The 72,089-nt window shown below is 37.0% G+C and overlaps 1 long non-coding RNA gene across 1 annotated transcript; it reads right to left on the reverse strand.

The window, feature by feature from the left end:
* Window positions 1-26,320: 26,320 nt before the first annotated feature.
* LOC116964107 lies at window positions 26,321-53,855 on the reverse strand. The gene is made up of 3 exons (XR_004408555.2): window positions 53,621-53,855; window positions 30,037-30,140; window positions 26,321-26,889 (listed from the first exon to the last, which is right to left on the reverse strand). It is a non-coding gene; the product is annotated as an uncharacterized LOC116964107 (long non-coding RNA).
* Between the last annotated feature and the right edge of the window lie 18,234 nt (window positions 53,856-72,089).

The raw sequence follows: 72,089 nt of genomic DNA on the forward strand, positions 1-72,089 counted from the left end.
TGCCTTCCCAGGAGTGGCTTTCTCCTCAGGCTTCAGGTCAGCCTCTACTTCACCACAGGCCTCCATGGGTGGCAGTGTGGGTGGCTCTGCAGTCTCACCAAGGGATACAGGGATCTCTGCTCCAGCGCACCTCCCTCACATCCTTCTCCTTCCGTCCCCTGACCTGGGTGTTTATCCTTCTCCCAAATCCTCCTCACAAGTCCCGACCCTGTCTCAGGTTCCCCTTCTTAAATATGTTATCACACAAGCAGAATCACCATCACTGATAGGCTCAGCTCTGGCCAGAAGCGGGTCCGACGTGGAGGCAGGGCAGCTTTTGAGAAGCTTCTCACAGCCGTAACCACTGCTATAGCCCCCTCCCACGTTACCAAAAAAACATGCCACAGAAACCCAACACAGAGGCAAGCAGGGGTAACCTCATCACTTCCTCCCTAACTCTTTAATAAGCCACACAACAATTCTCATTCTTAACTGAGTCACCTAGTGGAGCTGCTTATCAAAAAGAGACATTTTTACAAGGAGGTGATTTTGTACCCCCTCAGGCTAAAGAGGGGGCTGAACCAGGACTTCTTACTTCTCAGAAAAGTAAATACTTACTATTAGATAAGCAAAGGTTAACACCATCCCTACCCCTCCTACTTTTAAAAAACCCATTGCAGGATTTTCAGATATTCTTGGACTACTTTCTTAAGTTATTGTGAGGGACTGAGCAAAGGAGTGACTGGAAGTAGAAGCGCTGTTTAGATTTTACTCTGAGGTATGTGTGAAAATGCTCAGCCCAGTATAGATAGCCCTAATTATTATCTTATACAATCTCTAAGTACTTGAGAAATTTTACAATTAAAATGTAACAACCAATGGCGCAACTTCTGGGTTAAGCAGTAGCATGCATTTTGTACCACAACTTCAAGCTTGAATTCAAGCATACAAGCCCTTTCTTGTGTTTAGTCCCCTTCTTTTCCCCTTTGTATCCCCAAGGGTGAGAACACAGACAGCTGTGACAATGTATCCCCTGCCTTGAAGAAAGAAAATCAAGGAATAAGAGTTCCTCGCTGCAGCAAAATTGTACTCCTGGAAGTACTGCACTGATCCTGCCCCATATCTTGGCTGCATGCAGTCATATGTTGATGGAATTACATTCAGCACTTCATATTCTCAGTAGCTGAGAAGCTACACAGGACACAGATATTTACAATTAAACTTTTATAAGGTCTCTTTATCTTTTGTCTTAAAAGCACCCTTCTTCCTAGCATAATAACAACAGAATATGAGCACAAACACATAATTACAGTAATGGCTGCTGACGGTAAAAAAATATTGTTATCAGTTAGTTGCTCAGAAACTAAGGCTCTTAGCAATTCCTTGTTAGAGCCTATTCTGTCAAAAAAAGAGATCACAGTTACAGTGAATGAAAGCAGATGGTTAAGATTACATACCTGTGGGGAGGAAGGGGAAGTAATCCAACTGTACATTAGTGAAGGATAGAGGGTGAAGGGGAAAAGATTTAGTTTTGTGCACAAAGAATTCAGTGACAGGAGTGTAACTCAAGTTTATCCCTGTAGGGAATTTCTGACAAAAACCAAGAGAGGAATCACATTGATGGTGTCACTTTACAGTATTTACCATTAGGTTAATTTATATAGCTGCATGCTGTGTTTTGTTAGTAGCAGTGCAATATCATGCAATACACATGATGTAAGCATTTGTTTCAGTTATTGGTGTAGAAAATACCAAGTGAAATAAGTGCACCTGCTTACTTATTCTGGTATAGATGAGAGTTAAATTCAGTCTAAGAAAAATGTACCACTATCCAAATCAGAAGACAAAGTCATCGGCTATGTTTCAAGCACTGCAGCATTACAGAACACAGTAAGTCAGCAGCAGCAATCAAGTCATATTTTCCAATCAATTACTCCAGTAAACAGGGTGTAACAATTAGCGACTGAAGACGTGAGGCTTCAGTGAACCCCTTGCTATAAAAAATTTAAAGTCATTAATATGAAATAGAATGGTCTTAGCTGAGAATTATCTTTGAGGCTGCATTAGGGCTAAGGTAAGCAGTTCTTAAAGACTTCTTAAGGAGGTGGTTTAAATTTAGCTGTAGTGCAATCAGGAACATAAGAGTCACTTAAATCAACCACCACTTGATAACTTATGTACGACAAGAAAACACTGATTCAAACAGGACTGTGAGACTCTGACTGTACCAATACTTCAACCACAGCTGAGTCCAAGTCCTGGGCACTGCAATGTGATCCCTTCTACCATTCAAATTGATAGAACAATCCCTGGCCATTTTGGGTTCAAACCAAATTATTTTCTATTGCAAAAAAATCCTGTGCATACCTGAAAGGTTAGCACAGGCTGGGGACTATCCTTAATATGCAGTTTGGGCATGTCTGTCTTTTCTGAGAGGCTACTAATAGTTGCTACCTTAGACACCAGCTGTTCTGTACCAGCTGGACTCAGTGCTGAAGGACAGGTCTTGCCACAGCTCAGTTTGTGAATACAGAGGCAGCCATTATGCATTAATAATCACATATTTCAATGCCTTACATGAAAATAGTCATGATGATCCACTGGTTCAGCAGTCTTGAAGTTGGTTTTTAGAAGCTATGTAGTTCAATGGCTATAAGTATTAAAAACAAATAAAAAACCCCAATCAAACAGAAACCTACTCCGAAAAATTATTAGATTCTTGAAAAACTAATGGGCCACACACAGTGCTGTAAGAATTGCTGTATCATTGGCATTCTTCAGTTTTCACCTGCCTTGACACATAAATTTACTTCTTTCAATGTTCTTGCAGAAGACCTTTCAATATGCCCTACTAGCTACAGTGAGCACTGAGAAAAAAAGAATTTAAACAGGGAGAAACCATAACATTTAACGTATAGTCAATTTTCCAATTCTCTATTCCTTGCTGATTTCTTTTTGATACATTGTGACTTTATTTTCCTTTCAGTCATGTGAGAACACAATCAAATCTTACATTCAAAATAAGCGTGCATCAAGTATACAAATAAAATATTACACCAGCTTCTGACATTTGCTTCTTGCAACACCATTAAGCGAGTTCATGTATTAAAGACACAGTAAGATTTTACTGTGTGCTTAAATTGTACTAACTAGAATATTAAAAGAACTAGTTTTATTTAGCACTAAGTAGAATTTAAGGAATATATATATATGGAAGATACTTTAAGTCTCATCCTTTATTATAGCATGCATCATATATACAGTATATATTGTATAATCATATATATAAAATATACATCATATAATAATCTCTAGAATCTCATCCAGCACTACTGTGAAACTAGTTATTTTCTTTCTACCTTTTTAAATTTTGGAAAATAGTTCCCAAGCCACATTGTTCATGTAATTTGAAATATTGATATAAACTTTAGTCTAAAATTATGAATAACTAGTTTATATCTGCTGTTTTGGTGATAGTACTGCCTTTCAGTTTAAATAATTCTTTTATTTTCTTGGTGTTTATGATACACAGTATTAACAAAGAACAATCATATCCACTTTTGGACATTTTTTTGTGAAGTGAAACAAAAGAATCTCTTCTAATCTCCTCATGTTAGATAGGATCTTGGTTCCTTGCTATCTTAGAAGCCATTTTCTTTATCCAGAGTTTGTCTTGCTTATAGCATTTCATATGAGATCTTACAAGGCTGAGTAAAAGGAGACCAGGAGTTGAATTTTCTTGGATATACTACATAACTCACTACTGAATGGGTTTTACAAGACAGCCCTTTCATTGCTATCACCACAAAGCTCAATCTGTAATACCCATCCATGAAATGATGGCTTCCAACGGTTTTGAGTTCAGTGTTCTACATTAAGGCTATGTGACAAAGAGTACTCCCCAGCACTGATCTCACTTGTACAGTGACACAGTTAGAATGAACCCTGGCACGATCAAATTCACTGAGGTAGATGTAGTTTGTCTCTCTCCATGTTTGGCTGCTCTTATACTTCCTAAACCATAGGAATGGAAGCCAGGACTGTGGCTGTGAAGACCAAGGCAGAATAAGCTTTGAATACTTTGACCTTTTCCATATCATCCATCATTATATTGTCTCCCCATTCAGAAGACTTACATTTTCTCTAAAATTCCTTTTGCATTAAGAAACTTGTAAAATCCCTTCCTGTTACCCCTTATGCTTAGCTATGAGTAGTTTTACCTCCAGGTGGGCTTTGGTCTTCCTACTTTGTCCCATAATATTTGAACAATGTTTGTAGACACTTCCTTTGTTGTCTAACCTTGTTTTTACTTTTTATGTCTTATTTTTTGTATTTTAGTCCTCCTCTGATATGATCTTTTTTATGTTGATGCATGATAATACTTTTCTTTGTTTGTATACTAAATACATCAATGCAACTAACCAGAAGAATGCCACACTAAATAGGCAATGAAAAAATGTCATAAATGACCAGCACTCATTTTAATCAGACTAGCATTCATTTTATTATTTCTAGCAACTCTTTAAACATCAGATGAAATCAAAATGCCCAAGTGATAAATGTATACCTCAGTCACTGTCTGTTAGATGTAAGACAAATGGTTGGAATAAGAACGAGCTAGTAGACCTGAGGAAGTTTGATTGATGGATTTTGAAAGTATAACAAAGAGTACACAAGATCAGTTGAATCTACCTACAAGACTGTTCTTCAATAAAGGTTGAAACAGTAACAAACATGAATATTAACATACAAGCATGCCTGAACAACCATTTCCCAACATGCAGATGGTTATAGTGTCAGATTCTATATCTGACTACGTTGATAAGCTGAATCACAGGGTTCAAGATTGTCATAGCCTTTGGATTCAGCAATACTGACTGTGAATCAAAATCTTCTAGATGTTTATTTAGTGTTGTTTTCAAATAAAAATGTAAGAGAGTGTATCAATACTTTCCAAGTCATATGTGGTCATTCAGGTAATATCTCACTAGGTCACTCCCCTTCTAAGCAGGAAAAAAACATATTTCCTGGGTTGTATATGTTCACATTCAGGTGAAAAAGAATGAAACATCCCAGAAGTGAAGACTTGGTCCTCTGTCCTAGACTGGTCTGAAGACAACATTCATAACAAATGATGTCCACAAGAATCACCATTGCAGTAGACTGATTTTGAATGTGAAAGTTCCACACTGAAAGTATTAGCTCTGTTGTAGTAAATGATCATTGACAAACAGCAATAAAACTCTGATGGAAAAGTTTTTAAAATTACCAATGTATCTGTCTTTTAATTCAAAGATATTGAATAATGATAGAGCATGTTTCAAGAGAGTGCTGGAGACATCATCTCCTCACAAAAAATAATACTGAAATTAACTTGTCTAGATGTCACTGCACCTATGTTAAAGATGGGGTGAGTTTTGCACACTTCAAATGTATTTAATTTTAGTTTGCTTCAACTATATTTTTGACTGAATCGAGTTACACTTCCCTCCCACAAATACAAAACCAGTCCTCTTTTAGTCAGTATATTTACTAAGGTATACTGCTTCCTCTGTTTTCTTTGGATGTAGTGGCACTTCAGTGCTTCTTGCATGCCAGACCTCTAGATCCAGAAACAGATTTATGTACCATGACACTCACATTACATATGATTCATGTAATCCTGTGAGATAACTATTCTGTGTGGTATATGGCACATTGGAAGTGACCCTGAACTGTCCATTGGGCAGAGCAGAAAGCCAGCTCCAGCAGTAAGGATACAAAAACATGTCTGATACAGAACATGCGTAACATACAGGGTGACATGGTAGCCTCGATCCTCTGGTTCTGAGACTTAAAGTCAGTTATATCAAGAATTTGTGTTCACTCAACCAGGCAAGGATTTGACCATGAGGGTTAAGAAACAAAGGCTGAATTTCTAGCAATCTTCCAGTTGTCTTTTTGTGCATGCCAGCTGTTGTTCACTTCCATGTCTTTTAGACCCATTCTCGTATTCCCTGTCTGCCCATCCATACCTGAACCCCTGGTGTAGTGTTCATACAAGCCAGCTACACAGGACAGCTGTTCTCTAAGTCTGACTATCAGATGAGGCCTTTGGATGAGACAGGTAGAAGAAAAACCTAGTGTTTTTACAAGTGCATTAACTTTGCTACTTGGTAGGACAGGCTGTATGCAAGCACAGAAGCACTATTCAGATGCAAAACAGTTCTAATTTATTAGTCTAATTTTTTCCCTAGGCTGGCCAGAGTGTTGTCGGATCCTTTTGTATGAAGAAAAGTATGTTTCTCTTCTTAATACAGCATCAACCATTTAGGATGTCAGCTTCATGCACCGGTAGTTTCCCAAATGAAGCAGGTAATTTTTCATTTAAAGAGCCTTACTTGCTGCAAGGTGAGAAGTTTGGCACTTGTCTTTAAACATTTTTTTTTATTTTTAAACATAAAATTCAGTTTGATTTTAGTTCTAAAGGAATGTAAGCTTCTATGGGAAGCAGTTATAAAAGCTAAGATATTAGTTAGAAAACCTCACATAGAACTGCAACACGCCCACAGTCTTTGCCAGCATCAACTAGTGTCATGCTGAGCAATTGTAATATGTGTAATTACTTATGACTTTGAATATAGATCAAAATTGGCATAAACCTTATGTGTAAAAGTCACAAAATGATGACTGAACAATGTGTCCTGAAATGTTTTTAGCCTGGATCTTTTATGTGACTCAGCAGGTCTTGCTAAAGGAAAGAAAAGAGGTAGCAGGTGGATGTTAGCGAAGTGGATAGCTCATCAAAACTGGAGACTGAGAAGGTTGTCAGCCAGATTTCACTCCAGGATACACTGGCAGTGTCTACTTAATTGCACTTGTGGCTTCCTTTTAGAAAGCACAAATTTCATTGGTGACAGTGCTGGATTTGTTCACAGTAGTAAGAAAAGGTCAAAAATATCAACCTGACGTGATTTCAGCTCATGCTGGTACAAACATATTACATAGTTAGGAAAATCACTCTGGACATCAGACAAGTAACACCACATCAACATAGCTAGAAACTGATGTTCCCAGAATCTGCAGTATGGCATTTGGTTCCTGTCTATTGTTTTTAGTGCTGATTGTCATCACTTCTTTGTCATTGCCTCAAGACTTAGCAAAGTTTCCTCATTTGTGCAGTCAGAAAATAAAACTATTTGAATAGTACCATATATGTTAAGTTTAAGGTAATGTGAGAAAAACTCCTGGTGTCATTGAAGGGACATTGACAATTCATCTTACTACCCTGTTAATTACCTGCAGAAATCCAGTCATCACCCACACCTTTACTCTTCCATATGAAATAAAGGTGAACTTTTTTTACCTTTGTTGCCTTACATGAAATGACGGTCTATCACAATACAATCAGAAGTCTTCACCACCCCAGGAAACAACTGCTCAATGCTTAATGAAATGGTGTCATCTTTGGCTATACATTTATTAGACAGTCATTTTGATCTTAGAAACTACAAGATACAAGCCCTTCAAAGCTGTAAGTGAGGCAGTAATGGAAAAGGAAATCGCAAAGGGGATAAATATAACAATCTAGGTTTTTGCCTACCTTCTGTCACAGCTTCTGCTGCTGGGGAGGAAGTCAGGAATGCTTTATGTTTCAAATCACTTGTTAACATACTGTTCTCTACGGGCCATATCAGCTTTGTCCCTAAAAACTTTCAAGTGATAAAAACTCTCTTAGCTTCTGTCAGTCCTCTTTCCTTGATGACATGCACTCCGTTCTCAGCAACGTTAAACTAGAAAGAATCTAACTTTGGCCTTAGAGGGTTCCTGCATCCTGGATTGCTCTTCATTCCAGAACCAGTGTCATTGGATGAGGTCAAATCACGTATTTTACTTTAAGATTTGTGGTATATTTTTACCTCTGGTTCCACCACCCTTAGCTGATGGCTTCACCCACCACTGTTTCACACAGAGGAGTTTCTGGCAGCTCTCTGGTGGGGTGGAAATATGCAGCTTGCTGTTGGCTTTCCCTTTAGTGCAAGCCCCTGACTGAGTTTCCACCATTACGCTGCTGTTCTGCACAAGTTCTAAAGCCCATGTCCCTGCTTTCTCTAGTTGAAGGGTAGTCTTCATAGCAGAATTTGCTTTAATATGAATACCCTTGTGTTTTCCTTCTGGTACACGTAGGATTTTTTACATTTCACTCCTACAATATCTTTACATCACTCCTAGAGAAGCTTTACCATACCATTTGGTAACAGGATCCAGGTCTTTTCTGATATAATCCAGCTCTCTCAAAGTATCTGAGAGATTGGCAAGCAAGTTCACTTGAGTGTCTGCTTTAAGTAGCCTCCTTTTGTAGAGAAGGAGCTGCTTTCTTTCCAGTCAATCACCAGCAAAGCTGGATTCCCTCTTTTCTTGAAGACCTGGTATGATGTTCCTATGTAGGACTGCATGAATCTTAACTGTTTCCTGCCTTTATGAGATAAGTACTTTCATATGGAATCAAAGGGTTTTCTCCTAATGCTTCTATTCACATAAGTCAATAAAATCCCATACAACTGATTCTCTTGGTTCCCCCCCTCCAACTCATAGTGCTATTACATTTTTTGGCAATTTGTGAGCCATAGGAATGGTTCACAATAAGTGCCCTTTAGTTTTAAAGAATACGTGACCTGAAGGAGGTATAGCAAGAGAAAAGCCTCATATTTCTTTGAAATTCTGTTATTATCAAACCTGCAACACAACAGAGTGTGATATTAAAAAAAAAAAAAAAAAAAAAGAATTCACTAGGCTTCAGTGGAATCATTTCAGTTGCACTCAAGCAGTGAATATACAGGCAAGGTCAATTAGTCTCATTTTAAAAAGTTATGAGAACTAATCAGAAAATTCTTCTAAAATACATTATAAGAAACATGCACATAGGATAAGGATGGAGATTGGGAACTGTATTCATCAAAAAAGCCAGAAGAGCAAAGAGCATACTCAATTTTAAGTGAATTCAACCAAAATAAAAATCAGTGAAGAAGAAAAATCAAATACCCACAAAGTTCGTAACAAGGATCTTGCTAAGACACAAGGGAAAAGTTATGTTAATGCAATGTTTTAGGCAATTTACCTGCATCCCTTTACAAGCAAAGAGAGGCTGACATCATGCTACAGAGAAATCATATTTATCAGTGTAGGAAACTTCACAGTCACTCGTCATCAAGGTGTGTTCAGCATACATGTCTATTTTAGTTTGCTATGTTACTCATCTACCATTTCCCCACTACTTTCCCCCTTTTTCCTGTTCTTTGTTTTACTAGATCTAATTTATATTTTAAAATTATTGAAAAAAAAAAAGTATTTATTATTTGTATTAGTTTGTTAAGACTATGAGATGATCAGCATATGAGATGATGAAATTCTTTTCATTGTCTTCAATAATTTTTATGTCATTCAATTCAATAAGAAAGTTAAGACAAGATTAACAGAAATTACTATCACCCCCCACCTGAAGAAAAGCAGGAATTTACTCATAAACTTCTCAGGTTTCTGGGAAATAGAAAATATTTGTTAGGGATCTATATATGATTTGGATCACGTAAGTACAGTCCTTTCAGACAACATGAGAGAAGCAGAAGGTGTCATATAAGGATATTCGCCGTATTGAGGAAAAAAGCAGTGCTGCAAAGGACTGCACATTCTCTCTTTTCCTGCTCTGGCAGTCTTACTCAGTCTGCAGTTCCTAATAAGGAAGAGCACAAGAGTCATCTTTTTCCATCTCTATCACTCAGAGGTCTTTCTTAATAAAAATTTTGGAAGTGTTTGTACCTTGAATCTCTTTGTTCATGTATTCTCAGTTTTTTCTGTACACTGTGTTTGTTATATTTCAGATACGTATAACATTTCTAACTATGTATATGCACACAGAAAAGTATTTATTTATTCAATATCTTTATTTTCTTGATGAGTATCTTCTGTACTAATTTTTTAAATTAACTATTCTCTCTTCTTCAGGGTTGGGTAATACTCCCTTTATCTATTCTACTGATATTATTTCCTTCAAAACAAAAGACAAATTTACTGATAATATAAAACTCCTAGTGTTTTCAAGCTTAGAAACACAGGCCAAAATGAAATCAACAGAACTTGACTCTTGATGGCTTCCTTAGTACCAGGATCTCAACTGTAATTTCAAAAAAAAGCATGGAAAGTTATCTACCATATTCTTAGAACAGTGTCAGAAGCATTTGAAATCAGACTAAAAAAATTTGACTAACCTGTTTTTTTCCTCTTATATAGTATAAATGCATGAGTAATTCTTATTCATGAATTTTATTAAGATACTTCTAATATAGATGTATTTTCAGATCCAATATTATACTTGTACGATTTAGATATGCAGTCATATGAAAGGTCTATATGCAAATTTATTTTTTAACTGTGCCTTTATAAACCCATCGAAACAACTCTTTTGTTACAGTACTTACTTACCTACATCATGTTTTATTGATATATAAAGCTCTTCATCAGGCAGGATTTTTCCTCTCCTTTTCTTTCCTTTCCTGACATATTGATTGTACTGAGTAATAGCTCTGGAGTATTAGTAAAAATAGAGAGGGAGACCCAAATCAAAATCACCAATATGTTGCCAGCTCCCTAGTATCACTGAGTTCTAGAAAGTATTTTCTGTTCTGGAAGACCTTGACAAGTGATCTACACTAGAAAGACTAAGTGGTCTTGAGGTAAAAGACAAAAAATTCATCAGTCAATGACAAGGTAGGAATTGCTAATGAAAGCAGAGGATTCAACAACATTATATTCACTCCATCATTAAAACTTTATGATGATGTATCTTTACCTTCTGTACCAGGTTTGGTATTCTTTAATATGCATGTAAATTATTTAGAATGTGGCAAGGGGGAATATCAAGGCAGCTGAGTTTGTAATGAGCTAGAGTAGTCCACTTAGAATCAGGAAGCAATATGAAAAGCCTTCAGAAGACCTGAACAAATGAACTGAATCATAATGACAAATGAATGTTCACACCAATGAAAAAAAATGTTAGAGGTAAAACAAATAAATATTTTAACCCTATTCAGGGTTTTAAAATAACTTTTACAGGTTAGAAAGTAGACATGAATGTCATTGCACACTAGTTAATTAAGATTTCCACCCAGTGTGCAGCAGTAATCAGAAGCAAAGGAAATATTTAACAAGATTACTGAAGAATGAGATAAAAAATAATTCCAAAATTGTTATAATACAATAACAACAAGCAGTGGGTCACCCTCACTTGGACTGTCATCACCTAGTCTCAAAGTTAATAGAGAAGAAGAGTTTTCCAGGAACACACAATGCAGACTAAAAGGGGCACATGACTGAATATTGATGAAAATGTTAACTCTTTTCACTAATGAGAGCAGAAGTGAGCATGATAAAATATGCAGAACTATCATTTCTACTAAGAAGATCTATCAGAAATTTCTATTTGCCCTGGTTAGAGTACAAGAACAACAGCTAGGGATAGAAATGGAAAGGTGGCTAGGAAATACAAAATCAATACAAAAATCATTTTCCATACAGTGTACAATCACACTACAAAATTCATTGTCAGTTGATATTACTGAAAACATAAATTTAACAAAGCTAAACAAGTACTGGAAAATCGTATGAGTAACACCAATATGAGATATGTAACAGTAAATCTATCTTTTAAAGAAGTCTTTTAGAGGAAGTATGAGCTCTAGACCTCCATGATCTAAGCCATAAAAATTGTTTGCTAGTAGTATTTAATAGGAAACATTAACTGATTGTGAGTTCTTGCAGAATCCCTTTCTCCCTTGAAGAAGTTCTTGAAAGTAGGACACTTAGCTAGAAAGACCTCTACTTTAAGCAATTTATAAGTTAACATTGTGTTTGGTAGTATAGGTAAGGCCTCTGGATGCTGCTGTGACGTAATTATTAAATAACAAAGTATGTCCATGTCATACAAAATCAAGGATTTCAAAGGAACCACCATCTGTCCAATATATGATTTATGTAGGTAATTTGAAATGTTATGCCTTGGGGCAGGTTGATCCCCAGTGTACTTCTCAAGCACTCCAGAAGCCAGATGCTCATTTAAAGCCGTATCATGGGATTCCTTTATTTTCCTGGGAAAAAAACAAAACAAACAAAAAAACCCAAACAAAACCAAACAAACAACAACAACAAAAAAACAAATCTAAAAAAATCCCAGACCTATATAAAGTGAATTTTATCTCACTTAGCCCTCACAAGTGTTTTCTTCTGACAGACTGGAAATGGCAAACATAAGCTGTACAATGACTTAGGTTATTTTCCAGCAATGGCAATACGTATGCATTTGAGGGGTCTGTGCTGCCCGCTGGCAGAATGAGGATGAAAAGATAACCAACAGTCCCCCCTACTTCTTCTACAGGGGGCCAGTAATCTACTCAGTGTTCTTGAGGGAACAGATCCATCCTAAGAACATCGAAATTCAGGACCTTGTGCCTATGAAAGTAGGGATATTAGCCCTTACACTTTCTTCTTTTGCTTGCTATCATCTCGTGTCATCCTACTGTTCTATGATACAAATGTGTAATGCCAATCAATTTTATTTGCATACCTCCCTCAGTGTTACATACTATACCTCTTAGAAAAAAAGAAAGGTTGTTGACATCAGAATAAGCATGGTTCTCCTGTAAACTCAGTTTGTGACTTCCACTAGCCTAGCAAGTTAAAGAACAACTAAAAATAATGTCGGCCACCTGGCCACCATTTATTTTATGTTTGCAGACTGAGCAAGGGTAACTCAGTAAATTACTGGGTTTTGAGAATCCAGGTCTTCTGGGCTGTCCAAAAGGTGAGATAAAGTAACTGAAAAGACACTGGTGTGTCATTAGGTCTGCTTAGAAACCCTGTTGTCCCTACTGAAGTGCCACCAGAGCAGACATATTCCCTCATCTGCATTTTCATGCAGAAGCAGCACTCCCTCAGAGAGGAGTGGAAGGAAGCTAGAATCTAGAGCATATGTGCAAGTCAACATTGTAGCTTTTGAGTTTTAAAGGTGATACATAAAGTGTTATTCTGCCAGAATTAGTATTTCTACTGAAGGGAAAGCTCAAGATAACTGCTGACCAAAAAGAGTCAGAAAATAGATAATTTCAGTGCCTAAGCATATGTCATTTCTAAGCAGTGTGCATCTGTGCACATATGTATTATTTACATTATAAGATACAAAGTAATGCTTAAAAAAAAAAATCCAATAATATTAGTTTTCTCTGATCTATTTTCTATTTCATATGTGTGTTTATATCCACTCTTACCCAATAGACTTTGACATTCCATACTGTTGCTACTACCATGAATTGTTTATTTTCTCTATCTTAAGCTGCAACTTTTTTGTTCTTGTTCCATTGTAAATAATACACAGCCCAAAGTTTCAACTCAAGGAGTAGTAGGCCATCTTCTTGTTACTCATCATATAGAATTCATATATCTAGAAAAGAAATAATCTCTACTGTCAGTCTGCCATTCCCTGATGGCTTCATGAGGAAAGAAGTGAAACAAGTTCTTGTTTGTTTTAAACAAAACCTAAATTCTAAACATTAATTCCTGTCACCCTTGCACTCCTCCGCAAGCAAGATGCCACAAAAGACCTAATCCAGAAAACCAAACATGGGTAAAAAGAACGTGTTGTCAACTTCTTTGGTTTTAGTTCCATAGTATTTGCTAACTTTCTACTCAGCTGATTAAATAAGCAATTTCAAAAGAAACTCAGCTTTCACTTTTATTAGACTTTTTGAGTACCTTTCTCACTCTTTTGGCTGCGGTGCAAAGCTGAAAGACTAACTCAAAAGGTGAATAAAAAACCATACTCTTCAAACATACTACTGTTGTTTAAAAATATGTCTTTAAAGGTAATGTGTCATTTTTAACTGCTTACATGGGATTTGCATGCTCAAAGGAGATACACTTTGAAAAAGTCTGCAGTCCTTACCTTCAGAGGACAAGTACATAGTTCAGACAGAAAAAACAGACTCATTATTCCATAAATTTTGCAGAAAAAAAAAATAGTAACTCTATTACTTCTACTCTCAGAGGACAAAGAAAGCTGAATTGCATCTGTCCCTTGGCTTTCTCTCTAATGCATTACAAAACCTTAGACTATACCTAAAACATGTAGACTTAGCCTTCAAATCTCCATGGCAAGACTACAAAAATGAAAAGCAAAATGCGAGCTTGCAAGAAAGAACAGGCTATTTCAAGGAATGGTACTGCTGCGGGAAGTGCCATCTGCTGTCCTGAGGAGACAAACTCCGTCCCCTACAGCAGCCAGAGCCACACACCCAGCTGCATCCGACGGCAGCACGCAGACCGTGGGCTCCCTCAGCGTCAACAAGGCAGCTGCTTTCGGGGTAACACTGGTAGTGCTTAATCAAAAGATCAATTCCCAGTCAACTCTGCAAGGCAGTCATAAAGCACAGCTAATTATAAACCTGTAAAGTTTTTATTTAAACTTGGAAATTTGCAAGCAACTCATCCGAGTCAACTGAATTCTGTAAACAGTTTAAAAACTAATCTTGTCACAAGCTGATCAAGTTAGACAGAGGTTTGTGCTTTGAACAATAATGAATGCAATTATACAGATAAAATTGAGCATGACTGTAAAAGACTTTGTATGTAGGAGAAAAATCTTTAAATTTGCTACGTATTTACAGTAACACAATGGAGTTCCTTTGCCAGTGAAATAACATATGTGAAACCTCCTAAGGAGAAAGAAGTTTTGTACTTACAAACAACCTAGGCAGGCAGCAAGAATTTCAACTTATCTGTGTCACTGTTTGCCCTGCCTGTGCACCAGATAAATTCAAGAATGTTAAAGCTTTCCAACGAATAATTTACTAGCAATTTTTTGTTATACTCTAATTTTCTGAATATGCAATAGATCTCTTGTTCAAAAACACTCCATCAAACTCACCAGTAAAAGAAAGACAAGGATTAATAGCTATCATTACAGTCAAATTATACACCTTTTTTTTTTTTTTTTTTTTTTTTTTTTTCCACCATGGTACATTATATGTGTATGTTGTAGGTGTAACCTTTCCTTTTCCTAGATGACTTTCCAGCCTGGCCTTATATCACACACCCTCTCTGCCACACCAGTTATTTAAACAATTAGGGTACCATTTAACAGCATATTTAGATGTAATTTATCTGTCAGAAACAAAGAAATAGTGTTTGCTTTACATAAGCATTATGCAAACATAAGCAGTTTTCAAGGATCCAGCCCCCCGTGATCAATGCAGAACACTGGCCACTACAGCACAGGCTGAAAACTGCAGAACAGTCAGATTTGATTAATTATGGCTATTAAATGCCGTAAGACAACTCTTAGGGAAAGGAACAATTACTAATATCAAGAAATATTTACTTGGAAGTGTTATCCAAATGAAAGTAACTATAAGGAATTAACTATTGAACTAATGGATGAAAGCAACTATTTGTAATTAATATTTCTAATAATAACTATTTCTAATGAATGAAAGTAACTATGAGTACACGGACAGTTTTCAATAATTTGGTTCTGAATACTCTCCTAAAATTACTTTTTCTAAATGCATTAATTCCTAGATCTATTTTTAGAAATCAGCATACTGGATATTGTTTGAAGGCTAAGCTGGTCATCTTCACTTGATGGGCTCTACTTTACCATATACCACAGATCTGTATTTTTCATTTTATTTGTGACTTTTGACAAGATCAATAGAACTTCAAATGCATATGGCATAAATCAAATTGGTCTAAAAATTAGGTTTAGAAATTCCTACATTAAGTTTTACATCTGGATTATTTAGTTTGCCATATGCATTAAAACCTGGTGAATTCATATCAAATTCAAATATCTAATAGATGATTGGTGCCATCAAAGGAAACAGAATCATTGCTGCTTTTCCAGAGTTTGAGCTAGTCAAACAGTGCCTAAAATGCAGGAACTGTTCTGCATTGACCTTTACACGTTGATAATAATATTTTAAGGTAATGCCTGCTGATTTTTTTCATAATAGCCTATTTATTTCACCCGTTATTACACATTTAGAAAGAGAGAACACAATTTAAAATACCCACACCAAAAAAAGAACAACAATAAAAATCACTGTATTAACTTAAGCATGTCAATTCTAGAAAATTACTATTATTAAAATTATACTGGTTCTGTTCCTTACTTTCCTCTTGACTGTTTCTTAAAGGAATTTTTCAGAAACATGTAAGTGAATGATAACTGTACTAAGCCTAAAACTGTTGATAAAATTCAACAAGACTTTTCAAGAAACATGGTTGAGAAATGTCCAGCTAGTTTACCTCTCATTCTGGTTATTTGACATTTTCCAACAGAGCTCTTTGAAAATAAAAAAAAATCACAAAGATATACCTGATTCCTACAAAAATTACACAGCAATAAACAGAGTTCACACGTAATATATGCTGTGTTCTCATTATTCGTAATACAAACAATATTGTTTTTCATTCCATAATATATAGAACCTACAGTGACAGGCTGTGATTATTTTTAACAGGTTGTCCTAAAGAAATACCACCCTTTGACATCCTCCTGTGGCATTCTCTTTACGCTATTCTTTCTCCCACAGAAATAAATCAGTTTGCTCTGACTTGGTCACAAATGGCATCAGGGCTGCCAGCCTGCACAACACCATGACAAACAGATCCCACACATGAGTGATCAGGAAAGTTGACCCATCACCTCTTCTCCTGTCACTGGAGCCCACAGAGAAGAGTCTGCCTCGGTCTTTTTTGGTGTCTCCCAACAGGTACTTATTCACAATGATGAGAAAACCCCCAAGCCTTCTTTGCAGCACATGGCTAGCTCATGGTCAACTTGTTGCCCACCAGGACTCCCAGGTCTTTTTCTATCAAGCTGCTTTCCAGCTGGGTGGCCCCAGCATATATTGGTGTTCCTCCCCAGGTGCCGGACTTTACATTTCCCTTTGTTGAACTTCATGAAGCTCCTCTGGCCAATTTCTCCAGTCTGTTAAGGTCCCTCTGAACTCTGTTACTCCTCCCAGTTTTGTACTATCTGCAAACTTGCTGTGGATTCCCTCATCCAGATAATTAATGAAGACTTCAAACAGTACTGGTGCAAGTTGCAAACCCTGTGGTACACCACTAGTGACTGACCTCCATCTGTACTTCATGCTGCTGATCACAGCACTTTTAGTCCACCTTTCAGTCCATTTATCTTACCCATATTTCATGTGTGCATGTCCTCCTTGTACTGGGGAGCCCGGAACTGGACACAGCTCTCCAGATGTCCCACCTGAACACTTTTGATTACCACAGTAGCTAGATTCTCTAACAGTGCTTACTACAAACACTACAATTTCTTGTTTCCTTTATCCAGCTACAGTTATAAAGAACTTTTCCTCTGCATTATTATTAGTGTTTTGTCGACATAAATTTTTTTAACATTAGCAAGTTATATATACTTTTTTTTCCAGGAAACAAATACTCATAGCTTTATGCTGTCATTTAAGTCAGTGTTGGACTGGAAGGGGATTTTAGTGGGAGGAAAGCATTTTGCTAAAAGTTGTAGATCTATGACTGTCACTCTGATGTGCAAATGCTAGAAGAGAACATACTTGCTTAGTATTTTCATGATTTTCTGTGCTGATAACCAACTTCTTTTTGTTACCTCATCTTATTTTCAGCTATCACCATGGATTTATCTGCCATCTATTCAAAGCATTTGTAACACTGAGGATCCTCTTTAATACCAAGTACTAATTTTCCTCTCAGTTACTTTACTTACACATAAACATAACTTCATTCATTCAAACGAACATATCAATGGATTGCTTTATTGTAAGAGACAAACAATTCCTTTTATATAGATTCAGACCTAATGGTCAATACTTAATTTATTCTATTTTTTATTTTGTATCAGAGGTATTGTGTTAAAGTGATCAGACTGTAGTTCATAAATATTCATTAGGATATTACTAATCACATGACATTTTTTGAAAGTTATTTTAAAGTAATATCCTTCCTTCTGAAGACCTAGGTTTTAAAATCAGGGAAGTTTATCAGTTATTGACTGCGTAATGGAATCTGAATTTCCCTGTGCTTGCAGTATTTAAGGCAGTGCTCTGTACATTACATGGGAATCACCTTTTAACAAAAGATAGTGAGAAATTCTACTGTATTCACAGATTATTAACCGAAAAAAAATTACTGACAAAACCTAGTGCTGTTTCTTTCTACCAAAAAATTCAGTGTATTTAGACATAAGTACAATTTTGTCTTCTGAGTTACCAAAATGATCTTGAATTAACCTTAATAATTGTTCTCACATTCAGTCACAGAGAATACAAATTTTCCACTTCACTGACAAGCTGTGGTGATTTTCTGGGTAACAGCCAAGATTTAAAATCAGTTATGTTACAGTGGAAGTATATTTTGCATTGCCGCATTCTTAGTTATTCAATCTCTTCATGATATTTTCCGTATTAGTTTTACTTCTAGAGGTACATTAGTTTCACAGCAAAAGGTATATAAAGGAAACCTATGTCTAAATATACAAGCTAAGTGTTCACAGCATATATGACTTCTTATAAACAAAAATCAAAGGTTTTTTTTTTTCCTAAAAAAATTGCCACAGTTCTTAAAGCCTGGCTTTTCATGTTTTATACTTCAGAATTGTGTCCTTATTACAAGTCAAACAAGTTCTTCTGTAAAGAACACTTCTAAGAATTGTAAGTCACCAGAAATGAGGTCTGTTTCTGTAAATGCATTTTCTCTGCAAGAATGTCACAGAGGTCGGGAAATGTATGTGAGAGGGAGCAGATGGGGCAGGGTGTGGGTGTGTATGACAGTGAGTTTCATAGGGGTTTTTTCATTGTTTTAACAGTGGCTCTCTACATATTTCACGGTTCCCATGTCAGACAATTGGCTACTCCAGCAATGGGGAAAAGGTGACAATGTTCTTGTCTTCCACTTCAGTAGGTCTTGAGCTTTAGCAGAGGTGGGCAGGGGAGAATAAGGTTGCAGGTCTACAACTTACCTGTCAAGCTGCACTTTTACTGTCACTTACCAACATCTTTCCAGATTTTAGCCATTCTTCTGTAAAGTGGAGCTTGCAAATCAGTCATATGCAAGAATTTTTCTCCATAGGTTGGCTGGGATAGCCAACTTCTGATTCATCTTTGTGATAAGACAGATCCTCTTTTTTCTGACCTTCTGTGTTAGCTTCTTTAAAAATCTCATCAGCACAGATCCAGAAAATCCTACACACTGGCTTGGAATGTCATGGTTTTTTTCAGATGCCTCTGAAATATCAATGTTTCTGGTGAGCCAACACAAAAAAAAAGACCAAAAGAAACCCCAGCAAGCTAAAAGGATTTCATTAAAATTATGATGCCCCACACTGTACCTTCAATCAAACATTTTTATTTCCTGAAAATTAGAAAAAACAGAAAAATTCCAGACACTTGTTTTGTTGTGACAAGTTATTTCCTTGCTAATTGTTCAGTACATCTTTAATATAACCAGGTTCACAAATAAGAAAGGGTGAAATACTGTAAACAATGTTCTGTCATGTATAACAAGTGTGGGAGGAAACACATTTTAAAAACATATAAGATCTTGAAGGACAGGATCCATGCCCTGGAACCTGAGTACACAAACAGTGCTGCAGTGAGGAGAAGAAAACAAGTCACAGGCAACACCATTGCCAATATAATGCAACAGACAATGCCAAGCAGGCACTACTGAAAACTAATGAAGCACCTGCTCAGACTGATACTGAACCTCAAAAATCCCCAAAAAAGGGCTCTACACTCTGGGCACATCTCTGTGCTAGACTCAGTATAAGCATGAGCACACATGATGCTAACAAAACATCATTTACAGACAAACAGCACCTACACTGTTGTTCTCTGTGCAGGTGAAAGTAAAGACAGGAGAGGAACAAAACCAAGAAGAACGTTTTGGGCAGTTGATGCTTGCACCACTTCATGAATATTTTTGTAAATACTCCAGTTTTAGTTATTATTGTAAATTTTTCATATTGTACATTATCTGATATTGTAATATTCTGTTTACTTCTTGCTAGCAGTCAGAAGAACTAACACCATAATATTTTTTTACATATTTGTAAGCATGAGAAGCCCTGTCTTTTTCTTTGAGTACTCGCTGATGTTCATTCAGTTGCAAAAAATAGGAAGCTGTAGCTATGCCAAAGTGTTTTATTAAGTATACGAGCAATCTTTATGAAACAATTAAAAGGCTCACCTCAGGTCCTCAAGCTAGCAAACACAAAGTTATGTTTAAATTTATGTTTTATTTGTCAAAGAAATAAGCCCTTATGCAATGCAGTCTATAAAATTAGTCAAGCTCAATATGTACTGGTTAGCAGTCTCCTCCCAACTCAGTACAAAATTGCATTGAGGCTTAATGTGTAAGTGCAACATGTTCCCTGTGAATATTCTTCTATTCACAGCTATAGGGACTTACTGTATTCATCTAGTTTTCTACTCAAAAATCACTTTTTATATTTGGGATAAAAATACAATTACCACATCCACCTTGTCCATCTTGCATGCTTTGTCTACTTCCATTGCACCCAGCATCTTACCGCGTATGGATTTTTACTGCCACCTTCAAGCATCATAAATGGTAGTCTTGCAGTAAGGAGACACTCTTCCAAAAAAAAAAAAAAAAATTTAGTTTGTTTAGTAACAGCTGTAGAGCTAGAACTATGGAAGAAAAGAGCTGATAGAGTCAGAAGGAGAAGTCAATTCATCTCAAAGTGCCTAGATTGGAATGACTCCACATTATCCTAGAAAGCCTGTGCAAATGCTAGTTTTATATATGAATAGCCAGCATGTCCAGAATAAATGAAATAGTCAGTCTGACACACATTAAGTAAAGTAATATCTAATGTGACAGACAAGTGGTGCATTTGGAGTGAGCTAATGGGTTTGGAGTACAGGATCTTCACAGCAAAATCATATTCTAGACTAAGATGGCCTGAATACATCTCACCAGTTCTAAGCTAAACTAAGCACCAAGGGCAAAATTCAGTTCAAGATTAAGTCCCTACGTTTAAGCATCCCCATGTAGGTGTCTACACACGTACTAGGCAGGCGTTTACATCTACCTTGTGTAGGACTCAGTTCAGTTGCCTCCAACCTGACATCTGAAGCCATGTCCAATGTCCTGCCTGTTGAATGTTGACTGGATCTCTACTGAGTACAGAAGGAATTTAGACACATAGCACCCATGTAGATTAGATGCTTAATTTCAGGTGTCTTAATCTCACCAGGCTGTGGTGTCCCAGGAAGATTTACAGGGTCAGGGAGTGGTAGGGCCTTTCTTTGCCCCTCCTTTTTCAGCCCTAATCTCCAGTCTCTAGTTGTACCATGACACCATCCTGGTGGAACAAAGGGAAAGGAGGTGAATCCTATTGCACGGGGTAAAGCTACAAGCTGTGGCTACAGCAAGGTGGGGCAGTTCCATTATATTCCGATCGGCTGATCCATGTCAGGAGGCAGTCTATCCCAGCCACAAGGCTTCAGGCTACTGTAGCCAGGATCTTCACCATACCTTCACCAGGTCTGGGCCCAACCCCATCCAGAGTTCTGTACAGAAGAGTTACTGTCTTTTCATGTGTATCTGCTTCCAGATATTGTAAAGAAAAAAATATGTTAAAACCAGTAAACTCTGGTAATTTAAGGCATCTTGACAGAAATTGGAGACAAATAATATTTGTTAGCTTTGTGGATGACAGCAATATATTTAAGCTTTTTCTCTATGTAGTAGGATTTTAAATAAGTCTTTATGTGAGCTCTTTGTTATCTAGCCATTATTTAATTCTTATGTCAGAAAATCTGATAATTTTCTTAAAAGACGGTTTTATTCCCTATAGACAATAAAAATAGTGACTTTTTTAGAAATATTTTTCTACATACTATTGTCATTTTCTTACCGAATAATTTTCTCTTATCTTCTATCTCATCTGAACATATTGGCAATTATCTTCCTATATTACTGCTTTCTATAATTTAATTTTCAATTTGATTTTTGGACAAAAGCCACTCCTTATATCTGAGAAATTCATTTTTTATTATTAGTGTCACCCATCTTTTTAATAGTCTCTATCTGCAAACCATCTTTTTGATCAACTAAAGCACATGCTGAGAGATAAACTAACATCTTATAATCATTTTTTTTATTTTTCATTAACGTGTCTCTAAGCTTCCTCCACTTTCTCTGTCAGAAATGCTCCACTTTTTTCAGAGGTCTAATATCATAACTCTGTTTTTCTTTATCCTCTTTCCTCCTTCCCACTCATAACTTGTAATTTGATCTATGATAGTTTTAGAAAAAAAAACCAACAGTCTGATTTTAGTAACTTTCTGTCATACAGTGTTTCACTAAGTAGTTATACAGATCTGAGATCCAAATACTGACAAATTTGGAAAAAATTAAATTCACATTCAAATAGTTCTGCATCATGTTGTAGAGAAAACCTCAAAAAATCCACAGTAACATAGAGCACAGGTCAACTTTTAGGAAGAACTTCATTCTTTCCTAAGCTGAAAAAAGACAGTTTGCTACTAATAGCAGCTAAGGGAGAATGTACAAGAATTAACATTCCTGGGCACAGAAATACTTATCAGAAATAAAGCCAGGATTCATAATCACTGTAAAAGCCACAGCTGAGACCAGTGTTGTTATCTGCTTTGTATATATTATCATCTCTGGCATCCTGATTAGAACCAAGTCACTCCCACAACACCACCCTCATATCTGGCCCTTACCTCCACCCTGAGAGGCTTAGAGGACTTCTTGCTGAGAGTGTTTTGATTGAACATGACTCCATCCTTTACTTGGAGTCATTTTGGTCTGTGCTCTGAATGTCTTTTCCCTGAATATCACTCCTTGCTACTTGGGTTATTAGTTATCTACTTGTTTGTTGGCTTGTTCTTTTGGGACAGTTTTGCTACCTGTGTTGGCACAGCACAGCCAGTGGCGAGGACCAGACTCACCGATATTGCATTGGTGACGCATGAAAGCTTAGGGTCAAAGGCAGCTCATCATTTGCACTAAACAAAGACAAGATGATTATTTCAAGACTTAGACCCTAAGGACAACAGGTGAGTCCCCGTGTACTGGATGCAGCTCTTCCCAACACACTGCAGCTGAAACAATCAGTTAACAGAACAAATGCATTGCAAAGCAATGAGAGTTTAAAATCAGAAGGTATATGATTTGCCTAGAAGTCTCTTGATAGCACAGAAATTAGAGCAGAGCTTCAAACTAACGGTGTAAAGAAGTAATGATAAGAAAGCATATCTCATCAGAAATATAAGAAATTTCAATTGCACTTTCAGGTGCACTGCACATACGCTGCAATTCAGTGATCACACGTATAGAAATAAATATTTGTAGACATAGAACAACCCCACATGAAAAAACTTTCACTTGTATAATGTCCTTGATTGAGTTTAGAAAACCAAAATAAATTGAATAAACTTTGAAGTCTCCTTCAATTGAGTTGTAAGTTGAAGAGACAAAAGAACAAAGAAAGAAAGAACATATTTTGCTAGATTTTCTCCAAGTTAATGTTTGAGTTTGTCCTTATTTATCATCCTCCTTTTCCCCTTCAAATTTTAAATTATTTGTTTGCCTCAACAGAGCCAAATCGCTTTGATCCTTTAATTCTCTGAATTATTTTTCTGTGTTCCTTGTTTCTCTGCCAATCATTAATCCATCTTGTTGTGAGCAGACTATTAAAAAAATCAGGTTTAGCTCAGCATGGCAATGACGTATTATATGCTTAGCTTTTACATCCAAGAGGTTGAAGACTTCCTGATTCATTGTATGTGCCAATGAACAACTTTCTCTAATGCTTTGCAAAAGGAACAATCTTGCTGTGTGTTGTCATTGTCTCCCTTTTGACTATCATATTCTCTTGAGTACCACTGTCAAACCGACTTCTGTCAGAACTAATTAATTCCTCTGTGATTGTATCTTTAACAGAAACACTGACTCTTAAAAACCTCTGTCATTATGATAACAATAAACCTAAGCACTGATCCTCTTAGTGTAAGCTGGCAAACCTGAGGAGCTGCTCCTTAAACTTGAGTTGTTGGGAACACCATATGTTTCAGACATACCGTGGCAGGCTTGTGCAGATTTGAGTAGTTTTCAGCTCCACGCTAGATATTTAACTCTCTCTTCTGCCCCAATCATCAGTTCAACCTCTTTCCTTCTATTGCTTCTGTATTGGTCCTCTCCAACACCTTTCTTCCCGGTCTCTCACTGTCCTATATTTCCCTTTCCTCTTTCAGAAAATTCAGAAATTTCTTCCAGGAAATTCTCTAGTTTCTGTAATCCTTTCTAACTCCTATCTCAAACACTGGTTCCATTCCAGATGTCCCCCCAACCTCTAAAATCATGTGATGTACCTCCTACAACAAAAGAACCAACTTCCTCTTCTGCAGCTCGGCTTCCAGTTTTTCTGCTCTACTGAAGCTAACCTCACGGGCCTCAAGCTCCCTTTCCAAAGTCAAACATCAGGACCCTTTCTTAAAAACTTCCCTCTTTATCTACTCTTTTATTTTAGATATAAGCCAACATTTTAATCTTTTCTTGAATTTTATGCTGATGCACATTTGAAATGAGGCATTTTCCTACCTACATCCTTCCACAACTTCTTCAGCATTCCTCAAGAAAGTACCATAATTTCTATGAGAAAATTCCCAAGGTTCCTAAGATGGTCATTTACAAGCATCTCTTAAAGATCCACTTTATGATCAGTTATCTGAATCAGACATTCGTGGTTTGAGTTCAGAAGGTGAATGATCACCATGCAGCTGCTAACTCCCCCTTTCCCCCCCAGTGCTGAAAAGGAGAAAATAAAGAAAAAGGCATAGTGGTCTGAGTTCAGAGGGTAACTGAGCATCACTCAGCTGCTCACATTATCACAGAGCCGCAGCTGATATTCTCAGACTTGGTACAGAGGTGGGGCCGACTTGGATCTGGGTGAGCTTCAAGAAGCTTCTCACAGGGGTCTACCACTGTAGCCCCCTCCCCTGCTACCCAAAACCCCACCACTCATTCAAACCCAGGACACCTTCAGGGACCATGAGTTGTTCTTTTTTAGAGATGCAAAAAGCATACAACATGTACTAGGAGTTTTTGTAAATAAAAATTTAGTCATGTATTTGTTATGAATAAACAGTTTCCACAAGGTAATTCCTATAGTGTGGAAACACTTCCCATCTAAGAAACATTTTAAAAATTTGTCTTCCTAGTTGAGGAAGTCTAGACAAGAGGAGAATTTTTTTTCCCTTTTTGTGTATTAAGAAAGAGAAACAACAATATCATGGCTGACTGGTAAGTCCTTGTTTGTTATTCAGATTGCAAAAGTAATAAGAAAGGCATGTCATTAAGAAAATCAAGTTACAATAGTGAAAAAGTAAATGAAGTATAATGTACAAGAAGAAATACAGTGCCCTTGACTGAGCTCAGACTTTAAGGAAACAGAATGCTTGTATTAGGAAGAAAATTGCAGTAAGACTGTGGTTAATTCCTGAAACAGGGATGGATTGAACACGAATTCTAACATCAAAGAAAGAGAGAATAAAAAGACTATGGAAACATTTGCCAGCTTGAGGAAACAAAGGTTTTGTCAAACTAAAAGTGCAGATGCAAATATGAATCGGTTGGTATGAGAACCCAGCAGTGGGGAATTTCATTATAATGGTGCAATATAAATGATCACATAGAGAGGATCTGGAAACAGAGCAAGGAAATTTCTGTATTTTTTGTGTACTGAATAAATTATTTTTATGTATTAAGGATTTTTTTATGGATTAAAGAAATAATTTCAGACATGATGCTGCAGATGTATTACTAGATTAGTCCAGTAAAAATTATTCATACAAAATGTCTTGCTATGCAAAAGGTGCATCTCTACCCTCTCTGTATGTTAATCCTTGTACATACAACCGCTGTGTATATTTAATAGAAAATATCTTGATGAGGAAAGGAGGGTGGAAGGTTCTAGGTCAACAGTAGGCATTATTTTAAATTACTCTTTCAGTATTTATGATACAGCCTGAAAGAAAATCAAACACAGATTGGAGTCTGCCATTGTTCTTTGTCCCCTTTAATTTAAATAAAGAATGCTTCATAAAAAGATTTACAGCCGTTCAAGGTATTTATCAAAACCTGGGCAGTGTGACATTTTATTTTTCGACATTTCTTTTTACCAACATTGCTAATTACAGAAACATACTTACAGAAAAAAAAAAAAAAAAAAATCCTTGGCCAGATGGTAATCTCAGGTAGCCAAGCATAAATCTGGAGTAATCTGACTGCTCTTGAGAGCATAACTACATATTTATGCTCATATGTCTAACAGTTCAATCTGTCCCCAAGCTTTAGTAACTAGTAAACTGCTTCTGTTCAGGTTTTTTCCCATTACCTTTATAATCTGGTGTACGAAATCCAAAAATATGGGAGTTATTTTGATGTTTTAGATGATGATCTATTTTATTTCTGAAGGCATTGAAAAAGGAATTTACCATATTAAGAAAACAAAAGCTTCTCTACATCAATGATTCCATTGTTATATTTTCTAAAGCAAAATGAAGTCTTCAAGAACTTGAGAAGATCTAGTAAAAACCGGGAATATTTTTTTCTTAAGGTTAACATTTGACGAATATGTTTATCACCTTCTGTTTCAAAGAGCATTCTGTTAGCTTGATATTTTAAACTGAAACATTGACTCTGAAATGACTGTCCAAATACTGAAAATTGTCTGTGCCGGGGCGGTAGGAGTCTGATTGTAAGATCTGTTCCTTTACAGACAGACTCATACTGAATGTGTAGCCAGCATCCAGCTTGTTGTGCCTGCCACCAGAACACATATAACAAATAAACATGGCAGAAAGTGTACAGGAAGAAATTCTTAAACACTGAGTGATTCCTCCAGAACTCATTATTTTAATAATGAACACAGCCCACCCATGACAGGCACAATACCGAATTTTTATGCAAATGTATTCATCAGTTCTGGAACTACTCTAGCCCTAAAAATTGAATTAACAATATTCATCAAGAGGCATAATACATTTGCACACACCAAAAAAGAGAGGAGGTGCTTTGGCTAGAATGTTAAAGATACAGTTTATGGTTGACAATGTCCTTCTATAAGCAAGAACAACACCATAGCAACAGTTGCTGTTGCTACTGTTTAGGTATAATGTTAAAGTTTGAGTACAAAAAGTACTGGATGAATGTGAAAAATAATACATTGAATAATTTAATAAATAACAATATTATACATTTAACATCATTCATCATTGATGAAACTCTAAAAATGTGTGGACAGACACACTGAAATGTTATATTTATATTTCTAAAGATACTCCACCAACAAAAACGGTGAATCCTAATAGAAGCATTGTAGGGAATTACATTAATTATGCAAGGTTATAAAATAAGTTTGACTCTTAAAGTGTCCCTGTAGGACCTACCTGTTATGAAGAGAAAGTCTGAATGGCTCCACTATGGTCAGTAGGGATGTGAAAAACAAACTTACTGTTTGTCAGCTTATCCCAGGGGTTTGGAGAATATATTTCCAAATCTTTTTAATAAGAGACACTCAGGCAGAACTGCAGCACTTAAACAAATAACCTGACTTGTAGCTAGGAAAGGATAATAATGTCTATTTTTAGTCTGACTTAAGGTTCATACAAACACAAGCCACATAGTTATGACACAGACAAGGGGATGTGCTGCCTTCTTTGGAGACCTTCACAGATGGATGCACAGAGGAAAGAGATAACTATGTGTCTGCCACATTGTGCAGTTCTACCAGCATCAACTGTCCATTCTTGGCATCCATTCATTTCCCAAAAAGGACTTCTTCTTTTATCCCTCCCCTTCTAGTTTTGTCTGACTGAAGCCAGTCTAAGACAACAAATTTGCCAAAAGGCTCTAGGAATTATGCAGCCATGGAGTGGACAAGACTGGCAAGCCAACATGGAACCAGCCCAGAGGAAAACAAAAACAAACAAACAAACAAAACAACACTTGGTTTTCACTCAGACCAGTGAGTCAGTCATATTCAAACTGCTTGTGTTGGATGACTAATGTCAGAGCAAGAGACAGGGTAGGAACACATGCCAAGACTAGAAGAGGATGAGACTGCTTGTTCAGCCTCATAAACTGACATGTCCCTTTAGGAAACCACATCAGCCATCCCACTGTTTCATACTTGTCCTTCAGGTGGATGAAGATAAAATGTCCCTTCTGTAGCAGTGGCAAGAGAATGCACATTGCGTTTTTCTGTGAGAGCTAAGCAGCTCTTTTGGTTAGAGAGCTTATTTTTATTCTTTTTAAGCAGATTATTTATATATATATATAAAAAAAAACAAAAAAAAAAAACCAAAAAAACAAACAAACAACATCCCAACATTTTCAGGATAGCTAAACTAGTTGGAAATTTTGGTTGAATTTCACAGATGTTTTAAAATGTCCAAATAATTAACTTTAAAATAAAAGTTACTTGTTTCCCTATATTCTAAATGTTTTATTTGGTAGCACTTGGTGGAGATCGGAGTGAAGGCAAAAAAAAAAAAAAAAAAGCTAAGGAAATTAAAACATATTCACCAAAATTATAGGAGGCAGATTCAATATTTCTCTTTTTCATGTGAGGATCTGAAGCCATATCTCCTCAAAAATGACCTAGCTACAATATTGTAAGGTATTCTAGAGAGGTTTGTTCACAGTCTCTCCCACTGATTCTGTTCCATTTTGCATGGACTACTTAAATATTCATTAAGCCAGAGAGAAGGAAAATGACTCGGTATTAAAGCACTTTCCTGGAAGGTGACAAATCTTGGCTCATATCCATGTTTTGATTCAGAGCAGAAGTTGGAATCAAGGTCTCCCCTTTCTCAGAAATGTATCCTAACCAAGTTGTGTTTACTCTTTTTTTATTGTCTTAGAGAATATTTATCCTCTACGATGTGGAAGAGAGTCAGTGAAGGGTGTTGCACACAGAACACAGGATAACATGGTAGTTAAGTCATTCTGGAAGGTGTAAATTTAGATCTCCACAGGGAGGGGCTCTGAAGATGAGATGAAATGGACAAATTCATCAGCTAGAGGGCATGCAATCACAGTGCAACTAGCCTTTCCCCTGTCACATTTTCAATTTTGTAATTATACCCACAGATGCTGTTTTGAGCCTTACGTAAGAGTTCAGCCCCACAGCAGAAAACAATAAATCTTGTTCTGATGGTAGAGAGGAAAAAAAGAGCACAGATTGTTATGCTGTAGCTTGAGTCTCCAGTGCCACAAGAAATCTTAGACTTGAATTTTATCTCACAGTGTTCGGATTTCTGGGGAAATGAGTGGTAGAAGCAGTCCACAAAAAAGGCCCCCTTTCTCTTCAAGTCCTATCAAGTAGTAAAATTGTTAATAATCTACATTTATGTTAATCTATGGTAAATGTTAACATAGTAGTGTTGTTAAAAACTGGCTCTGTGTGCCACCAGCAACTGTGATGGCAAAACTGAGACACCACTCTGGGACATACATGTTAGTCAGAGACTATTGAAGGATAAAAGAGAAGATTACTTGCCATGGCTACCATATCCCTGAAAGCTGAAATAATCCTTTAGAAAAAAATATACCAGTATATCAGCTGATATAGGAAATGAGATCTTCTGTTTTTCCTTCAGTATCTTCCTTCAGGAGAAAGATAAAACTAGAAGGATATCTTGAACATGAATGCATTATTTTACATGTTTATAATCTGAAATATCAATTATTTCATTTGTTTAAGTTGCAGTTAGTACAGTTTCATTACTATTTCAGATGTCCCAGATAATCCTGCCTGAAAAATAATATAAGATCCCTTAGAAACCTTTAAAAAATAAAAAAACACACCTGGGGCATTGCTCTTTGAAATACTATCTACTTATCTGGAGGAATAGAAAGTCACATTTCATGGCTTTCAGTCTAAAACACCAGGTTACAGCACAATACCTGAGAGTAAGAAGCTTTATGTTCTTCACCTTGCATCAGTGCATAAACTTGAAAGGCAAGAACTCACCAATGTCATCAGAAGGCACATTTCAGACCTGGCCTGTCTGCAGAGAAGAAGGGAAAGTGAGGTCAGTCATGCAGAAAACACCAAACACAAACAGATTCCCAGTGACCTCCCAACCTCCATCCTCAAGCACCAGAACATTTTTTGAGTCCTTCAAACCTTGTAAGAGATTCGTGAGTTGAAACTAAGACTACATACCAACTGCACCACGGTCTTTACAATGAGAACCACAGGAAGAAGGACAGCAATTAGACTGGTCTGTGAATCTGCATATATATAAAAGAAAATCTTTGTCTTTCATTAGTGTAGAAAACTTTCTTTCCCTTCCTAGTTTTTTTACATTTGTTGTTTGTAATCTGGTGGAATTTTTTAGGTGCTTTTGGTTGTCTTTGGAAGAAAACAAAAGGAAGGATTTTTGTATCATGAATTTTAAGAGCTTTTTTTTGATATGCTCAAGAATAGAATCTCTGGAATGTTAGACAAATTCTCCTTCTCTCATATTTCACTTGAAGAAGAAGTATACTCAGACCACTGTAAATTGATATTGTACTTACCATATTAATGACATATGATAAAAAGATTCATTATCAAAAATAACTGCTGACTCCCATCCATTGTAAGATCAGAAACAACAGATCTGATGAAATCTTCCTTCTATCTGCTGCATGTGAACAATAATATACACCCATGGAGAGATTGATTCTATATTGTCTGTGCAACTAATCCAAAGTCCCTGGAATGCAGACTTATCGTACTTGCACAGCAGACTTCTTCTTTCTACATTAAGTATAAAAGGTATGCCTTAAATGGCTATGCTTGCCCTCATGTGTTACACAGATTTTTATTTTTTTTAAGCATAAAAAAATAATTTTGTCATCAGCAGGCAGAGCCTGCAGAAAATGAGAATTACAGCAATTTTAGACTTTCTAATGCTGACATGAACTCTCAGTCGAAACCTTCTGAACTCTGTTAATGAGTTGGAAAAAGTTGCATTGCACTTCCACTACTCTAACATTACACCATTGAGGTTCCACTGAGGTTGCATCTTGCTGAGGGTTCAAAAGACTCTAGAGGCCAGCTGGAACTCTGCTAAATGCATATCATCAGAGAAAAGTTGTACAAAAGTTGCCTTAGAACATTAATGTGTTGCAGTGAGTTCCAAACATAAACTAAATTAAAGGCAATTTTAAATAATTCATCTAAATAGGAAAATAACATCTAGTTTTAGAATTCCTCATCTTCTTTTGGAAAACAGATTCAGGAGAAAAAGACACATAGAATTATAAATGCTGAAACACTAATTGATTTCAATTAAATGCAATCTCAATATCCTCTTGGAACTATGTAAAACAAACTTTAACTTTAGGTATTGTGTTCATAAAGTAAGCTCAATGTTAGTGAATTAATCTAGTATTAGTTTAAAAGACAAGAGTCTTGACAACCACGTATACAGTGACAGGCCATGAAGATCCATTACTGATCATATTGAAAGGTAGACTGGCATTTCTGAATTATATTGAAGTCACCTTAGAAGCTACTTACCAGACAAAGAACTCACCAAAAAATAGTTATTTTGGCAAAGAGCAGTGAAACTTATCCATTTATTTTACTCTCTAACTTACGTAATTAACAGTTCTAAAGTTCTGTTATCTACATGTTTTTGAAAATCTCATCCATTACCTACACAATATGGACTTTTGTAAGCTTTTAAACATTTTTCTCACAATTTATGAGCCCAAATATAAAATATAACACCATATATTGTATATATCCACACAAGTAAAAATAAAGGATTTGGGCTTAGTTTTTTCAAAGCAAATAATTCACTGATATCCAAATAGAATGTGGATTTGCAGAGGTGAATGGGATGGGATTAGTCTTGTCTGTCTATCTATCTATCTATCTATCTATCTATCTATCTATCTATCTATCTATCTATCTATCTATCTATCTATTTATAATGGGGGTGTTTAGTAATCAAAGCATGTAACCATGCTTTAAAAAAGCTCTCCAAATGTGGACTTGTCAACTTTATTTTCTGTTGGGGAGCACAGACGAAAAAGGGAGGATGTTTCGGCCAGCTCCATTAGTCAATGGGAACACCACATGCCATTATGACTACCCTCATGAGCCCAGGAAAAAGCAACAGCTGTAACAGCACCAGCTTCAAACTCCAGTGGCAGTTGTGTGCTTAAGGACAACCACAGCTCCAGCAGCTCCAGCCTGGGTGTTTGTGGGGAGAGATGGAGCTGGTCTGGGTGACATCTGCAGATGTGGTGGGAGCTGGTAAAGAGGAGGATCTGCAACCAGTTCTTTCTTTACGCTTCAAAGGTCAAAAGTAATGTCAACAAAACAGGGAAAGCTGCAAGGTCCAGGTGAAAGACTTCTGTCTTGCTACTTATTTCATATTAACCACTTATATACATTATAAGTAAACACTTCATCACATTTGGACTCTGATCTTTTTTACTGTCACTATAACTGAGATACTAAAGCTAAGCTTGCCTGGCAACTGAAGTCAGCAGTAGTCATGGTAGCAGCCCACTATCATTTAGGAAGTGATCCCAGGTCACAGTTCAAGATACCAGCCAGAACAGTGCAGAGATGCTTGAATTACTACTGCTTAGGACTTGTCTGCTCTATGAAAGAAAAAAAAAAAAAAACATATATTGGGCTTTAATGTCAAGTAATCACAACCAAAGAACAGATATTCAACTGTGTCTATACCCAAACTTGTTTCTGAAATGACAATTTCATGGTTGCATATTTTTTTTAATATCTAGCTACTAATATCTACATTAGCTGCTACATAGCTCCTGATAATATAAAAATTAAGGGTCTCTGAAAAATGAGACTACCTGTTGCATGGGTTCAGCTTCATCAGCATTATAATCTTCAAATTTTCAGTCTTCATATACAGTCTTAGGACACAAGTTGACATTATAGGGGAATATATAAAAAAATTCAGTGTGCAAAACATTTTAAATAAACCCTTCTCTCTGATTAACACTAATAAGGACTCAGCTCTCAAATTTCAGGCATTGTCCTTCAAGAAAGATGTGGACTAGCTGAGCAGAATCCTTAGGAGAGCAATGAAGAAGTCAGAAAGCCATGATCTATAAAGAAATGTTGAAGGGTTATTTAAATTAAAGCATACAGAAGAGGCATGCAACATTGTTCAAATACACAAAAGACTGCTGAAAGGAGAAATAAAGTAATTGACTGTGCCAGTTGTGGATAGTGCAAGAAAGAATTGGTTTGCATTAGCATGAAAATTTAGATTAGATACTAGCTAAGTTTTTCTGATGTTAAGCGCAGTGTAGCGATAGAATAGATCAACCCAGGGAAGCTGTTGAAGCTCTGGCCCTGGAGATCCTTGGGAACTGCTTAGACAAACACCTGACAAGAATGATCAAGACCCAGTCACCCTTGCCATGGAGCAGAAGAACCCGTGGAGGATCTTTTGATGTCCTAGCTGGTTCTGGGCCGAGATGCCCATGCCTCTGCACAACAGGCTTGGTAGGAAATGCAAGCTTAGTTGTCATGTTTAAATTCAGTTGTGATGATTATATGTAATTTATGGATTACTGGCTCTGCTCAAAGACATAGCTTGAAAACAAATGTGTATCTTTTCTGTATTGGTCAACATGTGTGATTGTGATCAATAGGAAAAAACCATAATATTTCATCTGTTAATCTGTTTTATATCTTAGAGTTGGTGATTCATATCTGCTCACTTTTGACATCTAAAGTTAGTTGTCTGGTATAAGGCTTCTTCTTTAAGATGCAAGACATCTCTTCAGGTGAATTCACCCCATTCTTACAGCCTAAATTAAACAAGGTGGTTTGTTTACTATGTGTGTCTCTCTCTTGTGGCAACACAGGAAACCTTATCAACTAGAAAACTCTTTCTGTGGATTGCCAAGATAAGCCTTGAAGTAAATGAGGAGATTTTAAAAAGAACAAATAGCAATCCTAGCATGGAAATGGCAATCTGCATTTCAGCTCATATTGCACTACTGATTAAATAGCACCAGTGTAAATGCTCAGATCTATTTTAAGGGTCATGCTGAGAGGGTGCTACTTCTTCTATATATTTAGGTATATTTACAATGTTTTACAGTTTGGCAGGGATTGTCTGAAGTACATTATAATGTTAAGAAATAGTATACTCAAATCAGCTGGACTGCTGAAAGAGGGCATTACAGAGGGCAGACATGTAAACCAACTTCTCCCTAAGACCGATGTATGATTGCTTCTTCAACTCTGGGGCTGTATTCAAAAGCCCAACCTTCCTGCTTTGCCACTCCATTTCCCTCTGCAATATGATACTTCAGTGTGCCTTCTACTAATGGAAAATGCAACACCTGATTTCTGATGTCAATATTTCATAACAAAATTAAGCCAATCTATATTTGAATCCAATTAATTTTTAAAATAAATAAAAACTCCATATGGTAGTCCCTATAAATTCTCTGGGACCTCTTGGACCCAATACCAGTAAGGAGGTTTCTAATTGGTCTTTATGAATAAAGAAGACATATCCTTATATATGTTAGGTTTTTATTATAGTGCTGTAATATTAGTAGCCTTACTGTATTAGTAACCTTACTTCAAAGCAGAATACATAATTTTAAAAAATAAATTGGTACAAGTTATGTTTAGTGGTGTGGATATTATGTAAATCAATTTTCATTGTGTGAGAATGTGCACAAACACACGCAAATCCTTCTTTCCTAAGTTATAACTGATAATATATATAATATACAATTAACATAATTACTTTCCCTAGCGAATGGATAAATAGAATATATTTCTTAGTTTTTCACACAGCTTTGGAAAGTTATCATAAATGCTGTTAAATAAAATTTAGTTTTGGTTTGGATGCTCTAATATCTTCCATGATGTGAGCACTAAATAAATTCCAAAATCAAAACACAACACATCAGGGAGCTGCAGTTGATAGGTGAAATCTGCTTAGTACCTGATATGTTAATTAACAACATTTTAAGTGTGCCCCTGTCACTGAATACCAGACATACTTTGCTTCTACCCCAGACATACTGTGCTTCTGCCATTCTAGAAATGGGCAGGTGAAACAAGAAGACACAGAAAGTAACTGCAATTTAGTGATGTGTGTGAACCTTTCCTTTTCCTGAAAAGTTGTCTTGTCTTTGGAACAAGTTCATCATCTTGGTTAGACATTCAGCAGCATCACCCCAAATCCTGTGTTTGCAGATAGACTAGCTGTCCCAGAAAGGACTAAATCACAAAATTTAAAAAAAAAAAAAAAACCACAATAGATCAGAGACAAAGCTGCATAACACAATAAGAAGAATACATATATCTAACAAAAATGAGACTAACTTTCTTTTCCATTTTTACTATATGAAAATCTGGCATCTATTATAGTCTAGCCATTTGTCCTGGTTTTGTTTGGGATAGAGTTAATTTTATTCCTGGTAGCTGTTACATTGTGCACTTCAGATTCAGTAGGAGAATAATGTTGATAATACACTGATGTTTTAGCTGTTGCTAAGTAGTGTTTATCCTAAGTCAAGGACTCTGCCATGCTCTGCCAGCAGGGAGGTGCACAAGAAACTGGCAGGGAGTATGGCCAGCACAGCTGACCCAGACTAGCCAAAGTGATATTCTATACCATAAGACATCATGCTCAATATATAAACTGGAGGGAGTTGCCCAGGAGGGGCCAATCATGGCTGGGGAACTGTCTGGGCATTGGTCAACAGGTGGTGAACAATTGCACTGTGCATCACTTGTCTTTCTTGGGTTTTATTTCTCTCTCTGTTATCTTCATTACTATTGCTATCGCTATTGCTATTACCATTACCATTACTATTACTATTAATTACTATTAATTACTATTGCTATTACTATTGTTATTGCTATTACTATTGTTATTATTTTTATTATAATTTATTTAAATTATTGAACTGTACTTTTCTCAACCCACAGGTTTTACTTTTTTTTTCTATTCTTCTCTCCATCCCCCTGGGTGTAGGGAGGAGTGAGTGAGCTGCTGTGTGGTGTTTGGTTGCCAGCTGGGGTTAAACCACACCACCATTCAGGACCCCTCTGTGAGACAGGTGGGATTAAGGCATCTATGGAGGACAATATGTTTGCTGACTTGAAATGGACCTTACGAGACTGATGATTTGCTTAAACTGGGCACTTAACTTTTAGATAGCAAAGGTTATGGAAAGGGAACCGCATAATAAATGAGAGAGAGGCATTCAGTGAACAATAGTCTTAAATTAATGCTAGGAACGTGGTTTTAGTTGGAGAGAAGCCAATCAAACACATAGTTTACAATATATTTTTATATGTTCAAACCTCCCCACGGATTTATCATTTGTTTTTATAATTATTTAGCTCTGAGTAGTCCTACTTCAACATGCATTTTTTTAATTCAGACCAAGTCCCTGCTTTGAGAAATCCACAGTAATTATTCCCCAGGACAATATTTCTGCAGTGCTGGAGATGTATTTTCACTATCTTGTTGTTTGCACGCTTCTGTTTATGTTCACATTTGTTCAGAGCAGCAGCACAGCCCGCATGCTCTCAGGAGCAGACAAAGATGAGCACGTGCCAGTCGCTGGGAAGGCTTCAGAGAGGTCAGGTAGAATTTGCTGTGAGAGCATCTCTCCCGTACGCAGCACTCTGTAACCCTTCCCAAGACACAACACAGTGTATCCTTCTTTGTGTGTTCACTCATGTCTGCTGAACAGATCCAGATAGTATTTTGAAATGCATCATGCTCCCTATCCCTTTGTTCCCTCATCCAGCATTCCTTTTAAATTAATATGTCTTTCCTCCTTCTTCTTGTCATTCTTTCCAATTGGCAGGTCCTTCTGCTATTGTCAGCCTGCAGAATATTATCCCTGAGATGAAAGAAAACCTATGAAAGCCTATGAAACCTTATCTGAGGAGAAACAGCAATACTGCAAGGTCTGAATCATCATTCAGAACTGTGGGGAATGGGGAAAAATTTACATACATATGGATATGATGTTTCAGTAAATTAGTACGATGTTAGCACTAAGAGAGTTAGTACAGAGAATAAATAACAAAATTAAAAATATATTTGCTGTCTCCCTCTATCATTTCCATGTGCTGTTCACAGTAACAATGCTTCTAGCCCCACAGGCTGCAATGCCATGCAGTTTGAGAAGAACATTGATTAAAAGGGATGTGACCATGGTGCACAGGTGACCTCAAGGAGAGCATGCTAAAAACTCTGAACCTCTTTCTAACACTAAAAAAGACATGGAGATGTCAGAGCTTTCAGACCTTTCCCCTAGATAAGGCTTGAGAAGTTTTAAGCGCAATGGTTAGAGGCAATTATTTGGACTTCCAGTGACTACTTCTACTTCCCTTGAGTGTTACATTGATTTTAAGGAAAATCCTCAAGGATTAAGTTCTATGCGCCAAGTGTACAACCTGACTCTGCTGCACTGCAGCAACTAGCAATTACAGAGCGCAACACGGTCAATGGACAAACAATCAAAATGTGTAAGAAACTTTTGTCTGGATGATAAAATACAACATTCAGGTAACTCTCCAGGGAATAGTGTGGGTTATAGTCTAATAAAATGGGAAAAGTCAGCTTTACATTTTTTTTTTTTTCCCTAATGCTCTGCAGTAGCCTCGCAGCAGGAACAAAAAGCAAAGACTCCAGTTCCTATTAAAAACCAATGGCAAAAGCAGACCTTTAGCTGGCACCCAGCAGTTATTGGGCTACAGAATGTCAGCTGCAGCAGCTGGGCAGGAACTGGAGCAGAAGACAATAAAGTGTTGATGGAGATGGAGGGCAGTTTGCTATCATCCACCACTGTAAGAGAGACAAACTTTTTTTGATGGAAGTCATCAAAACTGAACAAAATCTCCCTCGGACTCCAGTCTTTTTTCCATAGAATGTGAAGGTGAAGCGTCTAGTTGCATGCCCAGTTGGGCACCTAACACACTATAAGTGAATTTCATGCACAATAAGTTTTGATCAGGATTTTGGCAGACATGCATAGTGTACTACCATTCAGAATGCATGCAGCAAAAGAGAAAAAGGAAAAAGGATTGTTTAGAAAGGGCAAAGCCAGTGAAATTTTTCTCCTGGCTCTGGTATGCAGCCTGTGCACACCTTGTCTTAAATAGGAACCCCTCCAGGGAGACAATGAACTCACAATATCTCCCCAACAATGGATACTTTCAGTGGTGGAAAAGAGAGTAGGGAAGGAAGGACAGAGTCAAACTAGAATTGTCCTGCAGGTTTCTTCATCCACTGTGGGACAGTGAAAATTGTTCCAGGGAGAAAATTATGAGGACTTAAAATGGAAAGTCATTCTGTGCAGGATTTCTGAGCTTGTGAATCTCATAACCTCCATTCTACTTCATTCCCAAAGTGAAATGAATCACCATGGCAAAAATGGAATTAAATCTTATCAGGGTATAATCCTGCCATGAACAGTGAATCAACATCCATTTCACGTGGCACTTCATCCCTTTGATAGGCAATGGATGCAATAGTACTGACTGTCTCACAGAATGTCGGAGTTTCCCACCACCCAGCAGATTCACCACTGTATCATTGCAGCTCAGGTGGGCTCACCAGAGGTTTGAACTACTTTTCCTTGCTGCATAGAAAGATAGTTAACTACTTGTGCCCCTGAAAACTTCCACCCATTACTTCCAGCTCAGAATTTCCATTTTCTCAGAAATGGCCATGTTTTGCTTTGGTGTAAAATTTTTATTTTAATTTCTGACCAAACACAAGTATGAAAACCAGGAAAATTGAGAAAATGTTTTCAAGTGGAAGATGCCATTAAAATGAACATGCTGGTGAATTTTTTTTTTTTTTTTTGTAAAATAAAAATGTTCAAGACAAAGCATTCCAGATAGTTCTTCTAACCTGACCACTGCTCCAGGGATCTATAAACACACTTGTCCTGAGCTGGTCTCTTGCAGTGCTTCTGGACTACACAATACTGACATCTACAATTTCTAGTAGGTCAGCGGGTTTCCTTTAAATTAATTTACATAATGTTTTTTTCCACCACTTATATTTTTGCATGCGTATAAACAGAGCAAATACACTAATGAGTTCCAATTCTGGATTATATGCTCAAAATATAACAAACCCCATCCACAAATTTTCCATCCTGTATTTTTTTTTTATATAAATATTCAAATTATGTGCACACAGTACACAATTACTTAATTGCTCATAACAAAATTTAAGTGTATATTTTGCAATTTGTTCAGCATAGTAAGAATATAATTAAAGGCATAGTTGATAATAATTTAAAACTTTGAGTGAGCTGAAAATTGATGGCATGTTGTTTGTATTGCAATTTGATTCCATTTTAGAAAGAAACACTGTAAAGTGTTATTGCTAAACAGAGGACATAAGTTTTGTGCATTTATCATTGGCCACTGTTCTTTGTAAAACTGTTGTGCTTTAAGGATGTTTGTTTTTTCTTTTTTCAGGTCACAGAATTGGTACTGTTATATAGCATATGGAGTTAAATATTTTATCACACTTTTCTTTTTAAATGTATAAAGTCTTATTTTAGAATATCATTCGCTCTCCATTGGCATAACCTTCCTCTCTACTTCATATTTACTGACCAGCTGTTCATTAGCATTACCAAAATACCTAGGTATATTTAATTGGGTTAGAGTGTTTAGTAATTTGGAGGACATTACAATTTTCTGCATCTATCTGGCGGCATCCAAAATAGACTTGACTTTTAGCAGTGCTGAAACAGTCATCTGAAGCATGCTCGTGGTTAGGAATATAAAGTCACAAGTCACTTAGCAAATGTAGAAAAAATTACTGTATCTGGCCACTGCATGTTCATACAAAGTACAATTTGGTGAACAACACAGATTAAAAAGAGGAGTTTGGAATGCAAAAGGTTGGACTTCTAGATTGCAATGGAAATCTAAGGTATATCACTGGGATTTCAGCTTGGTGTCCATACATGATTTAGTGCTTTACCCTAGTTATACAACAACAGTTTGGCTTCAGGTGGGAAGGATTGTTACTATCACTCAAGTGATCGAAGAATATTAGATATGAATATAAATTCATTTTTATCCAGTAATAATATGATGATTGCAACAATGGAGCATGTGTTATAAGATTCACTAATAAATTTGAAAATATGACTTGAATGAATATTGAAAAATATTGCTTCATTCAAACACATTTCAGCCTCTCTGGTCAAAATATGACTGTATTTCTTACTAGATTATGATTTTCTTATTTGTGAGATTTCTACTCTGTGTTTTGACTAACCTACCATAGCCAAGATAAAACAAAAAAAGTAAAAGCTTTCAAACTTAAGACCTGGGGTTTACTTAATTTTATTAAGCATAAAAAACAAGTTATATTTATTCACATTTTTTTGAAAGCTCCCACATTATATCTCACTAGGACAGGCTTTCCTCTCTACAGAGAAATTTCTGAAATACCAACCAATAACATGTGGACCCTCAGGGTTCATCTTGCCTTTAGTCCATGTTTATATGTTTGGTGTTCATAACAGGAAAATATCAGAAAGATTATGAGATCTCACATTTAACGAAAGAAATATTAGAAGTCTTTTTCTTCTGTTTTTAGGTTAAAGTTTCCCAACATGCAAACATAACCAAATTATTTTACTGAATAGTTCTGATAGCTGTTGGATTTTATATATGTCAGTAAATGTTCATTAAACACCTTCAGAATACGATGAAACACATTTGTGTAGAGGATTGGAGAGATAATTATACACTTTAAACACAAACTGCGAACACAGTGGTAATTACTTGCCTTCGCAGGTTTCCATTCAGTGACGGTGAGAGTATATATTTACCTGATAATGGTATGTTACCTCAAGTTTTCATTGGCTAATGCATGGGGACATTTCTGGGAGCTTTCTTGTCCCCAGTTTATATCCTAAGGCTCTTAACAATAATCTATACCAACCCTTTCAAAATATGTATATGCTTTTGCAGACTGGGGAGGGAGGTTCAATGCCAAAGGACAAAGGGTTCTCCCTGGCATTTGCATTAAAAATGAGATTCACAGTTTCTTCTAATTACACAGTTTATCAGAAGTGCTAGTTCCAGTTGTTAAAACTTGGTTTCATTTTCACACTGATATTCCTCATCTCTGTTGGTTAATACAGCTTTCTTCTTTCATAAATGTAGATTCCAAATTAGGCTGTATGTTCTTATCTGCTCATGGGAAACTAGCATGCGGTACAATTTTCCAGTTTTTTGGAAGCTAGCAAGATCCCTACTGAGTTGTGTAGGCTAAAGTAGCATATTTAGCCAATCAAAGAGAAATATAAAAGGCCGAACACACCAACGCACTCTGATTCTTTCTGGCACACAAGATTAATATTATATGCAACATTTATTTCATGGAATCATAGAATGGTTTGGGTTGGAAGGGACCTTAAAGATCACCTAGCTCCAACCCCCCTGCCCCGGGCAGGGACACCTTCCCCCAGCCCAGGTTGCTCCCAGCCCCGTCCAACCTGGCCTTGAACCCTTCCAGGGAGGGGGCAGCCACAGCTGCTCTGGGCAACCTGTGCCCGAGTCTCACTGCCCTCACAGTAAATAATTTCTTCCTTATGTCTAATCTAAACCTTCCCTCTTTTAGTTTAAAACCATGACCCCTTGTTGTATCACTACAATCCCTGATGAAAAGTCTCTCTCCATCTTTCCTGTAGCCCCCTTTAAGTACTGCAAGGCCACTATAAGGTCTCCCTGGAGCCTTCTCTTCTCCAGGCTGAACAACCCCAACTCTCTCAGCCTGGCCTCATAAGGGAGGAGATCCAGCCCACTGATCATCTTTGTGGCCCTCCTCTGGACCTGCTCAAGCAGGTCCATGTCTTTTTTACACTGGGGACCCTAGAGCTAAACACAGTACTCTAGGTATTTGTGAATGCCCAAAGCATATTTAGAAGAAAAATATTTTCCTCTTATATTTTAAAAGCTGAGTAGAATTCTGTGTTCTTATAAGTACATCAAAACTGAATTTGTCTAGTGAGCTTCTGAGAACACAAAGGTTTACATGTGAGTAGAAGGGATGAAGGACATGGCTCAGTTGTACAAAATGTTGTCTAGTGACTTTTTGTTTAGGATACCATTAGGCTTCTAAGACATCCAGAAAGCAGGGACAACCCAAGGCCTTTGAGACATTTGCATATGTCTGAAGTTGTAGCTACAGATGTCTGGACAGTTACATTCAGGCACTGGATTTAACCCAAGATTTCCCAAGAGCATAAACTATGGTGTATATAGAGATCAGATTTGAAGCTAAGAGGTGATAGACCCTCATGTAACAAAAGCCACATTCAATATCCTATGTCATGTATTTATTGTCACGTTAACCTGGATTCACATTCACAATGTCCACCTGTTGTTTCTCATTCGTGATTGCCTCTGGCACAAACCAACAGGTTCTTCAGAAATCTGTGAGCACTTCCCATTTGTTCTTTGTTTATATTTGTCCCAGAATGATCCTCTTGGACATACAGGCTACAACTAGTAAATTGGATGTTTCCCCCAAACCATTCTTCACCAGTGAAGCTAGAGAACAGCCAGGTGGCCCAGAGTGGACCATGTCCACAACAATTAAATGTTATCACTCTCCAGAAGCATGAATTAATCCAAACAACCAAATGGCAATGGTGCTTGACTTGTGATAACGCCCGGACTATGTCAGAAACTGAGGAGTCCCTAGTTGGTGAGGACAAAAGCATGCTATGGGGGCATCTAAGCCCTTTTGCAGCATGTACAATCCCATTCCAGTACCTGGGAAACCCTGGCTCAGGTACTGTTCAATTTACTGGTACACAGAGACGGTTATGGTTTCTGAAGGAATTAATGAGATTTACCATCTAGTCACAAAAGGGCAGTTCAGCTGCACCTGGTCAGGTATATAAGGCCTTTCTGGTCTGTAGGAAAGAGTCGTATGGGCACCGTCTTTGTTCTGGCCTCTTCTTCACAATACATCAGAGGGAGAATATGTTCTCCAAATCGTACTTTGAAAACCATCAGCCAACAGAAATGTAACAATAGAGGAATACTGTCTGAGTTTTACTTGGTCTGTGAGAATTTTTGCTGAGAAAATAAAGTCTGGGTGTCATGGTGAGCATGCTTAGGTTGGGCAGTCGAGCAAGCTGCAAGAGGAGTTGCTGACACCACAATTTCTAAGGAAAGGAACCAGAGAAGTCCACCCCCTTGACTCAGAAACTTGTTAGCAGACACCCTTGGGAATCTGCCCCACATCTGAACATCTTCTTTTTTGTCTTCTGTTCAAAAGGCCTTAGGGAATGATGCTGGGAATCATTATTCTGGTGTGGCACAACCTTTTGCACAGAGATTCACAGATGGCCTTTTACATCTGAAAGTTTTGTGCCTGCAACCAGTTGTTGTGATCCTGGAGGACACACTGCTGATGCCTTTTTGCCAGAACATCATGGGGATAAAAGGACATAGTAAGTAAGTATGGCTGTGCCACAGCCACGACTCATCTGCCATGGCTGATGCAGAAATACAACCAATTAATTTCAGGCCTGAAATGAGCACTATTACCCACAAGTGGCAGGATAGCACTGAGGAACTGCTTTTTTCCCTTTCCCGTGGTGCACAGGCTTACACAGAAAAGAAAGATGCCCTCAAACCTGCCCTCCTGCTTCTGACCACACTCCCCCTGCACCTTGCAGCAAAAGGCAGCAAGTTCAGCAGAGAAGCTGAGGAAGCCATGGGTACCATGGCAAGCCAGGGTCACCAGTAGCACAGACAGGCTGGGACCAGTGTGGACGGCAAGACAGCTGATGAGCCTGAGTTTGTTCCAGTCAAAGTGTAACATTTCTGGAATTAATTGAAGACATAGGTACATATAAAAAGTGGTACATATTGATATGGGTGTGCGGTCACAACAAAGGTGACAATTTCTAGCTCCGATAACATATTGATTCATGACTGAAGCTTGTATGGTAGTAGGACCAAGAAAATTAATCTGCAATATAGCAGAAGGCTATGATTTCTGAAGCAGCTAGATGTAAAATGAAAACTGATTAGTAGCCTGAAAAGAGTGGCTAAACAAACTACCAGATAAAATAATTGAACTGAGACTCCAGAAGTACAGAAATGCTGGCACGACTGAGAAGTTTCAGAATAGCTCAGAAGAGCCAAATGTGTTTTAAATAAGCAAGGCAGACCAAAAGCATCCAGAAATCATGCCAGCAGCAGCTTAATAAGTAATATATTAAGTCAGGGAGGGCTGTTAGGAGAAGCATTGCCTTCACCAAGCACATGTGAAAAGTAGATGTGACCGGTCCTTACAGAGGCACGTGCTAAAAGTAGACCAGTCTATAACAGTTATTGTGCAAGCACCAATGCGCCCCATCCAGTTGACCCCCACCAATCATTATTATGCAATTTGGCAAAGAAGATGACCCAGCAAAGACTGGAATGGTACAATTTAACAGCAGTTAAATGGAAAAAAAAAAAAAAAAAAACAAGCAAAAATACAGGCAGCCGAGAAAGACCATTTTAAAATGTTAACATACAGATTACAAAAATGTCAGCCTTCAATAATAAAATGTTCCATAATATAAGAGTCACTGTTGATATAATTAATACTTATGAAATTTTCCTATAAACATGAGACATAAACTTCTGGGGTAGAGGAGTACTTAAGGTGTTAAAACAAGATATATTACTTTATTCTCAGATTAAAAACTGAATTATCTTATAAACTATTCTGTCATATATTAATAACACAGGGAGAATTGGGGTGCCCACGTGATCTATGTTCTGATTTCTTTATGAGACAGTTTTGGACAATTTTAAATAAACAAGTTATTGTATGTGCAAAAAGAGTAACATTGACATTCACAGAAATCTATGGAAAAATGGAACAATAGGAACAAAAAGCATTAAAACCAAATTGTCAGTGAAATCACAAGGTCAAAGTCACTGACATAATTAGGTTATTTAATAACTGTTAGATCAGACAAAAAGAAATCCTGATGTTTTCAGAACCCAGCACCAACTATTTTTAAATAACTATTCAACTGTAATGGCACCCTTGGAAACAATTACAGAAAAGTGACATTCTCTAGGAAAAGACACACAATATGCTGCAACTGAGAACATCCCCAAAGAGCTGAATGTTCCAAGCAAAATAGGAAATATTCTGTGACAACCTTTCAGAAGTGACATTACATCAATTTGACCCACCTGAAGGTAACCACAAGCAATGACATTTCTATCTGTGTGCTTTGTTTTCCTGCTTTAATATGGTTGAACATAGGAGGTTCCTACCCCAGGTAGCAATGCAGCCTTGATACACAGATGAGGTTTTCATAAAAATATGTATATCTAAGTACAGAAGCTGCTAGAATGCTTTGTGAATAATAAATTATTTTTTTTCCATGAAGATAATTTGACAGTATTGGAAGATGTACGCAAGCTGGAAATGAGATTAAAGTAAATTGAAAAGGTGAGGGAGGATTCTAATATATTTCCAGTTAATTTTTAAGGCAGGGGAATTGACCTCAATTACCACTTTTTATTTTTCATTACAATCCTCTAAACAGCAAAAATATGCGTTCTTCTCAAACTGCAACAGGACTCCCACTGATGTAACACAAGGAAAAAATAGCAATTCAGAGGTAAAAAAACTGAACGTTTTTTTTTTTTTGTTTGGTCTGGTTTGTTTTTTAAATTATCATGTGCTACTTATTCAGCAGCTTCTAGTACTGTTTGGCGGGGAAAATATGGTGATGTTTTAGAATTGTCACTTAAAATCATTGTCTGTGTTACATACTTTGTTCCTTTCCCTACATTTCCCCCTATCTTCTCTTTCAATTCTATCCATCTTTTTTTATTTTTTCCTTCTACTTACTTCTGTCATTCTTCCTAACATAATTACAGTCTTCATTCTACGCTCTATAAAAATGATTTGGCATTAACTTAGTTAATGTTTGCAGTAATGGCAGCTCTAGCTCACAGAATACTCAAAAGAAAATTTCTGAGTAAGTTTATGCTTGTGTTTCTGTGTGCCTGTGCCCATAACACAACAAGAAAACTTTATTGTACAAAAGAAGATCAGCATAACTTATTCATAACCTAAGTAATAGTAACAAGACAAGAACATCAGAGAAAATGGAAAAATTGCCCAATGTCATACAAAGGACTGTGTAATTATCCGGTGTGTCTTTCTGGGCTCAGCCTAGGCTGATACGTGCCCACCTGTGAATTTGGGATGATCAGTGACATCCCAGGTGACAGTTACCATACAAACACAAGAGTTCAAGAATTAGGAAGCAAATTTAAGTGTTATTAAATATGTATATGTCTGTAGAGACGTGCTACATACTGTAACAAGTCTATACCAGGTTTGCGGTAACCTCTGTTGCATTATGCCACTACCACATCCCACTATTGAGACAGAAAGACAAAAAAAAGGTGTTGGAGATGGTTGGGATGGTCCCCACTGTAGATCAGCAAGAAACCTTGGTTTCTACTCAGTTTCTTTTATAATGATCCAATGAGATGTTGAAGGAACAGTGAATTTCTACCCTCAAATCATTGCCTCGTGATTACAGGCTTAAGGAGACCATATTGCATGAGTTACACTTAGGTCACATTCGGAAATTTTTCTTCCTAATCCTAAACAGAAATATTGATTACTGCACAATATGAAGGTGGTATGTGGATCACAAATAATCCACTCAAGTAGAAGATGAATCTGATGCTATCTAATTGAAAGTTTTAAAGAAAATGTCAGCTTCCTGTGGAATAGACTCATTGGAAGGTAATGTCTTCATGGGACTGTGAAGAGGAGAAAGACCCTCTTGTCTCTGTCTAGTACCTCATAACAACAGTGATAAGAGCAGCTAATCTTCATTGTTTTCTAAACGTCCTCTGGCTGTTGAAATGGTTTGGCAGCTTCTATGCAGTTCATTATGCCCAAGTTATGAATATTCACAATGTGCTCACTGGATCACTCATCCCTTTACTGAAGAATAGTTTTGCAGATTCATATTCCCTCTGTCTCAGCAAGCTACTCTGTAAATAATGGTGGATTGTGCACTGGAAGCCTGCGCTTGCACTAGTTATATGATTCCTGTTTTGTGGCCAGTCATTCCATTAGTGATTAGTCATTCATCCAACCATTCACTGAACTGGCACAAGCAAATGCTTAGGTAGATCCTCTTGTGGTTCCTTGGGCTAGCCTAACAGACAGATAGTGGGCAAACAGGAAAGAGAGATGTGGAATATGCATTAGCTCTGTATCCATGGCTTCTGTAATTTTTAATCAGGTGTTCTCTGTCAGAAATACAGACACATGATAACCAGTCACAAGACTCTCCCTTTCCTATTGATCTGAAGTAATGCTAAATATTGAACTGTGAGTGTTTGTTCCTGGCTAAAGTTTTATTAATAAATTCCAGCACATGGAAGAAGTATGAGGTTGGTAACTGTGGTCTTGCTTGAAAAATATCAGAACAGGCTTTTCTCCCTATGATACTTTTGTGTTGTGAAGCACTTCTTACTCAGATCCGGTCAAAGCACTCAGAGAGATTAAACTTGGTGACTGGAACTGAGCTATATTCAAACACCCACTAGAAGCAGTATGTGAAAGGTGTGTGGTATTAAGTACACAATTTTTCACATTACTCACAGAATTCATCCCAAGCTAAAAGAGGGGAGCCCATAATTATCAAGAACAATGCTTGGACTTATGCACAGAAGTAATGAAACAATTTATAAAATGGTAGGAACATACAATCAAGGCCAACAATGTGTAGCATAATGCTTCTAGAAATTAGAACACAAGGAGGGAGAAAAAGGGTAAATATAAGGATGGACAGCTACTGGAAATAGCCATATCTAAACAAACAAGGATGCTAAAGGTCATTCTGAGTATGACATTTGGCTAAACTCAAAGAGCTAGTTGAGTAGCAGGAGTCATCACAGAACTTTTAGTCTATAAAAGGCTTTTCAAAATTTATTTCTATTGTTTAAACAGGTTCTTGTGTCAGCTTTGATCTTTCTAATACATCAATAATGCTTTGAAGCCAGTTGTTATTTTACAGACAGCTTCAAGGTCCTATAAAGACCTTTTCTATAATTGAGTTTACCTATGAACAAATGTGGTAAAGGTGTCAAATTTGAGAGCTTCAGATGAAGGCTAGTACCCTACTGTGAATATTTTCCTAGAGGAAACTTGAGGTTTTGAAAGACAAATAATTATTGATACGAAATTTATTTAGAAGCATATTAAGCAAGTCAATTCAGTATTGGATTGGTAGGAGGTAAAATCTGGATGCCATCTATTACACAAGAAAGGCACAGATCTCCTGTAAGGTTAATAGCATCTGTCAGTTTCATATAGGTCTCTCAGATACCCTGCATCCTAAAAAATGGCACTGGACACCTATTTTTAAGGACTCACATTTCTTGATCACACTCATGTCTTTTCACATTGGTTCTCTACTCTCTAAAATCCATTTCAAAGAAAAACTTTTGTTTTCATCCCAGAGTTTGCTCTACATTAGCAAGGTTTTTCATTACACTATAGAACAAAAGACACATAAAATAAAACAAAAATGAAACTTATCACAATCCTAGAAACTGGCCTCTCTCACTGATAATGCTCAAATAATGCTTGGCTTAACTTGCATGGCTTGGACCTGAAGAAGCAGAGAGATCAGTTGGACAAGTGCAATGCTGTATGTAGTATTAAAAAATAAACTCAGTAAAAATCAACTAGTAAACTTTGGCAGTAAAGAAAAATTCCAAAATGGAGTTGAGACACAGCATTTACTTATTTATTTGTAGCAGTGACACAGAAAACCTATGACTGCCAACTGTTCCCTTCTGTGATAAGGGTAAGCCACAGTGTAGACAGGTAACAAAAAAATATATCGTCTATTTGATATGTGACAACTCAAGGTCCCTGTTCAATGAAGCCCTTAAACATCTATTTAATTAAAGTCTCATTGATTTAAAGATCCTTTATGTTAAGCAGGTGGGTTAGTGCTTTGCTGATTCATTAGATGATAAAGTAGTTTCAGTCAATACAAATGTTTTAGGGGAGCAATTACATCTCTTTAGGCAGACAGGAGCAAAAGAAGAAATATAACTAGAGCTAATGAAATAAAATAAAGCTAGACGCATTGAAATAATAAATAAGACATATATTTTTAAATTGAGGGTCATTACACACTGGCACCAGAATATTTGGCTTCTCCCTTTTTAAAGTTATCATGTCAAGACAAAAGAAGATGAAATTCTATTTAATTTTACCTCATCTGTAATGCTGCACACAGTCTCATAGGTCTTTCTGGTATTAAAATATATACATTATATTCTTTGACACTGATACATTATAAACCTGTACATTATATCCCTTAATTCAAAGTTCATGATTTAGTTCTGAGATCTTTGGAATAAAGCTTCTTTTTAAGACACCATAACTGTCCAAAATGTTATTGATAAATACTGAATATTTCTCTTAAAAATTAAAAATTACATGGTCGTGTTAAGTATTCAATTTAGTATTCTACACTTACAAAGGTAGTGGCATATGAACTATCCAGTGAGTGTATGGAATCAACAGAACTCCAAGCATTTGCAAACACAGACCGTGCAGTTCTGCCTGTAAGTGGTAAAATGGTGAACTTACGGGTCAGATATTTTGCCTACCTTTTAGTCTGGAACAAACCATAGTATTTTGCAAAAGCATTTTGGTTCAGGGTTATTTGTTTTTCAGTATGTATCATACACTAGTAATGTTGTAGCTATGGCTGCAAGTAATGCTAATGCTAAGCTGTTTTTTACTTATATCTCTTCATCTGGAATTGTCTCACTATCAGTAGAAGTAACACCTTGGAAAGCTTGTACAGAATTTTATATTTCAAAAACATTTGTGGGAATGGAAGTCTTCATTTTACTTTCTGCTGGTGTTGGATTGTCTCTGATAACTTTAAAGTTTAGAAGACTATTCCATCCATTTCCCTATATCGTAAATTGTTCCACCTTTTTTTTTTTTTATTATTTTTTTTTATCCACTACTCCACCCAGAGTTATCTTTTCCCTTAGCCTTGTTTACAAAATTCATTCTGGTGTAACAACAGCAGAAGCATGCACATGAAAAGGAAGATGTAGCGGTAGCCACCTCCATAACCTGTATATGTAAAGAACAAGGTATACATAGCCCGCTTTAATCAGAAGTCAGTCCTATTTCTTTTAGTACTTGCTTAATATTCTTGCATTGAACCTACCCTACACTAGGTATTGTGTTTATTCACTACACAATATGCAAATGAACTACCTTAATACCTACAATTAGATGTAAGCTCAAGCAATGAGAGGATGTGAGGATCTAAGATGCTGCAAGCTTCCCATTAATGTGTTTTTTTATGCAAAGTGGCAAAATATGCTCAACTCCACAAAACCAGATAACGCCTCTAGGATAATAGCATGCCTGAATGCACCCCAACAGAAAAAGTAAAGGAGCAATAGGAAAAGAGAAGAACTGTTCAGACAAGGAAAGTGACAAACAAGCAATTCAATCTGCAAAAGTGGAAAAAAATAAAAAAAAAAAAGAAAGAAATATAAAATGCTATGATGTAATCTGAAACTTTTAAATACATAACTAAATCAGGAGAAAGTTAAGGTTCATCACAACAATAATCATGTTTCTGAAGATATATTAGAGAGTATTATAATAAAAACTACACTGTCTTAGATTAGCAGTTTAATGATCTTTGTCATACTTTTATTTCAGTATCTCAAGACAAATGGATCTGATAAAGAATTATGAGCTCAGTAATTGCTCAGGACCTAAGATGCTTGAAAGATTTCTTTACTCAGTGATGTGGTTTCAACATCGTTACTAGTAGAGAACGTATTCTGCATTGTCCTCTCCCAAGAGTTCCTAAGTCTGGGGAACTGAGCAGCTTCAGAGTTACAGCACCTGAGATTTGTCAGTGCTATTTTCATCTACAAATGAATTTGTATTTTTTATCTGTTGATACTTCTTTAAACAGAAGGAAAAGAAAACTTTCATCTTTTCCATCTAAAGTTCAAATATTGATAATAAAAAGAACATTTCTTCTTATTGCATCAAGATTTTTTTTCCCATCATTGTTACTATTGAACATTTCAAATATATTTATTTAAACAAGAAATTCTCGTTCATGCAGATCAAGTTAGAAACAGCAACCGGAACAGAAAATCAATTGGGGAAAAGAGCAATACTTTGGCAAAGGGAAGAAAGAGATTGCTAAATATTTTTGCTGTCAGTTGTCTTGCTTGTCACTTTCCTACCTCCAGGATAAAACCTGAGAGAGAAATTCTAGGCATCAGCTCCCATCTTCTTATCTTAAAAATGTTTTGACATATTTATCATTTAGGAAATAATGGAAAAAAAAAATAAGCAAAAAAACCTCTCACCACCTTATATATATATATATATATATTTCCCCACCCCCCCCCCCCGTGGGATTCAGGAAGAACATTACAGAAAATGCTGAACTGCTGTAGCTATTGTACTTCACAGAAATATATGTCCAGGCAACAACACTGGAAAAGTGTAGTTAGCATATGTGATAACTTTAAATACAACTCTTCACAAAGTAAGTGACTGCCTCTGTAGCAGATTGCTTGAAGAAAGCTTTTTCCTCAGTACCTGGGCACTGGCAGTGCTCACCACTGCCCCCTCCCAGTTTCCCTAAACCATGCTGTCAACACAAAATTCAATTTTTCTGCCACTCGTGATGAGGGCAAAAAAACCCTTTTTTTGTCACCCAAAGGGTGACAAAATTTAATTTTTCACATATTTCCAAGAAGGGTTAGGTCTGCCTTACCATGCCTGTTTACAAATGGGAGTAAATAAACTCCCAACACATATTTACTGTTGCAAAAACTCCTTGTGGATTTACTCTGACTCCAATTATCAGTCTGGTGTAAAGTCCAACAACTACAGGATCCAGGAGTTCTTTCACACAGTTTTCTCTACAGAGAAAGCTAGATGCTGTACCAAACAATAGTATAGAATAATCATTGACACAACAGAAAGAACAACTGAGATTACACCCTTTATTTACATGTCAATAGACTTTTGAGGAGGAAAATGAGGGCTAACATCTCCAAAGATTAAGATCCAGATCAAAATTTCTGAGTACTTTTCATAAACATTAAATGTTAATATTTAGATTTTATTTTTTCGCTAGTTGTTTCAGATTCAAATTTGAATACAAATATTCTTAATCTTATGTTATTAAATCATATTTTCCCTAGATCGTAGAAGCAGAGTTCCTTCAAATTGTTACTGCTATATTAATGCTTTTCAATACATTTTATTTTATAACTTCATTTGTTTTTTCTAAATTTGAACACATTCAGATTATTCAGGATTAATTTAATTCTGACACATTTCAAAAGATTCGTTAATTCTGATTCTTGAACATCTGGCAATAAAATTACTAAATCAAACAAGATTTGTTAGTTCAACTCTTCAGACATTAGCATTCAAACAGAAGTGAAATCCAATAAACACAAATTTAAAATGACTGCCGGCACTCTGAAACCAAAATGTTCTTTTATCAATGAAGTTAGATTCAGTGCCTGAAACTACCTTTTTTCTGAGCTCCTCCATGAGCTTTGGGGATTTTTACAGTAACAATTCTGTTTTAAAATTCTATCTTTGTTGTAACATGAAAGATCTACAGAAGCTGCAAATGAAAATCTGATTACTATCCATCTATGCAAGGAACCAGAAAAGATTGATTATGATTAGAACAATTCCAAGCATAGTTTAAAGCATCAAGAAAAAACCTTTTACTTAAACAATTATTTTAAATCTTATTTTCCCTTCTCACTGCAAATATGTTAATATAATTATGTGATTATGTCGCATGGATTTATTCAAATCCTTAGCTTTTGTACAGTCTAACGATTGAAAATGATGAACAACTAAATTATAGGCAGCTGATCAATTTGTGATTTATGTCAAGTTCCATTTGAAATTGGAGTTGCATTCTTACCCTGAAAAGTGTTTTTCATTAATCAGAACAGATTTAAGACCAAAAGCTTGGTTGCTAACTAAGAATGTATTCCCCATAATTAAGTAATGTAACTGATTTCTTCTAGTTTATTTGCAATTCAAGATTTTAAAGGTACTAGATCCTACTTCTTGTACCTCATTTTATTCATATATTTGGAAGTTTCTGCCTTTCTAAGTCAATTTGAGAGCTGCTTTCAAAGACAAATTAATTAAACAGAAATGAGGAAGAGTAACAGCTGCAAAAAAGAACATTGTTGTCAATACCAAATATAATAATTCAACAAGCTCTTCTTTTAACTCCTGGTTGGTTGTCACAATAACTGGTCCAGGCTTTAAAGTGCCTTTTTACATTTACAGACAATTCTGAAATGTTAAAGTCTGCATTGCCTTGATTCCTATACTCAATGTCAACAGCATACCTGGCTCGAACTATCTGTGACTATGATGTTCGCAGCATCCACAGCTTAACACAACACAGGTCCTCTGCATGCTCCAAGCTTGTCTACCTGAAGATGAAGTCAGCTGGAACTGGACTTGAATCAGAGGCTTAGCTAGCATGGGGACAGCGTGGATGAACAGGGAGCCTGGGTTTGAGCCTGGGTTCCCTTTGCCACAAACATAAAATAAGTAGCTGAGGCTTTTGTCATAGGCACATAATTATCACGGGCAGTTCATCTGCAACACAAATTCATTATACCATGAACAGCAGGACACAGCCTGGCTCTCTACAGACCCCAGCTCAGCACTGAATGCAGCTATCTTGCTTCCACTGCCAGCTGTGGTTGACAAGCAGTATTGCCGTGTTTGCCCAGAGCAGAGCCCATTCCAATAAACCTCAAAGATCAGTGCTGGCTCTGTGCCACAGCACGGGATGGGATTGGCTTTCACGCTGCCCCAGATCCGCTGGAGAAAACTGTACGCAGGCAGCCCCATAAGGCTCTCTGCAGAGAGCCAGCTCTCATCCTGCGAGGCTGACGCTGAGCTGGAGCTGGAGCACTGGGTACCTCCGGGCTGCCCTGGGCAGAGCCCTGTGGCTCTGCTTGTGCCGCACACCCGCAACGCTCCAGCCCCCAGCCATGTGTATTCGCTCAGTGCAATGCCAAGCTTATGATGGCTCCTTGTGTTTGTCTGAAGCGTGATGCAGAGATGCCTCAGTGACCTTTCAGGGGCAGCTTGAAGGGCAGTGCAGTAACGCAGCCCACATGGCAGCTCTGCAGTGCAACATACTACCTACGTTTTCCCGTTACCCAGGGAATCCTAGCTCCCACAGAAGTGCAGAGCTGACTACTTCAGGAACAACACATTTTTAATAAGTGTTTCATGACTGAACTGTCTTACTTCTGCTTCCTATTTATATCATAGAATTGTGTAGGCTGGGAGGGACATCTGGATGGAGATCACCCAGTCCAACTCCCTGGTCAAAGCAAGACCAACCCCCAAACTGAACCCTGGGCAAGCTGATTTAACTGTGAGGTTGGATCTACTTTCAAGTCAATGCACTTCCATTTCAGTTATCGTCCATTAAACATGTAGAAATAGATTATTTGTTATTTCAGAATCCAGTCTTCTTTGTGATTCAAAGCCATCCTATTCTGTATAAATCTAAACAGAAACTTCTTACCCTAAACTCACTGACTCATTGCTGTACCACCAGTGAGCTCTTTTAGAATCCGTCATGTTAGTTTATTTACAGAGCAATATGCACTCTTCATAAGAACAAGAGTTCAAACCATTGCAGAACCACACAGGTTGCTGTGGTCTCCATATGCAGACACTGGCTTACACAGTTCTACATGCAGTGCTGTATGCAAGAGTTAATATACAATGTACAGCTGGCAGCATCCATGAAATAATACAAATACATTTTAGAGAAGAATAAGGTAAGAAATCTGTTATCACTTAAACAGAGCACAGAAAACAGTTAATCTGCACAAAAATAACAACACAGAACAAATCAGTAACTTGACAAAAGATTAATTTTCAGTAAATAGTGATTTAATATTTGGGGTTTTTTTTTAATATTGCTTCCTACCACTATCAGGACAGTTAATGCAAGACCTTCTAAAGTAGATATTGTCCTGAATTTCTAGACAACACAAGCACATATACAAACAAAACATCTAATGGACTCTGTCTTGCTTGAAACCATGATCTTTCAGTTTTTCATGCTCACTTCGTGTTTTAGAAGAACCACTCTAGCCACAGATCTAGGAGACCAGCACTGTTCGGATGAGCTTGTGAAGGCTACGGCATTGTGTACAAATTCATCAGTCAATATAAGGAGCACACTGTTCAACACAGAGAAAAGCTTACTACCTCTTCCTCCAGGAATTAAATGACTGTGAGCTAGCAAAGAATGGCACTACTTTCACTCAGACTCTTATAATAGAGTTGTCATTTCAGTTCACTTGTTCACTTCCTCCATTAAAACAATTGCCAGTGTTTTTGAAAATCACATGGTGTCAGCTGACACCAAAAGCACTGAGAACTCTGCAGAGATCTCCTTACAGTTATCCTGCCAGTCAAATAAGGAACAATTTCATTTCAAGGCCAAATTGATCCAAAGAAATCAAGAATCATTTTCTCAGATGTTCTGTGTCTGAAGCATTATTCCCTTCTCACAATAAATGCACTTCCAGGGACTAAAAGTATTGCTGCAGCCTCGCTTTGCTTTATGTAGCTGATTCCATAAATGAACATTTTTACAGGGAATGGGAGGGTATATCACCTATTCTAGTCTGTCCCCAGTGATGCTCAGGACAGTGTTGATGACCCATGCGATAGCACCTGTGGTAGCACTGCCCTTGCCACAGCTCGCTCAGCTGTCCATCAGCATTACATGCCTCAGCAGGCGGGTGGCTGAATGAGGCAGCTTTGTAAGCTGTCTGCAGGCACTCCAGTGTTTCTCTTGGGGCTACCTTTTAAGAACAGTGTAGGCATATCCAGCAAGTCATTGGAAAATGTTGTATGTTAATCTTCCGCCTTCATAACGTGCTGGTAAGATAGGGGGTTTTAACCCTCTTTCTCATTCCTGTGTTCTGGGGAGTCCACGCACGGAAGAGCAGTTTATTCTAACTACCATCTGGTGTAGTTGCTTGCTTAGCTTAACAGAGCTTCGTGTGTGGGCTTGAGGGTTCCTGGGTTCAGGCACTGAAATGCTTTTAGCCAGGAATTTTTTTAGTTCTGTTTTAGTTTGAGTCTGCCCAAGGACAAAGTAGAGACATTACTCTCAATATGCTGTGAATCAGACCAGTGCCTAAAATACAGGTATTTTTAGTGACAAACATGAAGTTCTGTTACTTGAGCACCCCAGAAGAAGACATTGGGACTTAAGCATACCTTACTGTCCTACCTGAATTAGGTACAAAGTGGTGGTACAACACTTGACTGCTGCACACTGCAGCCCTTATGGAATGGAAATGGGAGATGTGAAATGCAGCTGCAAAGCAGATGCTATAATATTTCATAGCACCAGACTGTAATTGAGTCAGGGCAATGGGGAGAAACAAAAACTCATGTAGCACTCTTTTTCCCCACCAGTAAATCAGCAGCTGATTTTGTCAGTAAATTACTCAAGCATATGCATACTACAACAGTGTTCAAAAAGAGTATGTTAAAGAGAATATAGCTACAGCATATGGTATGAAATATGATGTAAAGTGTAGATATAAGCCAACAGGAAAAGATGGACATTCTTTGTATTAATTTAGCTAAAAGCTAAGTCAGGTGCTGCTTAATCAGTAAACAAGAGTTCCAAGTTGACCCCTTTTCAGTAGGTCATTAATATTGAAGATGAGAGACTTTTAATCCTGCAGTTAAGTTCTGTACAGTATCTGAAACCTGACAAACTTGATTCTTATCTGCTTTAAGAAGTATTATACTCATGTCATGGTAAACAAATTCAAAACTTTGGGCAAGAAAATTTATTGTTATTCTGATGTTGGTGTAGTGACTTCCTCAATTATATTTTCCCAATGGGCCCAAATAGATCTCATTCTTCACTCTTAAGGATAGAAATTCATACACACAGGCACACCTAAGGTTCGTGTTTGGGCAGAGACACATAAGATAGATCTAGTTCCTTTCATGCTCTCCATCACTGGTGCCACTCAGATATCGTTCTTGAGACTTATCACCCTTGTTTCCTTATCTTTCTCAGCAGTATCTTTCTTTTCTAACAGTGATGCTAACCTAGGATTAGGTTAGTACAGCAAATGAACTTGTACTTCTTACTTGTGGGTGTATCTCCAGTTCCTAGTGAAGAAATTCTACTGGAAGTGCTTAGCTTCCCTAGTATCCTTAGGTGATTTGTTGGAAAAAAGTTTTGAACTAAAAACACCTCCAAAATAATCTCTGCACCTTAAATCAGCATCTGAAATTAATTTCCAGAAACATTGACAAACAAAATGGGAGAAATAAAGGTTTAGGCCAGTCAAGTTATTTTATTTTGTTACCATTGATTTTGATTACTTTGTTTTGTATAAAGTAACTTAAATTTGAAAATAAAAGAAAAATTTCAGATCAGAAAAATTATTTTTTCATTTTTTAGTAATCAAAACAAGGAGTCGTCAACAATTTGCAAACAAAAGTAAGAGAACGTCACTGAGCAATTAATCTAAACCAAGCCTTTCCCTTGAAAAAGTTACAGATTTGACAAATTGAAATTTTCAAAAGAAAGGTTTCATCAAAAAATTTTCTGAGTGGCTGTACTTCACATATTTTTGTAAGTATCCCTGACTTTAATGCTCCCAAATAAGATATCACCAACCTATTAGTCAATAATGAAGATTGAAAGAAGAAAAAATTCCTATAAATTCTAAGTTGATATACTTCATAAGCTATCAGTATGCGTGTTTTTATATTGTAACTTTAGTTTTAGGCATATTAAAAACTTTAATGAAATAATTGCTCATATATAGTATTTCAGTGAGAGCTATCATATATTATTTAGGAAACTAGGACATGCACAGATGTGGTTATCATAATGGAGAAAGCTCTATATTCACTACTTACACTACTACTACGTGGTAACCTGTTTATCTAGGTCTTAAGGTATTTTTTAATCACAAGAGTGTATAGAGACTATGACCCTGAGTACAGTTCCAGCGTGTTCACAAAGACAGCACAGGCCATTAAAAGGTTGAAACCTAAACAAATGGGTGGGACTGGGAAGAAGCAGTGCCATACATGTTGGTGTGGGCAAGGAGCTAATGCACAGAGAGATTAAGGCCGTTGTTCATCAAAACCCCTAAGCACATCTGTGAGTAATCCCACTCCTCTTCAGGATGGCATTACCACCAAAAGGAAGGTCTACAGCCCTTTGTGCTAACTCAGGGCCCTGTTGACCTATCCAAGGTCACCCAGTAAATCTGAGATAATGCTGGGATTTGGACTCAGGCCTCTTACTTTCTACTAGCCTGCCTTAAAAAGAAATCCAGTCTCCACTTTTTAGTTTGGGTTTATAATCATTTTGCCGTGGTTTTTTTTTTATCATTTTTAGATATGTACTCAGAATCTCAAACAAGTAATTACAAACTTCAATCTCCATTCCAGTGTATCTGAAACCTAACTGACATGAATTATATGACAGAGGGAACAAAAGTAACAGGAAAATAACTATCATGGACATGAGAGCAAAATTTCACTCAAATGTAGGTATGTACACAATGTTTCATAAAATTGTCATGACACTTTGTGATCACCATATAAGTGAATCTTCACTAGAAATTAAAAAAAAAAAAAAAAAGACAAATAAGGCTTTGCTGAGCAAATTTGTGAAGCTTCTTTCAGAAGCAGAGAATGTCAGAGTAATATATCTTACAAATACAGCCCTCATCAGAGAATCATCAGGAGCTATAGGCCTGTTTTACAGGAAACAAATATCTTAAAGACACAAAACCACACCTTGATATTATGAAATGCATTTTGTTGTTAAGAGATAACCACTTAAGATTTATATAGAGTAGAAAAAAATAGTAGAGTTTAAACTGGACTTAATTTTTCTTACCTAAATCAACTGTTTTCCAAACAAGATATATTGCAATGCCTTCATCTTGATTACATCACGTCATTTTCCACTAACAAGACCACAAAAATCTGTAAGAAAAGGCTATTATATACTCAGCATTTCTGAACAGTTTTTATGCCAGGAGTGTAAAACATATCCATTATCCAAAGTAAAGGGGTCCCAAGTACTGTCCCAAGACCATTTAATCAGAACAGCTCCAGGACAAGTATCACTTAATTTCATTGAAGTCATTTTGGAAGCTTCTTGTTTCTCTGCACACCTCAACTGTTTTCTTTCAGACAAGAGAAGCTGTTCAGGAAGCTGTTATCCCTCATCCTTTGTCACAACTGTTGAAGCAAAGTTTAGGTTCAAATGAACTGATGAAATAGATGATAGCTGGAGATTTGGTTACAAGGTGGAACTAGTTCAACTCCACTGCCAGGGTGGCAATGAATGAGAAAAAACTGTGAGAGAACTGGAGAAATAAGAACCAGTTATACAGACTCTGATACCAAAGGAAACGAATAACCATGTGAAGAGCAGGTTTCCATAAGTTGCCATGCCTTTACTTAATATGCTTTTATGTCTCCAAGGGAAGTAACAGAAGCAGAAAAATCCTCATTTAGGATATGAAGCCTGTCATCTTCTTAAGAAGAGTGAATGAGCCACTTAGAGAGGCTTGTATGCACAGTGCACTCAGCAGCCTGCAGAAAACCCTTCACCAACAAACATTGCACAGAGTGGTGAAAGTTCTCACTTTGACTTATTCAAAGAGCAAGGTTTCCCATTAAGCTTGCCCAAGAGTACCTCAAATCATGTGATGAGTCCATTTGGGAGTCTGCCACTGAGCTTCATTTGTATATGCATACATTATAGAATTATTATTGACCCTTATGCATATTGGTTGGCACCATCCATTAGTAATGTTGTCAGACACTTCCCACAACTACACCTCATTTACTAATTTTTTTTAAGCTTGCAGAGCTAAATGGACAGAAATTTTCCAGCCAGATATCTGCCTGAGATCACACTTCAATGGAGAAATCCCAGGAAAATTGTTCAGCTAGAACACATCTGGAAGAAAATATATTTTTTTTAATATTAAAAACATTTATCTTTTCTTACAGAAGTTCTACTGGCCCCTAACTCTGCAAAAGGACTATGACATTTGGCAGGGACAAGCTGTTTCAATAAGAATGTGCGTTTTGTCACCCTGCTGAAAATCACCTGTTACGGCTTCAGCCAAAGCCTTTGCATAGTCAGGGTTTGCATAGGTAAGTCCAACAGAAACTTGCCAACATTTCTGAGGTTTGAAAGCTAAAGTTTCTGAAGGCCTGTCCTTACTGAGGGTGCTTGAGCCTCCTGCTGCTCCCACTGTGCCTCCTGATGACCAAAGTGCACAGGTAGTCCTCTCCCTTTCCAGTGTGTCCATAAGAGAAATGGCAGAATCTAGAAAACAGGTTTCCAGGCAGCAACAGAGCAGAGCAAAAGGAAACAGTGAGAAAACCAAACAGAAACAGAGATCTCAGCCAGAAAGGTATCTGAAAGATCCCTGGAGCTCTAAGAAAACTAGATCCTCTGTGTTCAGGCAAAGGAGACCTTTTACTTTCTTTCAAATAAACCAAGCTACATCAAAGAGAGCTGGGACTTTTCATACAAACAGAAACAATCCCTGAATTTTAGCTAAACAGGAGTCAAAACAGGTAACAACTTTTGCTTCAGCACTAGTTCCTTGCTTCCAAGGAGTTCAATTTTCTGCAGGATACTTACTCTAAATTTTTAATTTAGTTAGAAGGACATGGGTTGCTATTGATCACCAGCTTAATCAATTCATACAATCTGAACATCAGTTTGCAGTACTGTCACAATTTTGTGAAGCTTTATGAAAATAATACCTTTATATTCAGAAAATATGGATATTACAGAGGCAACCATCAGTCCCTGTAGTTTTTCTTCTTGACATCCTGTTTTTGCTTTTCTACATGAAACTACTTTTGTTTACAGAAGTAGATTTCTAGCATATCATAAATAACCATATTGAAATCCTACCATCATCCAAGCAGCAGCTTTCCCAAAAAAGTCACAGGCTGTGGGATTTGCGTGCAAATCCAATTTAGTTCAGTCTCCAGTGGCCACTGCTCATAAAACTGAATATAATTTGTCGCAATTGGCAACTTCTGCTGAAAAGAAACTTATAAATTCCCCGATACAATAAAGTATACAGTTGCTGTCAAACTTTACTTTCTGCAGGGGTGGGGGATGGAGATAACAAGAGTCGAATACAGTCTTCCAATTGCTTTTTCAGGATCCAGGCATACATGTATTATCCTTATTAAAGTTAACTGTGAAACACAGGAAATAGGAAAACCTCACTAGTTTCAATGCAGTCTGACACCATAGTATTATGGGGTTGCTTGAGAGCCCTGAAAGGTTTAAAATAAACACTCGATTGTTGCATTCCTGAATAAATTAGGATGTCTGAATATATCTGAAAAAGTATTTGATGAACATTTGTATACATCTATCCAATGCTAAGGAACAAAAAATAGAATGGAGAAATTTTTTTCCTCAAAGCAAAATAATTTACAAAACTCTCTTACTCCAAGATGAATGTAACCTAACTCAGCTATAGGTGATACTAGAACAGTTGCACTAAATCAACATGCATTCTGGCAAGTAAAACGGGCTGGTGACCATCCTCTGGTGTTAAGGCCAATTGGCACAGCACAGCTGGTACCTGCAACTAAACCTTCCACCAACCTAACACATGGTGGTTTCATCTACATAAACAATCAGAAACACTACACTGCTCTGCAAGAGATGTCCAGATATTCTCTGTGAAGATATTAGTAGGCAAAAGCCAAACCCATACCAAGGAGCATACTAACAATTTTTCAGTATGAAGGTTAGTGGAACAATGCTTAAGTAGCTACTTTGTCATCTTAGTGTAAACACAAGCAAAGGTCACCAGCCATGCTTTGGTTTGCTGAATAGTCTATATTGTTAACATTGCAATCCCTTTTCTAGTGCAAGAGACAGACTGTCTCCATCAGGCACCAGCAGAGGTGAAGTTCTCACCAGTTACTTCCCAGAGAGACATGTACTTTAAATGACAAGGGCGACTTGGATTATCAACACTGGTCTTGATGTTTTAAGACATGACACATAATCCACCACTATTTTCGGAAGAACAGCCTTGGTGTCAGAAAGCCTTTTCAAATATATTATTCCCAAAGAAATTTTCAGGAGTAATTTCCAGAGGAATAAACCACAAGGAAAGTCTCCACTCTCTGCCATGGCTCCTTCCCACAGAGCATAATAAAACTAACTGTAACAGTGCACATAGGTTAGGATTTGTTAGCTCAGACGTAGCATTGTCTAACATGACTTCTGCACACACAGACATGAGTCTACACAATATTTGCACAGCAAAGGTCTCTGATAGGTTGGGGTCTTTGTATCACTCTCCATTTCATGGAGTATATTTTCCCTGGAGGTAGCAGCATAGATAAGCACTGCTTCCCTGTGGGAACTGGCAGGGATACAAGGGAAAAAATTCTCGAGTCTTTGAGGTTTACAGTGTTTTTCCACCTATGTAGAAGGCAATTTCAGCAATTGTTGATTGATTTTCAGGCAATTGCAGCAAGTAGCTTTGACCACTGAAATCAGGAGAGCAAAGACAATGGAGTAAGCACAAACATTGCAGAGAAAGTGGGAAAAGACTTTGTATGAAAGTGATAATAGAGTCCCCTGCTGGATAGGCTTCTTTATTACCTTATCTAAGCTCATCTGCAATGTAACTGAAAGCAGGCCTGTTCTCTGAAGGCAAGGTTGTAGCTCCAGCCTGCCTTCAATGTGATCTGCCTTATATCTGTGAGATCACTTGATTCTTCAACATTATCCATACTACCCATTTGCCATAGATCCCAGTTTTTAAAGTCTTTCCTGTAGCCCTCCTCTTCGTAAAAAGTGTCTAAGAGGTATTTTTGTCATTTATTAATTTTTAAGAATGGGTTAAGGACATTGTTTATACACTGCTTCCTGATGATAGCTTTTACACATGTGAGCAAACAACTTCCATTCTTGCATCTTAACACTCAAGCTATACAAAGAAGAGTGTGAGTTACTTGTCATATACTAACACACTCTGCAATATGAAACATAACTATACCATCTTTTTCATAAATTCTGTCCTTCCTACTTGAAAAGAAAACACAAAAATGAGCTTGTTAATTTAGTTCTCTTATTTAACTCTAACATTTCTCAAATCATTCACACAGCTATTAGTGAGAAATTTTATCTTTGGGACTGCCACCAGTATCATGTTAAAAGGCTTCGGTCTGCTTTTGCATTATTGCTTTTCAACAAGCTATTCATGGAATGAAACCAAATTTTACTCCCGCTTAAAGCAGTGATCAGAATTTGAACAGGGTATTCCCCAGGGTCTTATTCCTACATGCTTTGGACTTGTCATGTTATTCCAATCTCTTCATTCATTGATTGCTCTACATGTTTGGAAGTGCCCTGGCATGAATTGAACTTATTACTTTTTTTCCTTTTTTCCTTATTTTACATGCACTAGAATTAAAGCCTGCCATGACAGTCTTACCTTGCCTCCATTCTAAAACCTTTAGACAGTGTTGTCATTTGAGCCTACTCAGCAGCTAAATGCCCCTCAGCCGCTCACCCACCCTCCCCCCACTTGGGAATGGGGATGAAATTGGAGGGGCAAAGGGAGACTTGTGGCGGGAGATAAAACCAGTTTAATAACAGTAACAGAACAACACGCTGACAGCAATATCAACCGGTAATGTACCATACAGCTGCTTACCCACCTGCTCCCAGCCAGCAATCCCCAACACAAAGGCCCCACAGCCACATTCCCCAGAAGTGAGAGCCTCTCCCGGCCCTCTCCTGCCTTTATATAGTGAGCACAGTGTCACATGACATGGACTATCGGCCAATCGGGGCCCAGCCCTCCAGCTGTGCTCCCCCCGCCCCCGCACACAGGTGAGGGCACTGGGCCCTGGGGAGCCCCTGGGGTCTCAGGGGGCTGCAGCTCCTCCCGCTGCCAGACCAACGGGAACTCTAGGCCAGCCCAAAACAGGACAGATAGGCACATTCAAATCACCTTCTGTTTCCCTTAAGCTAGGCTTTCCTTTTGTTTCTTGTGCTGTCAGAAAATTATATGAGAACCTTTTCTTCTGGTCACAAACATGGCATATTCTCACTTAATGTTGACATATGTTGACACTGTATTCAAAATCTACAGTGAGCATTGATCCAGTGCTAATTACCTCTTTAAATAATTTTGGAAGTGCTTTTCCTTATTTTCTGATGTTTATAATTAAGATCTAGTGATCCTTTCTAGCCATTTCTCTCTAGCCAGTTAAGAAATGGGATGTTATGGAGAGCATACAAAAATTATGTCCTTTAAATAAATATTGATGTGTTATTGACAAAAATCACTGTTATTTATTTCAGATATTTATTTTTCATTTATTTAATTCCTTATGCCTTTCCCCACTTATCCACGCTTCAGAGAATCATCTATGAAACAGTGCCTTGTCATTCCCCCAAGGAATTCATAAATATTTAATTTCTGCTGAAGTTGCCTAACAAACATACTCCTTATATGTGAAAATTCCAAGCTGGAAGTCCAGCAAGAGAACATAATAAAGCTGATATGGACTGTTAAGAAATCAAACATATGTGAAACTCATTCCAAAAAGTGAGAAATAGAGGTGCTAAGACCTGAGCATTGTACTATTAGGCAATCCCAGGAGGAAAAAAACCCACTGCCTTAGTGCTCTTCTATAACCTGCTCTCTCTCTCCTCACTGTCAGTAGGTTTCCTCCTCAGGACTTCACAGTCAACTAAAAGAAAAAATCTGTTCTTCCAGGGAGCAACACATTTATGGTTTATCTAACAGTGCTAGATAGTGGCATATTTACATTTTATTAGGATATGGATTTGGATAAGTTTATTGTCTCCTGAAGATCATAATATTACAGGCTTTCAAATTTATATGTAGTCTAAGGTATCTTAATAGCTAAATTAATGTTGATAGTGCAAATAAAGCCACATAATTCCACATGTGTTTATGAGGCTGCAACCTAAACAGCAATCCATGGTGCTTATTATTACTTTTTTATATGACTTATGAACAGCTGGAACCCAGAGGAAGCCTTTAGGAAGGTAAAAGTACTACCAGCCTTCAAGAGGGAATGAAGAGAAAGCTTCATATCATAAATACATCTTCTCTTAATGAAATAGTGGAGAAGATATTCAGATGAATTATCAGTAAGCAAGCATAAACTAACTGAACCATGTTTCTTAAGATGTGCATTGTGATGATGAATAAATCTTACCAGGCAAATACAGTTAGTTCTTATAATAAAATTAAATGGCCATTTACTACTACATGGAGCATTTGTCTACCAATCAAAGTAGGGCCAGGGTATTAGGGAGCAAATATTGACATAGAAGATGAAAAGATTTGATTGTTAAATAAAATTATACTGGATCAAAGCACTTTTTCACATACATACTAGTTCATCTTAGCTCAAATTTTTATTCACTTTAATAGCAATAAAAAATAAACTTCATATTTGCAAAAGGCAAAGAATTATTGGAAAGTAATTGTGGATCTGAATGGTCACAATGTACACATAAATTTGCCATAATCAGTGTTGAACCTGTTTTATTGCAGATTTTTTAGTAACAATACAGCAGGTGATAAAGTCATGCTTTTTGTTCATGAAAGAAAATGCAGATTAACTTGCTAGGACACACAAATGGTACACAGAGATAAAATTACTTTGGTATAATATGCAGAAAAAAAAGCTACAATAACTAAAGTCTTTCCCATTTTTTCTGTTTAAATTCTTTTCACAAATGATTTGGCATATTGTTTTCTTTGTGAAGTTCGAACTTTAAAACTCTGAGCATCAATATTGCTTGTTTGTAATGTCTTCTTTTTAAAAAATGTCATGAGGTCTTGAACATTTGCACTTAAGTAATCCCTTATTATTAGTTTGTGAAAAAATATTTTCATCTGAATAAGAATTGAGTGCAAAGTTCTTGCTTGAAGAACTTTTGTCATTTAATTTTTTTTTTTTTTACAATCTAGAAAATTCTTAATACTGGCAGTATAAGCCCTCCTGAATATGGTGGCCAGACTACTGTCTTTCCTAATAACAGGTATTTTTTCCTGCTTCTTGTAGATGGGTGTTTACATGATTGATCTTTCTGTTTTCCAGTCTGTGCTTTATCTATTAACACATTGATCTATGCACTTCTGACATTATTTGGTTTAGAGCTGTCTGCAATTCTGGAGCAGAAAATGCTGTTTTGACATTAAGTGCCTCTACCCTTTTCTGTCTTGCTTGTTTGTCTATAAAGTCATTCCCAGAAAATGTTTATAAACTTGGAGTAATATTCCAGCGATGTTCTACGATTTAGTGATCATCAATAGAATCCATTTTATAATAACAAAATATGTATTCCCACTCTGTTTAATTATTAGGTTTGTAATATTTATAAGCCAGGAAAAAAAAAAAATCCCTTCAGGACCACCAAACCTTGACCTTCCTGTGACATCTTGACTTTATTCCCCTTTTCTCATAGGACATAGATGATAGTTCCATAAAATCCTCAACTTTATATCATGTACCATTAAGCTATTCATTTTCAGAGTTTTCTTTCTTCCATACGCTTCTTCCTAACCTAATGCAAGTACTAAAGTAAAGCTGTTTATTTTTGTGTTAATAATTGTTTCTAACTGCTTTTCCTCTTCAGAAATTAGGTATATTCCAGTGAATGCACCCATGACGAACAAGGGACTGAGAAGAATAAAACCATTTATTTGATCCTAAGTGGGAAGAGGTTTGTATTCATATCCTAAGCACAGACAGAAGCAGAGGTGAGATAAATTTGTTTAGAAAAAAAATTGTTTTGCATTCTGGTCTGCTATGGTTGGGTCTAAGCAGTTACAATTTTCAAAACAACACTATAATGAAAATAATCCTATTTGTATTCCTTCTCTGCAGCAGTGTCACTGGTTTTGGAGTCCAGAGGCATGGTGAAACTATGGTCTCCAAGGTGAACAACAATGTCGCTGCAGAACCATCTCACAGACAGCTTGTAGTGCAGAAGCATTATTTGCTGGTGTGTTAAATGGGCTGTTGCTTTAAAGTAATGGAAATGGGCTCAAACTACAATAAAACTATGTCATAGAGAGGAAGAAAGACACTTGAAAGGAATCCTCTGAATGTACAATGGTTATGACCATCTGATAAATTGTAAAGCAGAAATAAAAATTTGAAACAACAACATAGGAACTGGTGGTTGCTGGTAGAACACTGAACAGCAGAGAAGAAAAATCCTATCATTGCATCAACACATTTCCTAACAATGCATTCCATATTAATTTAAACTAACATTGTTTGTACTAAGGACTTCAACTCATCACTAAGGAAATGTTTCCTGTCAGAAAGTCCCTCTTGTTTTCAGAATGGCATGTTCATATCTTTCCTGACCCTGTGCAATGATCATACACTGGAGCTGATTATGTTGTGGTTTTTCCACGACACATTTTATCCTTCTGCAAGACAATTGCCATCTATATTTCAATTTTACCTAGAGGTCCAAAGATTGAGGCTCCATTGTTCAAATGATGCACAAACACACAGGAATGGCTTCCAAATCCAGATATTTATAATGTAAATATCTTGAAAGTTCTGGGTTTCCCCTGCTTTGTCAGCCATGCTCCAAAGCAGGCTCACATTCAGCACGCTCCCTGGCTTCACGTGGTTGTACCCTCTATATCCTGAAAGTAGAGTGAGATGAGGTTTCAAGTCAGTACTTCTCCCTTGCCCATTCCCACTCTTTTTCTTCTTGCCTGGCACAAGTTTCTCCACCTGTAAGCCATCTGCTTTGGTCTAGATTTGAATGCAGTCTGAAAACCAACACACAGACAGAAGGACCAGAGAGTGTGACCTTAAGCAGCAACCTAAGATGACAACAGAAAGATACATCTACAGAGGCAGCAATTGTCTTTTACTTCATGCACTACTAAAATGAATATGGTGGTGGGATGAGACAAGGGCCCCGCTGATGAATGACCCTCAAAGTGAAAGGGGTGTTGCAAGGCTCTTGCAAGAGAAGCCTGTTCCAGATTATCCAAGGTGCCCTCAAGACTGGAGCTGAGGCACAGTCATCCTCACTGCACCACTGGCTGCAGCCCAGGTGGAGCAGAAAGCCTGGCTCAATTAATAAACCTATGGCTTTTTAGGAGACGCTGTATTTTGTGACTTAGCTGTACCTTTCTATAAACAGGGAAGTCATTAATAAGATTAGCAGGCTTCTTGAAGAAAGCAAACTGTGGCACCCAGGGGAAGAAAAGAAATTAAGATGTATGATAAAATTGGGCAGGTGATAGGGGGGAATTCTCCCAGGAACATGAAATAGCAAGCAGTGTTGAAAATAAGAGACATCTATGTCTCTTTTTTTATTTTTTATATGTTGAACTATAGTAAGAAGGTAATACACAACTATCATGGACCGAGAAAATTAAATAGGTAGCTATAGTAAAACTAATTATTTTTTAAGGGCATCTAGGAGCCGAAGGACAAAGCAAGAACTAAAAACATGTTCATTACCAGTAAATCTGCTTTCTTGACTAAAGATTTCATCAGAAGAATTATCAGATTCTTTCATTTCATTTCATTCGATTCATTGCTTTTCAAACATCAAATCTTTTTGATAACCATGAACATTTGAAAACTTTTTCACCTTTCTCTGATGATTTTTGATGCTGATGAATATTTCTGCATGTGTCCTTGCCTCACAGACATTTTTTCTGTTCTTAATGACATTAAGGTATTGGTCTTGCTCCTGTCCTGACATAGCCTTTTTTCCCACAATGTTACTAGAAATTTAATATTTCATATACTGATTTATTTTTATTTCTGTGATAAAGACAATTTTAGAAAGAGCAATAAGAAAGATAGAAATTGTACTTCTAGTTTGCTTGTTGATGCTTTCATGTAATGCTGCATCTGTTTAGGCAAGCAAAGAAGAACAAAGACATTGAAAAGGAAGGCTCTTGTAGCATCTGGGATTACCTGGTAATTAGTTTGTCTCTTAGTATCCTATTAGTTAATCAGAATGTTTGCTCTCACTCTATCCATCCTATGTGTGGGTGTGTGTTTTGGTTTTTAAAATAAATTTTTTACTATACAGGGAGAAGACCAAAAATCTCTCTCTTTGAAAAGGTCTTGTTAGTATTCTAGAAAGACTGGATTGAATTCTGTGCTGCAAGGTCAAAACTATAGGAGAAGGAATCATCCTCATCATAAAGTGATATCTTTGGGCTAGAAAATAATTGAATTCAGAAAATAAATGTCAATATAGTATTTAGTTAGTGAAATGTCTTTCACATGTTTAAGTGAAACATACTATATTTTTAAGTAGCATACAGTATGCTATGTTTGAAAAAAAAATAATACAAATTTACAGTAAGCACAGAAAGCAGCATTGAAATATATTTTATGTACATGAAGAGCATCCAAATTTATGAAAAAAACTACAGTGTAGAATTTTAAAATTTGTATTTATTTGATTTTACAGTCTGAACAGTACATTGTTATATGGTAATACAGAAATTTATTTATGAGGTTTGATGAACAACTGCAGTAACTGCATGAGATATCTGTAGCAGGCACATGACATAGTAGTATTTGCATTTGCAAATGACAAAATCTCAGCTTTTGCCTTCAGCTAAATTTTTTGAGCACAGAACTATCTGAAAACATGATTTGGTCATTCTAATAGTAAAGTAAAATTGTATGATATTTTTGAAGAATAACGATAATAGCTAAGCTATTGTTTAATCATTTAAGAAAATATCTGCTAAATCAGCTTGTCCATTCTGGCAGTACAGCTGTTCAGTTCCTACAACCCCTGCAATTAGTTTGCCCCTGCTCCCTTTCTGTCCATTAGTTTCTTGACACTGCAAGATACTATGGTCCAGCATGTGAAATGTCTTTTAGTTATAAGCAGCTCAGTCATCCAAAAACCAAATATCTAAGTTTACCTCGGTACATTTGCTGCCATTTGGAATGCAGAATTGATGTGTATAATTGCTAGCAATTATTTCAGATAAATCAATTTGTGAAAATGAATATAATTTTCTCTCTGGCTCTGATATTCTTTCTCACTGTGTCTCTTTCTTACAAGACTGTTCATTTGTACAGACAGTTCATTTCTGTATCTGAGGCACTTCACAAACTGTTGTCAAAGCCATAATTTTAATTACTTTAACAACATAAATTCAAGATCAATACAGCACAGCAGGCAGAAATGCTATCTAATCTTTGAGCTCATCTTGACAACAGGTAATGTCAGCATGCAGCTAGAGAAAGACCAAGCTTTGATGGTTTTCTTCACTCTTAGCAAACACTGGGAGAGTCTTAATGAGGGTGAATGGTGTGTGCCCTCTAACACACAGGGCTGAATGCAGTCCAGATTGCCTTACCTTCATAAGCAGACAGTGATGGTTTGCTACATACTTAATGGTGATATTTCCTAGAAAAACACAAGTTAAAGAATTGCAGCCACCAGCAACAACAGCACACCAGACCACCATGCTGTCAATACCTGCTTTTGTGCCTCCTAAGTCGCTTCCAAGCCCTCCAGCTCAGGTGTACGTGCCACATTTGAGCCCTGGAGGGGACTCAGTCCCTGCCTGGGAAGTAAATGGCACACTTCTGTCTCCATGGCTGGAAGATTAGGTACCACAGTCTCTAACACCAGTGAAAAGTTTTTGTGTGCACCCAGTCTTGCATCTAAACTGAGAGTTTAGAAGGAGAGAAAGGATACAGGAATGGGCAGCACTTTGACAACAAAGGCTTGGCCATCCAAACTGAGACAAGGTGCAAAGAAAAGAGAGCACAACTCCTGTAGGAACCAAGGGGTTGCAACATTTAATAAAAAATGGATCTAAAATCACCACTGTCTCACCCATATATTACACATTACCTCAACTTTTGGGGGAACACCCAATTCCTACATCCATTTCCAATGTACAATGGAAAAACAGTGCAACGAAACTCCTACTTGTAAATGAACATTTGCTTAAGTATTAAAAAAACAAACTCCAAACCTCAGAACAAAAACAGCAGTGTAAAGCTACATGAGGCTTATTTTGTCCCTTTAACAAAATTAAGATAACTTGCAGCTCCTGTTACTCTACATGCCTCTTTTCAGTTATGTTTTCATTGCTCAACTAATTTCCCAACTCTAAACTAGGCCATGCATTGTTACAACAGCTTACAGCAGTAAACATGTCAACATATTTCTGCAAAATTTGCATTTCTAACACAAATCAAATCACCACAATATCTAAAAGTTTTTTACAAAGCACAAAGTCTCACACTGAATCATTACAATGATGTACAATATTCCTGAAAAGCAAATAAATTATTTTTACAGATTAGATTTACTTAAAATTAATTACCAAAATATTTACAGAAGAGAATGAAATATCTATACACTTTCTACCTCAAAGCAAGAGGATTTTGATCAGTTTCTAGGATTTCTTTAGGATCAGAGAAGATCCTTGATAACTTGCTAGCCATTATGTGGAAGCCCCAGAGGTGTGCTAATGTGCACACTCTCAATCATCTTCCAGGTGAGAGGAAGTTCTGTATTTTCTTGTGGATATCCAGCTAAAGAATTCAATCCTGTTATAAGTCAGGGTTTATTTGAATGGCAGAGGTGGCCAAAAGGACTTTTATTTCCTTAACACTTTTTTCTAGTCATTTGAATTTCAATTCATGTCACCTATAACCAAAGACACTGCATGACTCTGGTACCAG

The sequence above is a fragment of the Tyto alba genome, unplaced genomic scaffold (genome assembly GCF_018691265.1).
Source record: "Tyto alba isolate M040663 unplaced genomic scaffold, T.alba_DEE_v4.0 Super-Scaffold_40, whole genome shotgun sequence".
NCBI classification, from domain to species: domain Eukaryota; kingdom Metazoa; phylum Chordata; class Aves; order Strigiformes; family Tytonidae; genus Tyto; species Tyto alba.